Source organism: Eucalyptus grandis, chromosome 1 (genome assembly GCF_016545825.1).
Source record: "Eucalyptus grandis isolate ANBG69807.140 chromosome 1, ASM1654582v1, whole genome shotgun sequence".
Lineage (NCBI taxonomy): Eukaryota > Viridiplantae > Streptophyta > Magnoliopsida > Myrtales > Myrtaceae > Eucalyptus > Eucalyptus grandis.
The window spans coordinates 37093272-37165360 of record NC_052612.1 but is presented as its reverse complement, the minus strand read 5'-3'; the positions used below and the strand labels follow the sequence as shown (position 1 = coordinate 37165360).

Below are 72089 nucleotides of genomic sequence, written 5' to 3'. Positions count from 1 at the left end.
ATCTCAAGTCTCGTAAGGTTGGTCAATACCCTCGATCACTCATTCTCATATTCCTCTATTAGAGTTCGACCAAAGAAAAAAAAAATATGGGAGGAACCGCAGAATCCGAACATTCCTTCGTTCGTTTGAATTTTCTGTATCTCTTGAATTTCAAAATATACACTGACAATGCATGTTGTCATTCGACAATAATTGACACGAGCGTAGATAAAAAAAAGAACAAAGGACTGCACCATCTTCTCACGAAAGCTACAACATCGGTCTATTAAGAAATGCGGCGGGATTTCATTGTATTTAAAGACGATTACTTGTTTAAACAGCCAATTACAGTCCATTATATTACTTAATATATCGATGTCTTTATACATTCCATCCTTTTTTGAATCTTGAAATTGTTTATAAAATGTTGGAGCTCGACTTGGATCCACACGTACAATGAGCATCAAGGTCCACTTTTAGCATCCAAAGCAATGTCCTAATATCAAATGGGATTTTTCTAGATCATCTCATGACAAAATAATGGCCTGTGATCTCAAAGTCTAATGATAGTATATAGTCGGGATTGAGATGATCGGAGATTTAACTCCGATGTAAATATCAGGAGTGCTCAACAAAGCGACCACCTTGTGACAGCTCTTCAAAAAATTCTAAAATGTGAATGCACTATTTTCACGATTATTAGGGCTGTTATGGAAATTATAGGTTTTGCATGTTTTTTCCCTGAAAAATGGAGACAAAGGGAATGTGGGATCCCCATAAATCATAAGTAAAATAAAGATATGTATATCTCATATTAACAAATTTGGAAATTAAGTGGTTGAAAATTTAATGATCCCAAATTAAACATGTTGATAAGTGTCACAGGATCGCTCATCAGCACAATCCAAATATGAAATGTACGTAAAGATCATGATTATGAGTATATGGTGTTTTCACAAGACCACACCCACCGACTCTACGAAAAAGAGACGGGTTCTTGTGATGTGACCAGCTTGATTGAACAGGTCAATCAAGAATCAATTAATTTGTTGACTATCGAAAAAGAAAGGGAAAAAAAAAAGACGGGCAAGAGACTCCGCATGTATTCGCAAATCGCGACAATTTACACACCGGGCCGCATTTAGAAAACGCCGAGTGCAGATTCCCGTTCTCATTGTCTGTTGCTTGCTTGTCTACTAAAGTAATCTTTGATTTGTCTCTGGCTAAGTAAGATAACCATTTGATTCTCTTGAACTCCTGAATATCTTAACACGTCGGGGCTTGGGAAAGAGGAGAAAGAAAAGATAATCTGGGTGGATTAGGTGGGGTCTAGGAAATTAATTTAGGACAAGATGCTGTCTTGGACCCCATCCGTGGGAGGTTGGAAAAGTTTTAAAAAAGTTCTAAACATATTATATTTACATCAATTTAGTTCTAAAATTTTTAATTAAATCAATTTAGTCATAATTTTTTTTGTATTTATATTAATTGAGTCTATTTGGCCAATTTAAATCGAGAATCTCTAAAGTTGTTGTCAGTCATCCTATGTGATAAAGACGATATTGAAATAGATATTTAAAAAAAAATCATGATTTTCGAGAAAAAATAAACAAAAAGTTATATAAATATATCAATGTTTATGTCGATTGTACCACATAGAATGACTGATATTCATATAGTGATTTTTGGCTTAAATTAGCGAGATAAACTCGATTGATACAAATTGACATAAATATAATAAGTTTAAGATTTTTTTGATACTTTTTTCGTTATCAGAGGTGTTCAAACGTCAACTTTGGTTATCTACGATCACGGAGAGCAAGAAAGGGAGAGAAGCGCACCAAGAGGAATCGACAAATTCGCACGACCGTGGGGGCCTGCATGTCATCCTTTTCCTCCATATTCTATTGGGCGAATTTTGCTTGGAAAGATCCAAGCATGAACTAAAGGGCAAATGTGGGATTTTTCAATAGTTTTGAGGAGGAAGAAGAAATCTTCTTTAACGCCAAGGCTTGCATTAGAGGTCCGGCGCCTTCTAATTTCTAGTCCGTCGATGAAATATCATCTCGACCCAAGTCAAAACTGAAAATCACTGCTGCTCCTGACTAGAAAATGGAGGAGAGGCATGCTCAAAACCATCCCTGAAATCATAAAAGAACTATTACCGATGATCGTCAGCGACGGAATGGTGATTGCGGTAGCTGTTCCCTAGAGAAATGCATTAAGGATGGCTTGCCTTTGTCCTTGATAATATGTTTGACGCAAACGGGAAGGAAAATGCTTTTGAGTCTTTGGAAATGACTTCAATTTTGAAGCTTTTTAATTGCCCGAAATCCCACATTTCAGATGGCCTGAAGCACTTCTGCTGAGATTGCTTAATTTAGTTACGTAGTGGACATGCAAGTTGCTAAGAGAGGAAGACAAAATCAATTTGTTCTTGTGAATTTGCAAAGGGACAATGCTCGAACCTAGAGAGCAAGCACAATTCCCATGGAATGGACTTTCATGGGTAAGTATCCATGAAAATGACAAGATAGAGATGTCTCGTCTCCCGAAACTTGATTGGTCATCATTACTGCAGACTTAAAAGAGCATGTTTGTTTGGTTCGGAATACAAGCAAATGTGTCGCATGCATTGATGAGTAATTGAAAGTGATAATTATACAAATGGTATTTGAAACTTTGCTCAATGTAATATAGTCTATAAACTTTTGATTTGTTCGATATTGTCTTTGACTTTAGCCCAATTTATAATATGATTTCATTTGTTCAGTATAGTCCATAAACTTTTAATATATATTCAATATAGTTATTGAATTATATGAAAATATTTAATTTTATTTATGGAGTAAATTGAATATATACCAAAAGTTCAAAGATTGTATGGAACAACTTAAAAAGTTCATGGATTGTATTGCACATTAGATAAATGTTTTAGGATCATTTGTGTTATTTTCCCTAATAAAAGTTTAAAAGATTGAACACAATCATCATTGTTATGAAGTACTTGAATTATTTAATGATATCAGCAAATGTGCATATGCATTGTGTGTGCACAAGTAATCAAAATTTGAAAGATCAAGTGAAATTATTTTGTTATGGAATGTTTGAATCATTCAATAATGAGAAGAAATTATTGACAAAAATACAAAATATGAATATATTGTATTATAAGTGGATTAATAAAAATAATCCAAAATTCGAAATCTTTTAGGAATGTTGTCCTAGCATAAGGTGTATCTACATTTTGATATTGAAATATGTGAGAGATAAAATAAAATTATGAACTTGCGTGTTTGTAGACGGACATTATACTCGTGAGATAAGCAATCAAAGATACGTGTAAAAAAACAAAAACAATTGAGATTCCCTATAAGTAGGAATACGGTATTTATTTATTTTTATAATAGTATAGATCAATGGAGTTTCGTTTTCTTCAATTTCTAGCAATGAACCATGGTGCCTCAAAATAATAATAATCAAAAAATTAACTTAGGAACAAAAGAGGCTTTATTACCAAGTGAGAATGAATGAGAAAGAGTGGATCTGAATTAGGAAAACGGAAGTCTCGTAGCTGGAGAACGATTGCGGCATGATGCTAAATTAAAAAAAGTTAAGAGCACGATGTCCTTTCTCTCCTTCCCCAAGTTTTGAAGTTGCGGTTTCATTAGATCATCCAATTCCGATTTCCGGATGTTGCTCTTGACATTATTATGGTTTATTCACACGCGATTTACTTTTTTCAATTATTCACTGCTTATTCCGATTCCTTCCATTTCGATCCATCCAATTGTTTCATGTGGGTTTATCCAAAATTGGCTTGGCAATCTTGACTATGAGATTTTTTTTTTTTTTATCAGCAAACATCATCGCTTGATTTACTATTTAATGCAAGGGAAAATTACACTCGGAGCGTCGGTGCAAAGAAGATCAAATAAGGCGGGGGGATTAGATATCCGGTTAAGGGTAGGCTGCTTGTGCGGCATGCCTTCGCTATCCAATCCGCAGATCGGTTTGTGCTCCTATTGCAGTGGGCTAGGGATAGGCCTAGTAGATGATCAAGTTGTGCTCGGGCCCGGTTCAGAAGCGGTTTCAGTTCCCAACTCAGTTCAGTTGAAGTCTTTAACGCGTGCAGTAAAGGCAAATAGTCAGAGTGTACTTGAGGAGAGAGAAATCCACGACTTCTTACGAATTTTAGGGTTTCTTCCATCGCGATCGCTTCCGCGTGAAGAGGCGAAGTGGCCTCGACTGTCTTGGCGAATCCATCGACGAGGAACCCCCTGTGATCTCTGCAAACACCAGCGATGGCAGCTCTGTGCCGAGGAAGTTCTCTTGCTTCGCTGAGTGCTTCGTTTCTGTCCAGATCTGGTTCGAAAGATGCGTCGAGGTTGATTAGGATCGATCCCAGAGGAGGTGGACACCAAGCTTTAGATAAGGCTTCAGATTTGTTCTTGCTTTTTGGTTTTTTGTTTAGATCTGTGAAGCTCTCTGCGAACGCCTCTGTTCTGGCTATTGTTTCTTGCGGTCTGGGTATTTGATGGTTAAAGATGCTCCGATTTCTTTCCTTCCAGATACTCCATAGTGCGACCGCTATGTGGTTAAAATTGCCTGAGGTGACTGGGTTTCATTTTATGCTGCAAATCCAATCTTCAAATCGGGTGAGTCCAAATCTGGATATCCGTAGATGCAGAGGGGCGGACTTCCAAACCTTGGCTGTCCATGAGCAGAGGAGGAGTGTGTGTTCTAGTGTTTCGACTTCCAATTTGCACAGGGGGCATATCGGGGAAGGTAGGATCCTTCGGTGGTGTAGATTTTCCATAGTTGCAAGGGTGTTGTTGCATGCGTTCCAGAGGAAAATTTTTCTTTTGTGTGGGGTTGTGGAGTGCCAAATAAATTTCCAGAGATCGGGATTGGCTGTGTAAGATGATGTGGCTTGTGTGTTCTGTGATGAGATGGAGACATTTCGGAATGTGAAATAACCGCTTTTTACTGAATAGTTACCTGATTTTGTGTGCATCCATACCAGTTGATCCTCTTCATCAGGTAAGCTAATGGGTGTGGCTAGAATTTCTCGTACCGTTCGGTCGTCAAACATTGAATGGAGGAGAGGCTCATTCCATGTTCCTGTGTCTGGATTGATTATATCTGATACTTTGTCTGGTTCATGGTTTGATGCTGGTCCTCCTATTGTGCCGCTTTTTAACCACCTCTCTGTTCTGATTGATGTTTTTTTCCATTTCATATCCGGTTCATCAACTGAGGAGCAACTGAATCCCTTGCCTTGATGAGACTCTGCCATCCCCACGAGGGCTGTGAGCCTCTGCCAGCATGCCAAAAATCTCCATGTGAGTAGTAAAGGCCTTTCAATAATTGAGTTACCAGTAGGTCTGGATTAGTGATTATTTGCCACATCTGTTTTGCTAGCATTGTTGTATTGAAAGTCTCAGATCCTTCAAAACCCATGCCCCCTTCACTCTTCCTGGTTTTTAGCAAGTCCCACTTCTTCCAGTGAATGCCAGCCTTTTTTTCATTGCTTTTCCACCAAAACGCTGCAACTTTTTTCTCAATTGCTTTACAAATCGAAGTAGGAATTTTAAGGATTGACATAGCATATTGTGGGATCGCTTGAATTACTGCTTTCAGAAGTATTTCCTTCCCTGCTTTTGATAACAGTTTTTCCTTCCAGCTATCCAGTTTGGAGTTGACCCGAGCTAGGATCCATGCGAATATGTCTTTCTTGGATTGCCCCCAATCTGAAGGTATGCCCAAATACTTACCTGTCTTTGTAATTTCTGGTACTATAAGTGTTGATGCCATGTTTCTAGTGAGAGCTATAGGACATCCTTTACTGAAATAGATGCCTGATTTGTTGAGATTTATTACCTGGCCAGAGGCAAAACAGTATTGATTTAAGAGGCCAGCCAAGTTTTGACATTCGACAATTGTTCCATGCGGGAAGAAGATAGAGTCATCGGCAAAGAGTAGATGAGATAAGGTAGGGCGGTGGTTGTTCAACTTGATCCCAGTAAGAGAGCCCTCCTATACAGCTTTCTTCATTAGAATGGAGAGCACATTGGCGACGATGATAAAGAGGTAAGGTGAGAGGGGGTCTCCTTGGCGCAATCCACGGGTAGGTTTGAATGAAGGTAAAGGCTCTCCATTTAAGTTTATGCTGAAAGATACTGTGCTCACGCATTGCATGATCCTCTAAATCCAGAAATCACAGAAGCCTAATTGTGTTAGACAAGCCTGTAGAAAGTCCCACTCGATGCGATCGTACGCCTTTTGCATGTCTAGTTTTAGGATTGCTTGAAATTTTTTCTTCCTGTTACTGGTTCGCAGCCTATGCAGCACCTCCTGAACCATCAGTATGTTGTCCTAAATCTGCCTACCTCCCACAAAGGCGCTCTGTTCCTCTGCGATTATGTATGGTAAAATTGGTTTGAGCCTGTTTGTGAGTACTTTGGAAATGATTTTATATAGGAAGTTCCATAGACTAATTGGGCTGTATTGCTCCATTTTTTTTTTTAGGTGTGGGACTTTTGGAATCATGTAATGAGTGTTTTGTTTAATGCGGGATCAAGCTGGCCGGAATTGAAGAAAGACGTATTTCTTGGAAAATCCCCTTGGAGATTGCTGGCCAATTCTCTTTATAGAATATTCCGTGAAACCCGTCGGGACCGGAGCCTTGAAAGCTCCCGGCATTAGCATTCTTTGTGGTAATTTCCTCCTTAGTGAGTGGGATTGTCAAGGTATGGTTCATCCGATCATCTACTAAAGTAGGGATGTTCTGTATAATAGGTTGCCAATCACGGAAGCCCACTGAGGTGTATAGATTCTTATAATATTGTGCTATCATCCCCTGTATCTGTTGTTCCCCTCGAATCCATACTTCATACTCATTTTTCAGCATTGTTATCTGGTTTCGACTTCTCCTCTGAACTGTTGTCGTATGAAAAAACCGTGTATTTCTATCGCCCCATTTTAACCAGCTAATTCGTGATCGCATACCCCAAAACATCTCCTCTTGACGCCATAACTTATCAATTTCTTTGATAATCTCTTTATGTTTAACGATTCTCCGGTGGTTTGAGTACTTGTTCATCGGGTTACGGAGTTCTCATTTTAGCCGATTGACCCCCGTTCCTTGCATGGCCGAACTTGTGCTTGCTCCACTGTGTCAGCCTCTGCTGTACTTGCTTCAGTTTATCAGCCGAGGTAAGATCCTTTGTGAGAGGGTCGTTCCATACTTTTGTGACTATGTTTTTGCTTTCTCTATCTTCGTTCCAGTATGCTTCATACTTGAATTGCTTTCTTTTCCTTCTCTTAGGTTGAGCCAGGGAAAACAAGAGAGGAGTATGATCAGAGCCTATCGCCAGGAGAGCAATGCATTCGGCCTTTGGGTAAGTAATTCTCCACTGAAGCGAGCAAAAGGCCCTATCTAGTCTTTTTTTGACCAAATTTTCTCCCTCACGTTTATTTGACCAGGTGTAGGAGCACCCCTTGCTTTCGAGATCCATGAGGGAGCATTGATTAACGAAGCTTCTTAAAGCAGTTAGCCTGTAAGTTTCAGCTCTGTGTTTGCCTACTCTCTCCCAGTGATTTAATATCTCGTTAAAATCTCCCAAGTACAACCAAGGTATTCGGTAATGCATACTGACTGAGGAGATCTGTTCCCATAACTCAATTCTTTCCCTAAATACAGTTGGAGCATGGACGAAAATAACTTTCATTTCCTGGTTGTTGTTTTTCAGGTGACATTGTGTAAATATGGTCGTGGCTAAGGAGGAGTCAATCGATACCTGCAGATGATCATCCCAGAATAGAGCTAAGCCCCCTGCTATTCCCTCCGGATTGACTATATAACTGTTTTGGAAATTTAGCCTCATTTTTATTCTGAGCACTTTCTGTTATGAGTTTTTAGTTTCCATAATGAAAACGATATTGGGCCGTTCCTGAGTCACAGTGACTCGCAATTCCTGGAATGTCAAGGGATTGCCCAGCCCCTGGCAATTCCAACTTAAGATCTTCATGGGTAAGCTGGTGGCTTATTAGGGCTAGCCACCGAGCCCATTGGTCTGACTTCTTTGCCACCCAAATAGGTGCATCCACTAGTTGACTGGTTTTCTCTGAAAGTTGAGCTGATGTTTGTGCTCCATAGGGACAGAATCGCTTAACTTTTTTTGAATTTGTTAACTTCACGCTCTTCCCTTTTAACTTTGCAGGGGGGTCGTATCCATTTCAATCTCAGCTTCCTTCATCTGTTCCTCTTGGAGTGTCAAGATTGATTCTTCATCAATACAACTATTTCCTCGCTTCTGGGGACTTCTTTCTTCAATCAGAATTAGTTCTCGAGCTGAGGATGGCGGTAAATTTCCTTTCCTTTTGGGCGTGGATCGCATACCGAGTTTTTGGGATGATGGTGAGCTGATTTGCTCTGTTTCGGTGTACCGGAGATAAGGGGGTTTCAAGCACTACATCTACATCATCAGGAGGAATTTCCTTCTTTCCATAGAATATTTGGCCATAAGGGCTTAGAGCCTTCACCTCAGCACGCAGCCAATCCCTGCATCTAGCCGGTAAGTTCTGTTCCAGCCCTAACTCCTTGTAGGGTATTTCAGTGCATTCCGTCGCATAATGACCAATTCTGCCACATGAGTAGCAGTAATAGGGCAGTGTTTCATATTTGAATTCGACCCACAGCTTCTTATTGTCTAGGTTCACAATTACTCCGGTTTTCAACGGGTTTTCTAATGCCAGTGTCATTCGGGCTTTACCCACTTTGTAGGTGCTGTTTCCCTTTTCCTCGAGCTTTACTTCAACAAATGTTCCTAGTTTGGAGGCTATTTCTTCTATCACATCATAGGTAACTCTCCCATAAGGTAAACCCAAGAACTTTACCCAGAAATCACAGTGATTGAAATCATAACAAAACTCTGGTGTATCAGGTTCGCACTGCCTAAGGATAAGGAGGTGGCTAGAGAATGACCAAGGTCCCAATTGGAGCACTCTCCGAGCCTCTGCTTCCGAATGAAAGGAGAAAGAGAAGAAACTTGATTCCAGTGTTGCGCAGGTGAAGTTCTCTGTTCTCCAAGCTTTCCTCATTAGGGTTATGAAAGCATTATAGTTCAAGGCTGGGTTTGTGTAGAATCTGCCGAAAAGTGTTTTGTGGCACTCACTGAGTTTTTCGGGTGAGATAGTACCTGGGAGATCGACAACTTCGATTGCGTTCCATAGATTTCCCATGCACAAAGCCGCGAGCCTTCTGTCTTCAGTGTTATGATCTGCCATTTTTGTTTGTAGGGGTGGATTTCTATATAGCTCGTGGTTTTATGGAGTTTTGGGTCGATGGTTCGTGGATTTGTGGGTTGAAGGGAGCTCAAAAGAGTGAATCAGAAGAGTGATGAGTAGTGAGGAGATGGCAGAGATTAGGGTTTCGAAACTGTCACAATGGGGAGCGTGGTTAGACGCCGCAACGCCCAAAGATTAGTGGGAGGGGGGAGCGAAGAATCAAAGCAAACAGAGGTTTCAAGATGGAATTTGAGTGAATCTGCAAGGAACTACCCATTTGGTAGAGGGGAACTACACATTCGGTAGAGAGGAAGCTCCATGGCGAATTAATCTTGACTATGAGATTGAACTTATAAATACTTCGTTTGATATTTAAATGATCAACTTATGAATACTTTGTTTGATCTTTTCGTTGACACATTATACGGTATAAGTAGAGATATCATCACTCATAATTACGGTGGAAGTTAAAAATAATAATTTGATATACGTGGAAATTGAATAAAAAAAAAAATTAGAGGTGGATCTTCAGACCTTATTAAGTCTTCATATATTTAGCCATTGACACATGTGGTAGGATTGGAGAGAATAAGCCAAGCCACTATTGAATCTTACTTGTATCTAGTCATATGGGCAAGGAGTCGTGAAATCAAGTAGTTAGTATTGACTCGATGTGGCAATCTTATTTTCGTACAACTCGCTGGGCTTGGAAGAGAGAGAAAAAAGCTTAGAAATGAAGGAGGTTTCATTACTGAGTGAGAATGAATGAGAAGAATGGATATGGACTAACAAAAATATATATGTAGAGAAAGCCTAAATTGGCTTTCTTAAATATTTATCTTACATAACATATTGATCAATGATATACACAATCAAAGGGAGGTATATGCATAATATAAATAATTATCTCTAACAAAGGAATATATTCTAGAGAATTATCTCTAATTTCTTTGCAAATTGAGATACCAAACTGAGACCACATATAAATTGGGAGGCATCCAAAAAGCGCATGAGAAAGTTACATGTCTATTCTCTCTTACCATCACTTTAATGACTCTCAAGTACCCAGCAAGTACAAAATGGCGGTTGTTTTGGAGTCCTTAACGGATTAAAATTACACGAGAATTGCACGAACATCCATTATTCATGGCTTTGAGTTATGACATAACTTAAAAATCCAAAATAAAATCAGGAACAATAAATTATTAATAAACAAACTTATATTCGCAATAAAAAAAAATAAAAAGAAAAACCTTGAAAAAGGGGAGAGGAGTAGGTTGCAAAAATCCATATCTCCTATATGGATACCATGAAGCTCCGTTTTGTTAATTAATCACTAGAGCAATCTTTAAAGGTACTTTTCCCTTGAATTGTTGCAAAGCCCGTTCACTTTTTCCATTCCCTTGAAACATACTCTTTGTCATAGGTATTCACCGCTAACTTCTCAAGGGCAATGGCACTTGCGATAAGGTAAGTCACGAGTTCGAGATAAGAAGGTTGACCATAATAGTAAAATTCAACTTTCTTGAGGTATCGATGGAGAGGGAGAGGTCTAACAACTCTTTTAAGCTCTCTTCTCTGCCTGCGTGGCGTCCACCAGGGGTCTATCAATTGTGGCAAAAGAAGAATGTCATATATTATTAATCACCACAAGATATTGATGCATTGGAGAATGTTAATGAAAGAAAGAACTTGCAAAAGAAATTATGTCTCTGGATTATCACATCAAGCCTAGACCAATCACATGATGACTCATTAACTCACCCATATGCAGAGACTAGAATAGGATTCTACGGTGACTTGGTTTAAGAAATCCAATCATAATGCATCTCCTTCCTCTTTTGAGTCTTTCCCTTTGGTTTTGAGGATTGGATCCAACGTAGTAAGACTGGCTAGTAACTGCCTTCCAAAATATAGACCGAAGAAGTTTGTTTGGTATGCTGCCCTGTGCTACTTTTTAACTCCACTAGTCGGATTTTCATAGGAAAAGAGTTAAAAAAAAAGTCATAAACATTTTTACATTTGTTAGTCATAAACTTTTTTTGTGCCAATTTAATCCTAAACATTTTTACTTGATGCCAATTTAATCATTTCTGGCTAATTGTAGCCGAATTTTGCTGACTAAGCGCCGGCAAGCTAATGTGGCACAATCACTATTGATGTTGACAATTTTTAATATTATTTTAATATTTGAATTTTCTTCTTCTTATTTATCTTTTTTTTTTTTTCCTTTTTCCTTCTTCTTCTCCTTCCTCCAGCTGGTTGCGGACCTTGGCGACGGTGAGCGAGGCTAACCCACGTCAGATACAATGAGGGTAAGCCTCACCAGCCCGGCACAAGGCCAACTCAAGGCTGCCCATGCCCCGAGGGCAGTCTCATGCCAAGCTAGCAAGGCTCGCCCTCGTTGGCTATTGCCTTTGGCCGATCGCCGAGGTTTAGCCACCGGCTAAAGGAAGGAGGAGAAGAGGAAAAAAAGAAAAAAAAAAAGAAAAAAACAAAATATTAAAATATTATTAAAATTTATCCATGTTAGCTGACTAATAGTCAGTCGGCAAAATCCAGCTCAAATTAGCCAGAAATGACTGATTTTTTTTTTTTTTTGGAAATGATTGAATTAATACTAAGTAAAAATGTTTAAGATTAAATTGATAGTAAAAAAAAAGTTTAGAACTCAATTGACACAAATACAAAAGGTTTAAGACTTTTTTTTTAAGACTTTTTGTGATTTCCATTAGCATGTTCTAATTTTTAAAGTCGCAAACATAAAAAATTATAGAGCTTTCACATTGACATTCAACCCATCTGTTCAAAATCCAGCTTGGACATCAGTGATTTTCCAAACATTGCTTGATTTTTGTTTTATCCGACCTTATCATGTCTAATAGGAATGTCCAGGCAAAAACTAGCCTTCATACACAATAATCAAATTCGCTTTACTTGTTCGGCGATTAAGTTTGATGGGAAGGTAACTTTGGACAACAAGGCTAATTTACTTCATGTAGAATTTTCTAGGAATGATGTGCAGCAACATGCATGCAGGCGACAATACATGTCAACAAATTTCGAGGGAGTTTGTATGTTTTCGTTCAAGTAGATATATCCTCATGAGCTCCCTAGGAGTTTCCCTCGATGTAATTAGCTCCGCCAATAGAAATTATCGGCGAATCGCGGCGCATTTGGAAATCGGAACGTTCATATCTGATGCCATCACATCTTTATTTCTGAAGAGACAATTAAAGTACAAGCACAAGACAACATGAGACCGACAACAGGGAGTTGTTGATCACCTAATGACACTGCCGCTTGACATTTTGCCGAGCAGCAAAATAGGAAGCCCTTAATCAAAGTTTTTTCTTCAAGCCAAAGCCAACGCATCGGAGCTTTCGGATCGAATCAACAGTCAGGTTGATTTCCTCCTCCTCCATCCCCTGCTTCCGGGCACGAGCAGCAAAATCAGAAGCCCTTAATCGAAGTTTTCTATTCAAGCCAAAGCTAATGCAACGGAGGTTTCGGATCGAATCAAGAGCCAGGTTGATTGCCGCCTCCTCCATCCCCTGCTTCCGAGCAAATGCCCGGATAATTAGCTTTCTTATGGATTTACTAATCTTGTTTCACACATTGCAAAGGTCTTCGACGTGGCCACAGAGGCATCTCGAGATCCAACGAGCAGTTGATGATCTCAGCCCTTTCTGGCGCCGGCATGGACCGGCTCATTTATTTTTTGGCATGCCTTCCATAGAAGGCCTTAATCCTCTTCAGGCCATCTTCGAGAGAAGATGGATCGATGGCGAAAGTGATGCGAAGCCAGTTCTTCATTCCAACAGCTATCCTGCAAAAACGAATGTCATCGATTATCATCTGATGGATACGGACATTGCACAAGTAAGAAGCAAGTGGCGAAAGTGGGATGGGTTTGCTCCGGAATTATCTCAGCATTAGCTCGCAAGAATTCCACAGAGTAAATTCAAATGAAATCACTAGGATCCCTTCTATTTCTCCAAAATTTTAGGGTCCTTTGAAAACTGCGAAATAAGTTGGTCGTCAGGACTCTCACTCTGAAGCCCCTTGTAGCATTCTTAACCAATGTGCATTTCAAGAAACAAATGTCAGGGGACGCGTTTGAAAAATTCAAAAAGCTGAAATAAGTTAGAAAAATGAAACAGATGCATAAAAAGTAACATCAATATATTTTCCTTTCACCAGCAATTGGAGAGGCTGAGTTTACCAGGCAGAACAATAACAGATTCTTCTTTAGCCAGTTTTAAGCAGAACTCCTGATCATCCTTTATGCCCTCCAACAATGATAAATTCAACTTGACCTGTCGCAATGGCATCTTTCACTTATTGAGAAAAAATATAAATTGCATAACAGTGTACGCTATACCGATGAAAAAATAAAAATACATGCATACATAATGCACGTATGTGTATAGTATGCCCATACCATTACAAACATGCCTCCTTCTGGCTTTTTTGGGCACATGACGCAAGGTATATCTTGAATCTTCTCATAACATATTTCTGCAGCCTCTCTTAGTATGCAAATGATTTTTGAAAAAAAATCATCATTTGTTTTCTCAAGAATGTGAGGGACCGCCCCCTGTTAGAATCACCATGAAGAGCAGCAAATAATTAGCTGTTATTTGATAAGGACACTAGTTGTCCACAAATAAAAGTTAGCAAGCACTCTTGCAAGGATTAAATGAAGCACAATACTTAATCAAGTGAAAGTGAGTTCAGATAAATCAAGCCCAATGACTCAGACATAATATCGATCACTTCTAAAAGCAATATGCACAGCTTGTGCATTACAGTTTAAAATCACTGAGAAAAGTAACATACACCGGGTGACTGTAGAGAGGAAACAAGTAAATCATTGGGGTTGTGCTTGGGGTGCGACTCTACATTGCTGTGCAGTATCCATTGTTTTAATTACCCATCTTCAAGAGAAAAAGCTCTCATTAACTTGTCATTTCCTGAATGAATAGCCAAGAATATCCACAACTCGCTCTGGTAGTGATACAAAAATAGTGCAGACAAGCCTACCAAATAAATCATTTTGAAAAACACCACGTCTTCAAATCTGAAAGTCACTGGTTAATTATTTGGAGTAGTTACGTACCTGGATAAATGTAGGAGGATCAGAGGATATATCCAGAAATCCTTTAAGGGACTTAAGAACCTGTAAAGAGAAAAGGAACAATCTAAGTATCTTGTGACCAACCCTAGTAGTCACATAATTTGGCCCAAATAGATATACAACAAGCAAGCGATTGCGTTCACGCGTGCACAGAGAGAGAAAGAGAGAGAGAGAGAGGGAGAGAGAGAGAGAGAGAGACCCCAGTGTCTTTCAGAAAACCATTTGGATCATTTGTCACAAGCCAACCAAGTCGCCAACCTGGAACAATCCACCTCTTTGATATTGATCCCAACGTCAAGACAGGTGCGATGGATCCAAAAACACCCATGGGAACAAATGGGGTATCCCCAAAAGCTAGATGACCATAGACTTCATCGGCAATTACCATAATCCCAAGCTTCCTTGCTGTTTCGGCAACCTTTTTTCAAAAATGAAAGAAAGAAAATGATGAACAACAGCTGATGCAACACAAATGTGAATAGCAAAGATTATAAAAGTGACTGGCGACAAATCTAAATCTATCGAGCTTCCACTGCCTTGAGATAAACGAGCATCTCAAGAGGCAAGGTAGCTCTCTAGATTAAGCTCCAGCGGAATCTATTAGCTCCATTCCAGCTTATAGTCATAGATTTTTCCATGTTCACAATTCATCTACTTGCTAAGATACGAAGAAATCTCAAACAAAATGCAAAAGCAACCTTCTTTAGATGCTGGTAGCTATAGACACTTCCACAAGGATTGCCAGGATTGATGAGCACCATGGCGACAGTACTCTCATCTGCAAGATCCTCAACACCCTTGAGATCAACCTCCCAACCCTTATCTGGAAGAAGATCGAAATATCGTGTCTCAAGATGGCTGTGTTTAGCACATGCATCATAGCATGGGAATCCAGGTCTTGGAAGCAATATATTGGCCCCAGGGCAAGCGAGAACTGTTAATATGGCTTCAATTGCTTGTTTGCACCCGAGTGTCAGATTAACATCATCTGGTGATAATTTGTACGGGAGATCACAAGAGAGATAATCAGCAATAGCCCTGTAGAATTTGGTGCCCCTGGTTAGTCTAGCTCACTCAAACATGTCGTCTGGAATTAAATTGCTATTTAACCTACAGAAAGCACCTAGATCAACACATTGATAGCGGCCTTTCCATAAAATTCAATCTTTATCCAAACAATTAACAATGACTACTTCCTATAGTCACTAATAAAGCTTGGTTTCATCATTTACTCTGTTTTCAATACACTGTCTTTGCTAGCAATATGATGATTCGAGTTGATTGACGAGACAGTTGATATTGATCGGCAATAACAGCTACTCTGTTGTTAAGATACAACCACGAACAAACCAAAATGGTTCGTACAATCGAAGCAAAACAACTGCCAGAACTAGGCATTTTGCATTTGACCCCATGCAGTCGTTGCGAAGGAAACAGAACACGCAATAAGGTCCAAAAACTTCAATTGAGTCACCTTCCAAACTAGTCACTTATCAGCCTCTCAATCATTGACTATTTAACTGTACGATTTCTTGAATCTTGTATGACCACATGAACGTAAATCCTGGGAATTAGTAAGTAGAAGACTCCGTCAGTACCTTAAACGCATCAACAATCGACTCATAGGTACTAGGAAGATCGAGGATGCGAAATAACATGCTTAGGGAGTACGCCTGCACGGCTAAACAAACGGTCCAGACCACAAGAAGCACGAGTCGATCCATGCTATCACCAAGCTTATACAGAGCATGTCATCTGCTCGTGTCAAGATTTCACAAGACAGATAACTAATCTAAAGCTTAAGCTCTAAAAATAAATAGTTTGAAAAATATTTTTTTAAATGATTATTTATGTCGATTAAAATATTGAATTAATGAAAAATATTTTATATAATATAATATAATCCTGAAAAATCAAAAGACAATGAAAATATCTTTTGGCCTTTCATTCTTAGAATGCTATTTTTTTAAGTACACAATTCTCAAATCTCATTTTTCCCTATTCCCCTTTCGATTCAAGCCAAAAAGGGTCGCGAACATAAACGAGAAATCTAATCCTGATAATCTCAAGCGACACCGCCTTCTTACCTCCTGGCGGGAAGAATACCGACGGTCGGGCCGTAGCAGTTGAACTTGCCGGAGCGGAGAGCCTCGACTATGGCGTCCTCAGCGGCGGGGGCCGTGCGGAAGCAAGGGAAGGAGGAAGGGTCGCCGTGGCCGAGCGGGACCACGGTGCGGCCGTCGTCGGCGTTGAGATTCGCCATCAGCTCGTAGAGGACGCCGCGGACGGTGATGACCGTCGCGGCTGAGAGCCCCCCGTTGCCCCGGAACTTCCAGGCCGGCGCCCCGTTCTCCATGCTCGCCCGTCGAGTTCGGGAGGTCGATGATGGTGGCGGCGGTGGAGGAGACGAAGAAGGACAAGAGCGTCCTTTCGTTTTTCTCGTGGGTCTGTGGTAGTGCAATGCTCTTGCGCTTGCATTATATAAAATGATCCTGCGAGCTTCGGACGCCGGCTCAAGTCATTCAAACTTTAATCAAAGACCCAACATTTCTTCTTCTTCTTCTTCTTCTTCTTTTATTATTATTGTGGTTGTCGTTGTATGTTCCATCTTTTTCGAATCTTGAAATTGATTGCCATATCTTGACTTAGATCCACATGAAGGATGAGCATCAATGTCCGTCATCGGCATGCTAAGTATTGTCCTAACATCAAACAGGATTTTTCGGATCATCCCATGATTTTTATTGATTATGTTTGCGATTGCTTCCTAATGAAACACGGAGTCAAGGAAACGAGAATAAAATAAGATGGCGTGTTCCAATCTGCTTGCTGAGGAGCGTGAAGAGAGTTGTCTTCCTAGTATGAGTGCATTATAGTGGTCGACTCTAATACACCAGAATACCTTTTTGTGCCTTTTATTTTGCTTTATTTTATTTTCATAGTTGAATTCCGCTTAAGTGGGTAATAATATTATTGCTAATATTATCCAACATTACAGAATGATGAACTGTGGTCTTGAAATCTAATGCTAATATAAAGTCAGGATCAAGACAACGGGAGATTGACTCCGACATAGATATTGGCAGTGTTCGACAAATCAGCCATCTTGCCACAAAGTATCGGAAGATTTTGAAATGAGAATGCACTTCTTTCACAATCGTTGAATTCCTCATGGAGAAGACATATAATACACGTTTCTCTACAAAAAATGGAGACAAAAGGGATTTTGGAATTCCTCAAATCATGAGCCAATGCGAGTATAGTGATGCTAAATATAAATAGATATATATTTTAGAAAATTTGAAAATCAATTGGTTGAAAATTCAACGTTAAACAACATTAAACACGCTTGATAAGCATTTCGAGATCACATAAAATGAAAAAGATTCAATAGATGACCATGTGTCCATATAATCTCAATAAATTTCATTAGAGATGCAAATTGAGACTCAAAACAGACTATTTTTGAAATGGATGTCTTGTCGTGTAATTACATATGCACATTTCAAGACAAGTTCATGTGACCTGAGTTGTGAGTAGATGATTCAACAAATTGGATGAGAATAATTAATTTGCTATCCATTAAAAACAAAAAGAGGAAAGAGACTTTACATATTTTCCCCCAAATCACGACAATTTAGGTCAAGAATAGACAAGTAAGACATTGCTTAACCATTGGAAAACGACAGAGCGTAGATTCCCATCCTCATAGTCTGCTGCTTGCTTGTCTACTACAGTAATCTTTGATTTGTCTCTGGCTCAACACATTGTTTAACCATTCGATTCTCTTGAATTCCCGAATATCTTAACAGGGTCGGGGCTTGGGGAAGAGGAAAGAGAACAGACAATCTGGGCGAGTCGGGTAGGGTCTGGGAAATTAATTTAGGGCAAGAAACGTGACGTGGCATTAGGATGCGCTGCTGTCTCGCGCCCACGAGACGTCAGACTTTGTCGGTCTACGATCTTGGAGGGCAAGAAAGGGAGGGAAGCACGCGGGAGGAATCGACCAATTCGCACGACCGAGGAGGGCCTTAATAATATCATCTTTTTCTTCTCCTTATCCTATTAGATGAATACGTGAGAGGTGGATAGCGTCATAGTCGGCTTTGATATTGGATATTTCAGAAGATACCTAAGTCTTGTCTTTGGAAAAATTACCAACATTTTTTTAAAATTTATTATACTTATACTAATTCTAAACATTTTTATTGTGATAATTTAATCCTACACATTTTTTAATGTTTTGTCACTTGAGTCAATCCAGACAATTTAATTCGGAAATTACTAACGTGGATATCAACGTCCCTATGTGATATGATCGATGGAGACATGGACATTCTCTTTTATATATTTTTTAATAATTATTTTGGTTTTCTTCTTTTCTTTTCTTTTCCAATAGGGTCTGGTAGCGACCTTTGTTGACCCTCAGTCCAAAAAAAAAAAAAGTAAAAGAAATAGAAAAGAAAAAATAAATAGTTACTAAAAAACTCTAAAAGATTTTTAAAGGATGACCGGAGTTCATATTAACGATTTTATGTCTAAATTAGGAAAATGTGAAAATATTTAGGACTAAATTGGCTTTAGGATTGAATTGGCAAAAATGTAATGAGTTAAATTTTAATCTTTATTATTTTCCCCCTTGGCTTGTATTATGCATCTTCTATTTTCTCACTCCAGAGTCAAAATTGGAACTTGAGAATGGACAAGGGGTGTGGCCAAAACCATTTCTAAAAGGTAGAATTGCAAAATCATTCCCAATATCAGTGACGACACGTCCCAAGTCACCCCGTCTTCTCCCGAAGAGAAATGGCGATTGCTTTGCAAAACCGTTGACGGGCCTTTAGGAACAACTACCGTGGTTGTACCTAGAGAAATGCATTAGGGATGGCTGCCTCTTGTCCCCAATAGCTACTTTTAGAATTTCGTCAATTTGACATCTTGATCATACACTCGACGCGAATGAGAGCAAATTGAACAAATTTAAAGCCTATGGACACGTTTACTCCATGATGTGATCGTATTAGGATAAGCTGAATGAATTTTAAGGAAGATACATTTCGAATTCTTTGGAAATGACTTCACCTTCTCAGTCTTTTCTAATTGCCTAATATAAACATTTTAGGTGGCTTGAAGCACTTGTTTGCTAAGATAATTGGGCAGCGATCAGTTACGTGTTGGACCTGTTGGAATTTTGTTTGTTAAAACAAAATGAATGCTTTTTAGTTTGTCCCACATAGAAAAGGTGGGAGCAAGTGGGTCAGTTTAAAAATGTGGAATTTCCTTTTTGTAGTTAAAGGAATGATTAGGTGGGGCTAGACCCCACCATACCCTCGTGCCGGTGCGCAAATAATTGCGGGAGCCTCAAAGTCCGAGTTGTTTTACTCGATCTGATTTCATTGTTCAACCCATTTCGAAATCATATTTTTACAACAGGACCTCCGAGTTACTAAGAGAAGAAGAAGACAAACTCAAATTGTTCTTTTCCATTTGGGAAGGGACAGCGCTCCAACGTAGAGATATCTAGAATATTGTGAAGATATCTAGAATATATCAAACTAAAACAAAGAATTGAGTTGATCAAGCATACTTTTCATTGATATGTTATGCAGTATATATAGAGATATCACCTGTAATTGTGATGGAAATTAAAAGATAATAGATAGCAATTTGTAAATTGAATAAAAACAAATCAAAAGAAAATCTCTAAATGATCAACTTTTGTAAACATTCTGCTCAATCCCTTCATTGATATGGTACACAGTTTATGGATAGAGATATCATCACTTATAATTATGGTGAAAGTTAAAGATAATAATTTGATGAATAAAAAAATAAATCAAAAGAAATCTTCAAATTATCAACTCATAGATACTGGGGAAAATTTCAATTAAGGGCCTAAAGTGGAACCATTTTCTCAAAAAATGACCTAAAATAGACATTGTCTCAAACAAGAACCTGAAGTGACCAACTTAGTTTCAAATAAGGGTCTCAACTTAAAAGCCAACCAAATCTTATTTGCATCTAGGGGTATTTTCGTCTAAAGACTTTTTTTTCCTTCTTCTTTAAATTTATTTTCTCCTTCTCTTTCTTTTCTTCATCATCATCGTGCCTTCGCCTTTTTCACTCTTTAGATCGCGTTTTTTCAAAAGTCCATCTTTATCTTCCTTGCCGAATTAGCCATCAATGCCCTCAACCTCATTTGTCATTGCCCTCAACAACAATTCCGGTACCTTTGTTGAAAGATGGAAGTCAATCCAAGCCCTAGATCGAGCATGAGTGGACCAAGATGTGACGCTCAGCTCGATTCGATCCCCACATCTTTTGGTCATGGTCAAGCACGAAGCATGATGAGGTGTAAGCCATTAGCTTGCTGCCCTCGTTGTCATCGATGCTTGAATTCAAATCGGTGCTCACACAAGCTATGATAAATCTTAGCGAGGATAAGCCAGATTGAAGTGCCTAAGCCAAATTTATTAGAGGTTTTTGAGGAATCTTTGTGATACTCACGTGCATTGATTTGTTCAGTGAAATACATGGTTTTGGAAATTTCTGAGCGATTTTGCACTTTTTTCATCTTGTTATTCTCTCTCAAATCTATGTAGATAATATTTCAGAGTTAGAGAGCTAAATTTGTTTGAACATGTGTAGACCAAAGTCATTCATTTTTTAGATTGAGTGTTCTTTGATTCGAATCACCACCAAAGGCGAGTATCTTCAATCACAGGTCAAAATGATTTAGTAGCCTTTGAAAATAACCAGCATACATGACACAATTGGACCCTCTCAAGAAGCCACATATTCCACCTCAATGCAAGTTGCATCTACGAATATTATGAATAATCCAACCCGAACCCAATAAAACATTCCCAAGAAGCTACGAGCGAAAGTTATCGTGGCAGAGGTAATTTCATTGGCGGGAGAGCATGAAACTGTTACTTTAATTGTCATAATAAGTTTTTACAAGCAAATTGAATAACAACAAAACCCACTTATGGATATTTCTTGATTCTCAAGTTCATTATTGTCATCGGAGAAGGTGAGTGGTGGCAAATAACTTAAAAACCGGCTTATGCTGAAATTGATGAGTTCTTGAGTGAGGATGCAAAATTGCATAATGTAGAGCATCCGCTTTGAAGTTAGTTGATGGGGAGGCTGCAGAACTAAAGCACACAATTTGCAGTTTTGCAAAACTACATTACTTCTCGAATATCTTTTCGTTTTCTTCTTTTCCTAAATTGTTCAAATTGTTCAAATTGTTTTGCACCTATGCAAGCTTGTGCGTGAGGAGTCTGATGCATTTGTCAAGAAGGAAATGAGCAAGATGAAAAAAGAAAGAAAAGAAAAAAAAAAGGAAAAAGAAAAAAAAAGTCTTTAGACGAAAATACCCCTATTTGAAAATAAGATTTGACTGACTTTCAAGTTGAAACCCTTAATCGACACTAAATCAGTCACTTCATGCCCTTATTTGATACAATGTCTACTTTAGGCCATTTTTTGAGAAAACGGTTCAACTTTAGGCCCTTAATTGAAATTTTCCCTAGATACTGTCATCCTGACTATTGACACCTAAATTTTGATTTTTTCCTAGGCATTTATCACATAAAAAATTAGGAACCGATTCAGTCCCTAAACAAAAGTATCCGTGTCTCATAGTATTTACATTCATAGTAAATTCACACGACAAAGTGATGGGGGCTTGAATTCTCATGCATCAATTTGACGGAGATAAATTCAAATGATTACGTGTGCACACACAATAGGCTTAATGCAAGAGTTCTACGGTGCTATGTTCCACAGGATGAACCCTAAGCAGTTTATCAAACCATATATTCCAATGGCAACTTAACTTCCAAACGAAATATTACCTGCCATATATTTCCCATGCCGTGTCAAGGAGCAAATATGAAGTACCAGTTAAGGAACAGAATTAGGTTGAGCAAAAAGAACTAGAAGCATTAGATCTATTCTTAGGTTCAGATTCTTCAAAAAGTACCGATGGACCATTTTGTCTGTGTAAATTCTTAAGTCAAGTAGTACTCGATAAACTGTCAATTATCATCATGGAACTTTAAACGTCAAAGTCACTAATCAAATTACAACTTAATCTCAATTCCTCTAATAAGAATAGAATAGAATTCGAGCATATGAGGTAAAACAAAAACATGTGGTTCAGAAATAGGTACTAGCAAGGCATATTTTAGGCGGAAAGATATTACCTTGCAAACGCTAACTGGACTGTTATATGCCTCATGTAGAGGTGTTAAATGGGTTGCACAACCCATTTATGGACCCATTTATGGCTAAATGGGTCATTAATGGGTCAAGCTTTCTTTCATAAAGCATCCATAATGGGTTTTAATGGGTCAAGACTAAGATATATGGGTTTTAAATGAGTTAGAGAGTTGACCCATTTATCAACCCATTAAAAATAACCCATTTATTTTCACTCAAAATCTCACCATCTTCTCTCCTCTTTTAACTTTACAAATTTTTTTTTTTTTTATAAAAACCAAAATTATAATTATTTTTATTTTATTTTATTTTTTTCTTTCTTCTTCCTCCGGTCGCCGGCGATGGCCGGCGACCGGCCAAGCAAGCCTCGAGCTCGCCGGCGACGAGCGGTGTCGAGCAAGCTTGAGCTCACCAAATTTGGCAAGGCGGAGGCCTCGCCGATGCCCGGCGAGGCTCGAGCCTCACCGATCTGGCGAGACTCAAACTTGTCGGCGAGCCTCGAGCTCACCGATCCGGCGAGGTGGAGGCGTCGTCGACGTTCGGCAAGGCTAGAGCCTCGCTAGATCCGGCGAGGGGCAAGCTCGAGCTCGCCCGACACCGGCGAGCCTCGAGCTCACCGGATCTAGAGCCTCACCGATCTAGCAAGACTCAAGCTTGCCGACGTCGGCGGCGAGCTTGAGGCTTGCTTGTGGCTGGCCGGCCGTTGTGGCCGGCGGGCGACTAAAGAAGAAGAAGAAAAAAAGAAAAAAAGAAAAATAAATATTATATTCTTAAAAATAAAAATAATCAAAAATAATTTTTAAAAAATTATAAAAATTGTCCATTAAATTTGTTGTATAAAACCATTTTAGCAATATCATTTTTAAAATGTATATGCCAATGTGTGGGCAAGGCAAGTATCCTTACCGTACTGCGCAAGGTAAAGAAATTCAACCTCAGTGAGGATGTACAATTTGCACACCGCTAACCATACTTAAGAAATAACTTCAAGATGATATTCAAAACGACACAAGTCTGTACATGTCTTTGTGCTCAAGACCCACGCGGCTTCTTTGTAACCTAGCCCACGAACAAAGTTAAAGCAGAACAACAGCATTCAAAGCGACATTTTCCATCAGAAAGGCTGCTTGCCGTTTCTTTTCCAGCAAACAAATATATAATTCAGCAGGAAAGCCAAGAAGAAGGCAACTATTTGACTTCAGGATCTCGTTATTGATTACCCTTACGAGTTTCGTTAGTACTCCGAACTGCCTCCCCGGTAGTAGTTAGTTATAAAAACGCTAAAGGAAGAAAAGAAATTGCTGTATTGAAAGCTGAATAGCGCTGGAATGTATGCTTCTCCATCTTCGAAAGAGGTGCCACTCTGAATTTGAAGCAGATTCTCATGACAAGGTAATGAATTTTAGTGCAAAAGTTCCATTTTTGAGCTGGGAACTACTCTTGGATGCACGTTTCTTTCTTCCTTTAGCTATAAATTGTCCTAAATTAGCATAAATTGTAACTTCCTTTTTTATTTAATTGGGTGACTGGGCAAAAGTTCATCTTTCTCTTCGGTGTGGGTGCATCGGAATCCGGATCATCTTACCATCGACACTATAATCCTCATTGTTTTGTTCATTCGACCATGAGTTTAGTATTTTTCTATTTTTTTCCTGCCATTCTACAAACATTGAGTTTTCTTCTTCGATGAACTTCACTGCTTCATCTTTTCCCTCAATCATATCTCCAAATTGTTGCTTGCTTTCTATCTCCATTTTCCCACATTTTCCCTTTGTCAGTGAGACTCAATCCTAGGGCTTAAATTAGCTATCAGCCAGATGAAATTCTAGGTCGTATATATTCCAGTTGACATCTTACATAAACACAAGCAACTTCTGTTTCATTCCGAGATGGAGGTATTTGTGGACTGCTCATTTAAGTAGCCATGGTTTCAGCGCCTCAAACTTATTGTATGAGACGGAACCTAACCCTACTCGCAAGAAAGGGACCGTGGAATCGTCAATTGCCTAAATTAACAAATGCCAAGCAATTGGCTTTAAGTTGATGAATGGAAAGATGGAAAGTCTACTTCTGCCGACTCTCGTGACTTGGGCACGTCCCTACTTTCGGAGTTTTGTGTAGAAGTGGATCTTCAGACCTCATTAAGTCTTCATATATTTAGCCATCGACACATGTGGTAGGATAGGAGAGAATAAGCTAAGCCCCTTATCGAATCCAACTTGTATCTGATCATATGGGCGAGGAGTCGTGAAATCAAGTAGTTAGTATTGACTCGATGTGACAATCTTATTTTCGCATAGTTCGCTGGGCTTAGAAGAGAGAAAAAAGCTTAGAAACGAGGGACGGAGGGAGGCTTCATTACCAATTGAGAATGAATGAGAAGAATGGATCTAGACTAACAAAAATATATATGTAGAGAAAGCCTAAATTGGCTTTCTTAAATAATTATCTTATATAACATATTAATCAATGATATTCACAATCAAAGGGAGGTATATGCATAATATAAATAATTATCTCTAATAAAAAGAATATATTCTAGAGAATTATCTCTAACTTCCTTGCAAATTGAGACACCAAACTGAGACCACATATAGATTGGGAGGCATCCAAAAAGCGCATGAGAAAGTGACATGTCTATTTTCTCTTACCATCACTTTAATGACTAATCAAGTACCCAGCAAACACAAAATGGTGGTTGTTTTGGAGTCCTTGATGGATTAAAATGACACGAGAAGTGCACGAACATCCATTATTCTTGGCTTTGAGTCATGGCATAACTTAAAAATCTAAAATAAAATCAAAAATAAATAAATTATTAATAAACAAACTTATATTTGCAATTAAAGGAAAAAGAAAAAAAAAAAAACCTTGAAAAGGGGAAGATGAGTAGGTTGCAAAATGCCATCCATATGACTTGTATGTGTCGCGACCTCTTTTTTTTCGGCGCCCACATCAGGGGCGGGTGCCTAAGGAGGCTAATGGCTTGGCTGAAATTAGTTATGCCCAGACTCTCCCAAGTCCACCAATTCACGACTTTAATAATCTAAGTTTTTAACCTGTAAATCAATTTTTAAAATGGAGTTGTCACTAATCAATTTGGGTTGAGTTGATTAGGAACCCAAGCGAAGTATCGGGAGAAATACTCACTTTTGCGCAACCTGGAGAAATTAGGATCGGAGACTTGATTATACTAGTTAATCACTAATGCCCTTTCGGTACCTAATCTTGTTTAAACCTTGAGGTTTTTTGGATGCTTGAGGAATTTTCCATGCAATTTGGGGGAGGAAAAACATTTTTTGGGTCTTTTTCTATTTTTTTTTACACAAAAGGGAATTTTTTGGGATTTTTTGGTATTTATTTTTTTTGAAAATACAAGTCTTTTTGGCTTTTTCGTGAATTTTGGCCTTTTTTGGAAAATATGGAATACTTTTGGTTTTTTTTATTTTTGGAAAATAAAATATTTTTTAATATTTTTCAATATTTTTGGAAAATAAATTATTTTTTATTTTCTCGATTTTTTTTTGGAAAATAAAACATTTTAAAAATATTTTTTGAAAATAAAACATTTTATTTATTTATTTATTAGAATATTATTTTAATATAAAATAATAAAACAAAATAAAACTGACCCGGGTCGGATCCGCGGGTTGGGACCGACCCGGCCAGTCCGAAACGTAGACGGGCCCGCTACACGGGCCTAACTTTTATTTATTTATTTATTAGAATATTAAACAAAACGACGCCGTGGCCAAGCGTTCGGGGACACCCGGCCCGGCTCCGCGACCTGGCTTTCCGGCGAAACCCTACCCGACCCGGCTCCGGCACCCGACTCGTCCTCCAGCCGCCCCTCAGATTGCAAACCCTACCCGATTTTCCGGGTCCGGATCCGCTTCGCGACCCGGAAAATCGCAAACCCTAGGGTTTGCAAATCCGCGGCGCCAGGGAGGAGACCGAAGCGATACGGCGGTGACGACGGCCACGGCGGTGATGGCAACGACAATAGGGACCACGACGACGGCGACGGCGACAGAATGGGGTCACGATGGGCGGCAGGGACAACGGCGACGGTTTTTTTTTTACCTTCTTGAACGGAGGCAATGACAGCGACGGCAGGGGTTGATTTACGACGGTGGCGGCCACGGCGAGCAACGACAAAGCTGGGGTCTTGATCTGCGATGGTGGAGGCCACGGCGAGCAACGACGGTGACGGCGAGGCCTGGTTTTGGTCAGATCTGGCTGGGGCTCTCTCTCTCTCCCTCGGGTTCGCCCTTCGAGCTCCCCGAAGTCTCTCGGGGACCCCTCCGAGTTCACCACGCCACGGCTGACCCTACGCTCGAGCTCCCCGAAGTCTCTCAGGGGACCTCGAGCTTCGGCTGACCTCTCTCTCTCTCTCTCTCTCTCTCTCGAATCTCTCGAATCTCTCGTCTCTACCTCCCCCTCTGTGGCCTCCTCCTCAGTCGACGGTGGCCCCCCTCTTTATAGGCGAGGGGTGGCCGGTCGGCGAGGCTCGACCCGCCGGTTGGATCGCCGTCCCATTCGCCATCATCTCCTCCTCCGGTCACGTCCCGTTGACGCCAACTGCTCCTCTGCTCCACGTGCGTCGCAGTCTGTTCATCCTCCTCCGGCGTCGCGCCTGCCCGCGCGTGTGTTGCAGTGGCGCAAGGAGGAAGAAGACTCGGCCGGGCTGGGCTAAGGCGGAGATGGGCCGAAGGCCCATGCAGAGGCTGCTTTTTCTTTTTGCTTTTCTTTTGCTTTGCTTTGCTGTTTTTTATTGTTATTTTTTTATTTTTTTTATTTCTATATTATTTAAAAAACTTAATTAATTAATATAATAAACCTAAATAAAATTAAGGCGTCAACAGTATGGATACCATGAGGCTCTGTTCCATTAATTAATCATCAGAGCAATCTTTAAAGGTACCTTTCCCTTGAGTTGTTGCAAAGCCCGTTCTCTAGGTTCCTCCAACTTTTTCCATTCCCCCGAAACATACTCTTTGTCACAGGTATTCACCACTAACTTCTCAAGGGCAATGGCACTCGCAATAAGATAAGTCACTAGTTCGAGATGAGAATGTCTATCGTAATAATTGTAGAATTCAACTTTTTTAAGGTATCGATGGAGAGGGAGAGGTCTAACAACTCTTTTCAGCTCTCTTCTCTGCCTGCGTGGCATCCACCATGGGTCTATTAACTATGGCAAAAGGAATGTCATATATTATTAATTACCATAAGATATTGATGCATTGGAGAATGTCAATGGAAGAAAGAATTTGCAAAAGAAAGTATGTCTCGGATTGTCACATCAAGCAGATACCAATCACATGATGACTCAATAACTCACCTGTTTGCAGAAACTAGAATAGGATTCTACAGTGACTTGGTTTAACATATTCAGTCATAATGCATTTGTCTAATGCCTAAAGTGATGAAGACTTGAATGAGGCCCGGAAACCCACCTCCAACACAAAACTCTGCAAGTACGGACATGCCTTGATCATGACAGCCAACGGAAGTAGACTTGCATCTGCAGATCCGTCAACAGTCAGTTTCAATTGCTTGACACTTGTCAATTTAGGTAGTTGACGAATAGGCAGGTTTTCCTACGAATTAGACAAATAGAGAATCAAAGACTAACAAATATTGGAATAAGAAAATAACTTATGAAACCTTATGAAAATCAATCAATGCTCTTACATTAGGTGAATAAAAAAAAATTCAGATTGAGAATATGCAGACAAGGAAGTCTTGAAAGCCGAGACCGCATAACATCCACAAGCTCCCATAAACATCCTATAATAGACACCTCAGACAGCTGGGGAAGCTTGTACAAACGCAATCGAGTTTTCACTCCCTCAAAAGTGAAGGACACAAAATCTGTATTATAAATCTTAACACGTTTAAGATCGTCACAACATCCAATGCGTAAGTATTTCAGCTTCAGTGATTGGCCATATACTCTAAGCCTATTCAAAGTACGAGCAAATACTAAGATCAATCGCTCTAGAATCGGACAATTGGCAAGCAATTGCTCAATGAGTTCTCCCTCCACAGTGACTCGATACAAGGTGAGCTCTTCGAGATACCTTAAGCCAACATGCCAAGAACTAGAAGGGTTCAAACCAAAATTACTAAGACCTGAAGCCCGTTGCAAACACCCTGCATCAGCATCCATAAGTGTCTCATGCCCTAACGCATCAGCATCCATAAATCCTTAAAAGAGGCCGTGTCTCATGCCAAAAACCTAATCCATCGATCGATGTGGCAGGCGTAACATGAATCTACGTCCACCACATTCCACATATCTTGCCTTCTCCTTTTCCGCAAACTTGCAATTATCTTTCATCTCGGTGAATAAGTCAGACCGGTCGAAATCAAGGTTGGTGACCCGACAAGTAGACAAATGCCTCCATCTTCTGGAAAGAAGACAAGTCGCTTGTGCTTCTCTAGATGTTAGAAGAGATAATATAAAGCCTATAATATCTTCGGGCAAACAGCTGATCCGATCCTTTGGGTTGAGTTTCACCAGAGAAAAAAAATTAAGGTCAGAAAAATCCGTAAATAAGATCGATGGAAAATAGGAAGGAGGAAAATTGGACAAACAAGCATAAGAAAAACTCAGCTTACTGTCAGAAACAACGAGATAAGGAATATTGATGACCCATTAACCCTACCAAGAAGAAAAGCTCTGCTTTTGCTCTATCAGCCAGTGTATTCAACTGAAAATTCGTTACCTTGTCTGCAGATTCGGCTTCAGGATCAGAGCGGAGCCTCTTTGGAGATGGAGAATCCATGGACGCCGGCATCAGTTCACCTTCCAGTTCGTGTATTTTTTTTCTCTTCTAGATTTTAGGCAAGATTCCGAAACCCCTTCCGATGCGATATCTTATACAAAAATTCCTGATCAGCCATATCTTTTTTTTAGGTAAAAAAAAAAAATCAAAATGATCAACCATATCTTTTTAATCATGCATGACGATTTTGTTTCTTTTTGGGTCAAAAAAGAAGATGTAGGTTAACATATTGTGCTCTCATAAATCCTCAAACTTAATATGACATTTTAATTTTTAACAAAAAAGCACAATTTTTACTTTTGTTTAATCCCAAACGAACATAGATGATAACAGTACCACACGGCGAAACCTAAATTATAATTTTTGGTTTTTTTTTTTTTAATCTTCGACACTTTGCAATTTTTCGCGTGTATATTCACTTCCACGGGTAAACCAAATATATCTGGACCCACTCATGAGCGGTTGGTTAATTATGAATTTATCTTTATTTGCTTAAAAGGGAAAAAAAGAATATGGCATGATCACTACATACGCAAATTAGGGCGCGACACCTTCCTCTCCTGTTTTTTATCTTTCTTCTTTGGCTAGTTTTTAAGTGAAGTTTTGTTAGATCACTCATCATTACGGCATATTCAAAGTTATGAAGACATCTCATGCCAACTTCAAGATGTTGCGCATGACATCCAAACACTCTCAAATCTATCGTACACATGTTTTTTAGTCCTAAACTTTTTAATTTTGTCTATTTAATCACAAATATTTGCACAAAAATTTCAATATAATCCTTCCAACGCTAACAACGGTAACTCGACTGCCACATTAGAATTTTGCGTGAAGGTTTGTATCTAAATTAGCAAAATTGAAAAGTTTATAATTGATTGAATAATTTTCTCAGGATAATTTATATATAATTTACTTGTTCATTTATTCATAATTTTTTTTTGTTATTTTGTTCCGGTTGTTTCATTTTGGTTATTAAAAAATGGCTTGACCATCTTGACATTTAAGTCAAACTTTTGTAAGAGAAAGTCACCCATTCATTATCAAAGGCCCAGACTGCTGATCGGATGCAACGGCTTGGGGGCTATTGAGTTATTTAGGGTACACATGATAATCATTTCTATTCCAAACTTATTTTCGAAACAAAATTTCTCTTGGTAAAATTATTTCATTTTTCTATTTTTGAAATAGATTTCTAATCCAGAAATAGGTTTGGAACAAAAATTATAAGTGAAATTTTTTTACTTTTTTATTTTTGAAATAGAAATGAGAAATAAAAACTCTTTTCACCATTCATCCTCACTACTAGCTGGTTGCCCATCCATCGTTGCCAGCCGCCATTCACTATACCTTGCCACCACTCGATCGATCGCCGCCGGGGTTGCCAGCCGCCATCCCCGCAGCCACCGCCAACAAATGCCACCGCTTTCTAGTCGCTACCATCGACGCCTATCACCGATCATCGGTCGTTGACCGTTGTGTCATTATCAAACACATATTTTTACTTAGAAATTCATTCAATAATAGAAATTATTCCAAAATTAATTTCTGGTTAGAATAATTATCGTTCACATCTCTAACTTCTTGACCAAATGAACTAGTTTTGCCACTTGTCATTCAGTAGGTGCCCAGCTTATCCTAGGCGGACTTGCGATGGTTGCACCGATCTCTTGAAACTCGAGATCTAAAGTCCATTTTTTTTTTTTTTTTTTTTGCACATAGTTTAAGTTGCATTCTACAAGAATAAGAGTAAGAAGTTTCTCTGTATCAAGAGTTTTTTAAGTGATTTTTAATACACCGGCTCTTATTTGAGTTAGCCATAATATAATATCTTTCTTTAATTCACCAACTCTTTATTGAGTTACCCATTTTTGTTCGCCTTGATTATTATAACGGGAACATTAGTTCTTGTGGACTCATTACCCACAAGTGCAGCACCTCGAGAGACAAACTAGGAGTTGTGGTCTCAACCTACTATTTAATGAGCGCCTAAAATTATATCCAAGTAGTAACCACAAAGAAATTGCAATCAATCGAAATTCAGTTCTTGTCTAAGCACGCTCGCACCTATCTCGATGGAGGTTTGGATCATACTCTTTTGACACTAATTATAGACCCAAGTGTTGTTTCTTGACGTGCCTCTGGCGGAATGCTTTTATTCTCTCAAGGCCATCTTCGAGCTGCCCCTAATCTTCCCCGAGGCTTCATTGTTAGACTAACTTATCTCATGAAGGGATAAGAATAAGAACGCGAAGAAGCGCACAGCAGTGTATATCTCTTATATGAAATATTTAGCAAGGAGTTAGCAACCGACCATGACAACTTTTTCCAATTTTAGCATATGCTTCGTAAGTGGTTAACCACTTGTTCGCTTTTTAGTAAAATGAATAGCACAAAAGTTATCTTTGCACTTAAAAGAAACAGATTGCATTGGATTAGAGGTGTTAAATGGGTCATTGACCCATTTATGGACCCATTTATATTTTAATGGGTCGTTAATGGGTCAAGCCTTATTTTCTAAAGTACCCATAATGGGTTTTAAAATTAAAGAGAGTGAGATATATGGGTCTTAAATGGGTCAGCATTGCACCCATTTAAAACCCATTTATCAACCCATTTATTTTCACTCAAAGCCAAAACTTCACAATCTCTCTATTCTCTTTTTAACTTTACAATTTTTTTTTAAAACTGAAATTATAACTATTTTTTATTTTTTTTTCTTTCTTTTTTTTTCTTCTTCTTCCTCCGGTCGCCAACATGGCGATGGTCGGCGACCGACTAGGCAAGCCTCAAGCTCGTCGGCGGAGCAAGCTCAAGCTCACTAGATCTAGCGATGCTGCCGACGCCCGACAAGCTCGAGGCTCGCCAGGGCTCGCCAGATCTAGTGAGGCGGAGGCCTCACCCGACGCCGGCGAGCCTTGAGCTCACTAGATCTGGTGAGGCGGAGGCCTCACCCGACGCCAACGAGCCTTGAGCTCACCAGATCTTGTGAGGCTGAGGCCTCACCAGCGCTGGCGAGCGAGCCGAGCAACCTCAAGGCTTGCCTGTGGCCGACCGTTAGCTGTCGTCGTGGCCGATGGTCGGCCAAAGAAGAAGAAGAAGAACTCTGTCAAATTGATGCATGAGAATTTAAGCACCCCATCACTTTGCCGTGTGAATTTACTATGAATGTAAACACTATGAGATACGGATAATTTTGTTTAGGGACTGAATCGGTTCCTAATTTTTATGTGATAAATGCCTAGAAAAAAAAATCAAAATTTAGGTGTCAATAGTTAGGATAACAGTATCTATGAGTTGATAATTTGAAGATTTTTATTTTTATTTTTTTTTTGTATTCATCAAATTTATTATCTTTAACTTTCACATAATTATAAGTGATGATATCTCTATCCATATACTGTGTACCATATCAATGAAGGGATCAAGCAGAATATTTACAAGTTGATCATTTAGAGATTTTCTCCCGATTTGTTTTTATTCAATTTACAAATTGCTATCTATTATCTTTTAATTTCCATCATAATTACAGGTGATATCTCTATATATACTGCATAACATATCAATGAAAAGTATGCTTGATCAACTCAATTCTTTGTTCTAGTTTGATATATTCTAGATATCTTCACAATATTCTAGATATCCCTAATATTATAGATTTCTATGTAATTACTTGTAATTGATTTTGTAATATTTTGTTGCTGTGGATAGTTACCTTCTAAAGCCTACTCCTTATTAGTTATTATAAATAAAATTCTCCAATTCACTTTTTGCCTTATTCTTAACAAGAAGCTTCGTCCAAATCCCGAGTAGGCACGAGCTCTTCTTCTTCTTCTTCTTTTTTCCCCTTCCAGGATCTCTCTGTTTCTGCTCGTTTTTCGATTCCTGTATACACGATCAGTGTGTAGAGATTGCTTTTAAGTAGATTTTATGTGATTATATATTTTGTTATTGTTAGTTTCGAATTTGTGATCTCTTGCTTGCGTGAATACATTGAAATATCACATGCTGCTGCTTCTTCTTCATTGTCAAGGGTGCTTAAGCCATGCATCGAGGACGGAAAGTGTTTCGAAGAAGAAACGACGCACGAACTCAATCTCAATCACTCCCCTTGGCTTTTTCCAGTTTTATGTGAGTCCACCAACTTCCAACACGCCTTTGGGACACGACGCTGCTGCTTGCTCATTTGGTGAATGTGTACAGCACGCATCTTTCTCTCTTCCTCCCCCTTCTCTTCTCAAACCTTCTCTTCCAATGGATCCAGCTACTCTCCTCCGCCGGAAGTTCGATGCTTATCGCATGGCGCAGGATGCGTGGACTCAAAACCAGTTTAACATAGAGTTAACGTGAGTATTACATTCTTTTCTGAAAATCTTTTGTTTTTTTAGCACTTATATATTTTATTTTTTTTAATTGTCTTCAGAAAACAAGAACGTCAAGAGTATCATGATTCGTACATGACCGCGATAACGAATCTGAATCTTAGCATGCAATTGATAAGGCAGGAAGAGCTTTTGGTCCTCGGTTCAATAACCGAAGCCAGGGCATTTGTAGGCTTGTGGCCGCAATTCTTGGCCAATCGCGGTAATCTGAACCGCGTTCATATTGGGAATATGAGTACCGGGAGCAGGGCAGTGGTACGTCGCTGGCTGGAAGATCGCGGATTCATTCCTGAGCAGACAAACCTTGTTTTCCTTGTCCCAGCGAAGTAGTCTTATCTTCTTCTTTTTTGGGTCATTCGGCCACTTATCCAATGTAATCGGTTTCTTTTTAGTGCAAAGACATATTTTGTGCTATTCATATATTCGAAAAGGACCAAGTCTCAAGTCTAACGAGTCAAATTGTTTAATATTAACCTTTTAAGTTATGATCATGAAGTGAGCTACTTACCAAGCTTAAGCTAAATAATTCATAAAGAGATAGACAATGCCGTCCGCTTCTTCATGTTCTTATTATGGTCCCCTCGTGGTTAAGTTAGTCTAACGATGAAGCCTCGGGGAAGATAAGGGGCAGCTCCAAGATGGCCTTGAGAGGTCTATATGTTCTTTGGAGCTCGCCAGAGTATGATCCAAAGCTCCATCGAGATATATGCGAGCGCCATCGAGATAGATGCGAGTCTCTCCAGGTTAGTCTAAGAACTAGTGTCTATATATATACACACACATATATGGTCGGTTAAGAAATATGTATATTCAAACAGAAAGCAATTAAGTTGTTCCTATGATGCTAATCAAGCGAACAAAAATGGGTAGTTAAATAAAGAGTTGGTAAATAAGTTATAAAAAAATAAAGAGTTAGTAACTAAAGGAAAAAAAAAAACAATATTAAACGGGGATTGTCAACTCAAATAAGAGTCAGTAGCTCAAAATTTACTAAAAAACTCTTCATATGGAGAAAATTCTAACTCTTATTGTTGCAGTATGTAACTTAAAAGAATAGATTGTAACTTAAGAGAATAGGTAAACAAGATTCTAAATCTCGTGTTTCAAGAGATTAGTGCAATAGGCAAGGCCAGCCTGCCCATGGCTGTTAACCCGTCATCACCTATGGCCTGTCACCGGCAAAAGGAAGAACATGGGAAAAAAAAGTAAAAGAAAAAAAATCAAAAAATAAAAAATAAAAAATAAAAGATATTAAAAAGATATTAAAAACTATTAATGTCAAAGCTGGTAGTGTAAAGTAGGCCCACTTGCAGAACTAAATTGATTTAAGACTCAATTGTTATAAGAGTAATAGATTTATGAGTTTTTTTATATTTTTTTCCTAAAGTTTTGCCGCTCTTGTTGTAACTCTCAGTCAAATCCTTCTTGCCTTACCGATTGACTACCATTGTTGCCTTTACTTTGCTTGTCCAATCTCATTGAGATTCCTTTTCATAATTTTATGGCCAGGCTCATTCGTTTCTTTTTTGTAAATTTCAGTAGACGAAACCTCTTCAGCGATTCTATCTTGATCGGAGAGAATTAGCAAAAAGTCCTAAACTTTTTTTTTTTAGCCATTTTAGTCCTAAACCTTTTACAATTGTGTCAATTCAGTTCATTTAGCCAAAATTAGTTGGACGTGGATGCCAACCAAGAATAGCTGGCCGGTGAACACATTGATGTGGCAATTTTTTAATATATATATATTATATTTTTCGAATTTTAAATTATTATTTTTTTGAATTTTGAATTTTTTTCTTTTTCTCCACATCTTCTTCTTCCTCTGGCTGGCCGTCGGCCAGAGGCGAGAGTCGGTGAGGTCAGCCTCATCGGCCACTAGCAACACTCGCCCCACCGGTCACTAGCGAAGGCGAGCCTCGCCCAAGGACGGCAAGGCTCGACCTTGCCATGGCTAGGCGAGGCCGAGCCTCGCCGATCCGGCAATGGCGGCCTCACCGATGACCTCGCCTAGCCCAAGCGAGGGTCAACCTCACCAATGGCCACCGGCGAGGCCGCCGCCATGGCTAGGCAAGGTCGGCCAGAGGAAAGAGAAGGTGGGGAAAAAAAGAAAAAAAAATTAGAAACTTTGAAAGAAAAATAAAAATAAAAATTGCCACATTAGCATTCGTTGGCTAGCTATCCGTGGTCGGCGTTCATGTCGATCTTGGCTGGCCAATTTTGGCCAAATTGACTAACTTGGCACAATTATAAAAAATTTAGATTAAATTGGCCAAAAAAAAAGAACTGAATTGGCAATTGCAATAGGTTTAGGATTTTTTTGGTAATTCTCCCTCTTGATTGCAACCCTTTCCTTTCCACCGACTACGATTGCTAATACTTCGAACTTGCTCTTTAGAGTATCTCCCCCCTTTCTCGTCCACATCTGTAATTTGGCTTTGATTAGGACAGAAGAAAATTTCTCCTGATACGAGTGGCTTTTCTTCACCAAGTTGTGCGCTAATGGGGAGGAAAGGGATTTCAAATCCGTCAAATTGACGCATGAGATTTTGAGACCCCCATCGCTTTGCCACGTCGGTTTACTGTGAATACAAATCCTATGAGATATGGATATTTTTGTTTAGGGACTGAATCGATTCTTTTTTTTTTTTTTATGTGATAAATGACCAGGAAAAATTAAAATTTAGATGTCAAACAATCAGGAAAGACCTAAGCCTAGCCCCGAAGCTTCATATCTCACTTGATAAATGAGAGATATCATCCATCTAAGGCAGCAAATGCGTATATAGGAGATAGCCATTATTCACCGAAATTCAACACATTTTTTATGTGGCTCTAGGATTTTTCCACGACCGTTTAGCCCTATCATTTTGCACAATCCAAACTGTATATTTATTTATTCCACCACATCCCCTCACCGCACGCGATCTCTCTCATTTTATGTCTCTTCTCTTTCAAAGTCTTTTCAACGGCCACTGTCGCGACAATGAGACGAAGTATTGAAATAAAAAATCAAATGGCAAAAATATCATAATGGTTACAGTGCAAAATTTTCTACAAGTGCAAAGATAACAACACATTAACGGAAGATCCATGAGTTGATCATTTAAAGATTTCTTCTAATTTGTTTTTTCATTCAATTTCCACATTTATCAAATTATTATCTTTAATTTCCACCATAATTATGAGTGATGATATCTCTACTTATACCGTATAATGTGCAAAAAAAAGATCAAACAAAGTATTCGTAAGTTGATCATTTAAATATCAAACGGAGTATATATAAGTTCAATCTCACAGTCACGGTTGCCAAGCCAATTTTGGATAAACCCACATGAAACAATTGGATGGACCGAAATGGAAGGAATCGGAATAAGCAGTGAATAATTGAAAAAAGCGAATCGCATGTGAATAAACCATAATAATGTCAAAAGCAACATCCGGAAATTGGAATTGGATGATCTAATGAAACCGCAACTTCCAAACTTGGGGAAGGAGGAGGAGAAAAAGACAGAAGGAGAGAAAGGACATCGTGCTCTTAACTTTTTTAATTTAGCCATCATGCCGCAATCGTTCTCCAGCTACGAGACTTCCGTTTTCCTAATTCAGATCCATTCTTTCTCATTCTTTCTCACTTGGTAATAAAGCTTCCTTTGTTCCTAAGGTAATTTGTTAATTATTATTATTTCGAGGCACCATGGTTCATTGCTAGAAATTGAAGAAAACGAAACTCCATCGATCTATACTATTATAAAAAAAATAAATACCGTATTCCTACTTATAGGGAATCTCAATTGTTTTTTGTTTTTTCACACGTATCTTTGATTGCTTATCTCACGAGTATAACGTCCGTCTACAAACACGCAAGTTCATAATTTTATTTAATCTCTCACATATTTCAATATCAAAATGTAGATACGTCTTATGCCAGGACAACATTCCTAAAAGATTTCGAATTTTGGATTATTGTTATTGATCCACTTATAATACAATATAATAATTTTGTATTTTTGTCAATAATTTCTTCTCATTATTGAATGATTCAAACATTCCATAACAAAATAATTCCGCTTGATCTTTCAAATTTTGATTACTTCTGCACACACAGTGCGTATGCTCATTTGCTGATATCATTAAATAATTCAAGTACTCCATAACAATGATGATTTTGTTCAATCTTTTAAACTTTTATTAGGGAAAATAACATAAATGATCCTAAAACATTTATCTAATGTGCAATACAATCCATGGACTTTTAATTCGTTCCATACAATCTTTGAACTTTTGGTATATATTCAATTTAGTCTATAAATAAAATTAAATATTTTCATATAATTCAATAACTATATTAAATATATATTAAAAGTATATGGACTATACTGAACAAATGAAATCATATTATAAATTGGGCTAAAGTCAAAGACAATATCGAAAATCGGAAGTTCATAGGCTATATTACATTGAGCAAAGTTCAAATACCATTTGTATAATTATCACATTCAATTACTCATCAATGCATGCGCACATTTGCTTGTATTCCGAACCAAACAAACATGCTCTTTGGGCTACAAGCCCACCTCAAGCTATGCTAGATTTGCTTTGTAATGAAGCCCTTCTAATGGGCTCTTTCTTTTTCCCAACATAAATGGAAATATATTCTCTTTTTCGACCCAAAAAAAAAAAAGTCCACAGTAATGATGACCAATCAAGTTTCGGGGGACGAGACATCTCTATCTTGTCATTTTCGTGGATACTTACCAATGAAAAGTCCATTCCATGGGAATTGTGCTTGCTCTCTAGGTTCGAGCATTGTCCCTTTGCAAATTCACAAGAACAAATTGAGTTTGTCTTCCTCTCTTAGCAACTTGCATGTCCACTACGTAACTAAATTAAGCAATCTCAGCAGAAGTGCTTCAGGCCATCTGAAATGTGGGATTTCGGGCAATTAGCTTCAAAATTGAAGTCATTTCCAAAGACTTAGAAGCATTTTCCTTCTCGTTTGCGTAAAACATATTATCCAGGACAAAGGCAAGCCATCCTTAATGCATTTCTCTAGGGAACAGCTACCGCAATCACCATTCCGTCGCTGACGATCATCGGTAATAGTTCTTTTATGATTTCAGGGATGGTTTTGCACATGCCTCTCCTCCATTTTCTAGTCAGGAGCAGCAGTGATTTTCAGTTTTGACTTGGGTCGAGATGATATTTCATCGACGGACTAGAAATTAGAAGACGCCGGACTTCTAATGCAAGCCTTGGCGTTAAAGGATTTCTTCTTCCTCCTCAAAACTATTGACAAATCCCACATTTGCCCTTTAGTTCATGCTTGGATCTTTCCAAGCAAAATTCGTCCACTAGAATATGGAGGAAAAGGATGACATGTAGGCCCCCACGGTCGTGCGAATTTGTCGATTCCTCTTGGGCGCTTCCGACCTAGAACCGGGAACCGCCCGCTAAGTACCGGTTCCGAAAAATTGGAACCGGGATCCACCCGTTTGTCGCATGGATCACCCGGAACCGGACCGCCCGTTCGGGTCCGGTTCCCTGGTGGATCCATGGAACCGATCTTGATGCGAGCGACGCCGGTTCTTCGGGATCTGCGAAGGGTCGCTTGGGCGAGAGGCAGCAGCGACGGAGCCGGGTTGGGGTCGCCGAACTGGATCGTGGGTCGCAGGGAGGCTGAACGGCGACGGCGGTTGCGGTCTGCACGTCTGGGGGAAGGCGGATCTCGCGGGAGGCTGAACGGCGACGGTGTCGGGGCCGAGATGAGCTCGATCTCGTAGTCGTCGAGCGAGATTAGCGCGGCTCAAGTGGGGACGCCGAGCGTTGGTCGCGGATGGGTCTCGTGGGTTGCTGAGTCGCGGCCACCGGCATGAAGAAACGAGCGGTGGTTGCGTGTCGCACGTCGGGGAAGGCGATCTCGCGGGGAGGCCGAACCGCGACGGCGTCGGCCGAGATGAGCTCGAATCTGAGTCGTCGAGCGAGATCGGCGCGCGGGCTGAAGGTGGGACGCCGAGCGTTGGTCGCGGATGGGTCTCGTGGGTTCTGGAGTTGCGGCCACCGTGAAGAAACGGCGACCTGCGCGTCGATGCCGCACGTCGTGGGGAAGGCGGATCTCGGCAAGACGACTGTCGTGACACCTAAATTTTGACGATTTAGTTTATTCATTTATTACATAGGAAATTATGGGTTAATTTTTATTAATTGCATAGCACATAGATTTATATTTGCATTTATTTTGCATTTTTTGCATTTTATTGGACGGAAGGCGGATGGTTTCAAATTAGTTGGATTAAGCCCATGAAACGAGCAAGTCGGCCCAGGCCCATATTTTTAATGATCGAACATTATCTCGTGGGAAAATTAATTTTGAAATTTCAATCGGGATATGAATTTTTTTTTTAGATAGGGCGAGATGGTTAAAAAATATTGCGATTTGGCCTTGAAAGATTTGGATTTAGAAAAATTTCATCTTGATCTCGAATCCTTATCAATATGGGATGAATTTTGTGAAAAGATTTACGAAGATTGATTCGAAGTATAATTTGAAAATCCAATTCCTTTTCCTATAAAAGCCGTGCGTGTGAGAGGTTTAAAGGGGGAGCTTCGTTGAAAAAATTAAGAAAAAAGTCAAGAGAGAAGAGCAGAAAAAGGAAAAAGCTTCTGCAGAAAGGGGGAGAAAAGAGAATTACAGAGAGAAAGTGACGTGAGAGGAGACAAGAGGAGAGAGAAAGAAATAAAAAGAAGAAGGAAGAAGCACTGTTCTTCTTCCCGGTGGGTTCGACTGCCGCCCGCGCTGCTGCCCTCTGGACGCCGCCGCTTCGCCCTACCGAAGCCGCCGATCTCACCCCTCGAAAGCCCGACGCCGCTGCGCCACCGCGAGCACCGTTGCCGCACCTTACCACCGCCGCGCCTCTGCACCGCGAACCGCCTGTTGCCCGCTGGTCACGGTGTCGCTATCTTGACGCTGACCCGTGCTGCGCCGACGCCACCGAACTGCACTGATCTGAGATCCCGTCGCGCCTACCGCCGCCTGCAGAGCCCTCGCCAACGCTCGCTGAAGCCGCGCCAGATCCGGACGCCCACCCAGCGTCGCACCACCTTGCAGCAGCCTCCGCCCGACGACCCGCGCCACCACAACGTCGAGCCTCGCCGTGCCTCCTTCGCGAGCAACCCGCGACGCCAGCCCAGCTGTCTGTGACTCCCCTTGCCGACGCCGCTCGGATCCAAACCCCCGCACAGCACCCGCTGTTCGCAATTGGCCGTGACCCGCGAGTCCCCTTTCCGAACTCCGCCACCTGCTGCCGCCGGAGTTTCTTCCCTGCCAGACCTCTGATCTGCTGCCCCTCACCGGAGCCGGTGACCAGCCGCACGGACACGAAGCTTGAAAGGGATAAAGGAAAAAAAATCATTTAGGTAGTTCCTTTTTATTTACTTTATTTATATATTTATTTTTAATGTTATTCTCACTTATTTACTTTTTTCCTTTAGTAGGATTATTCCTAAATATGTTCCAACATGAAAGTGCCCCCTCAAGCAAGGATTGATAGTCCGATTTTCGCGTCCAAAATCCGACTCGCAATCCCTTATAAAAATCGACAATCCAATTCAATAGAGATTTGATTCGCGATTTAAAATTAAAATTAATCAACCCGATCTCATGCGAGATATGGTTCGCCAATTTTTAGATATCAATATTATCTTGTTTGATTTGATACCGTGTGTTTGGATCAATTTTATTTTCATTAAATAAAAAAAATCAAAAAGAAAAATCCGTAAGGACTAGGTTTGTTTTTGTTATCTTGCATACTAAGATTGCATATTATTGGTTTAGATAATTTCTCCTAAATAGATTGCATGCTTATTAGGAAAATAAAAATCATGTGCACGTCATATAGAATTAGTTTCATACAATGCACGTCATTTAGTGATTTTTGTTAGGTGCATTTAATTAGAAATTGCCCATCATTAGAATTAGGTCATTAGATTAATTTAGATTGCATATTTAAATGTTGCATTTCTTAAATTTCGAATCTCATAAAAAAAAATTATTTAGAATAAATCATCTCATGCTTAGGATAGATTACATGCTTAGTTATGTCATATTGCTTAGGTCATATAGCTAAGTCATGTTGCCTTGTCATATCATTTCATGTTAACTTAGTGGCATGCATTGCATATTGCATGATTTTCATTAATTAAGTGAAAACAAGACAAAAAATTGCGTGTTAATTAGAAATCATATTTAGGACTGCTGATGTGAATTCTAAATTAACATTGCAGATGCTTTCGTTGCTTTGAGGTAAGTTCTCGCATCATTTATTCATTTGCTTTCTTGAGTGTTAAATTGGTGGTATGCGCACATGTATGATCACCTCACATGTTAGGAAGTTTATTTAAAATCAATTCAATTGCCAAACATTTTTGAAAATAAAAAGAATGGTACCGAAAGGGCATTAGAGAAATCTAATGTAATCGAGTCCCCGTGCCCTTAGTCTCGGTTCGTAGGGTAAAGTAATTCTCATTATTTTACTTAGGTGTCTAATCGACCTACCATAAACCGATTAGTGGCGACTCCTAAATAAAATCAATTTGCATGTTAAGAATTCGAACCTAAGTCGCGACTGGTATGGGCTTGGGAGAGCCCGGAAAGTTAAGTTTAGGCTTAACAATCCATTAGCCAAACCCTAGGTGGTTCACGTCCAAAACCGAAAAATTGGTCGCGACAACGACGATGGCGGAGGTGCAGAGTTGTCGCAGGTCGGTGGGCGCGCGGGTATGAGATCGAAGCGGCGCCGGCAGGAGGGTGGTGAACGACTGGGCTACAACGGCTTCGCGGCTCGTGCGGAGAGGCGGACGCACAGGTCACGGAGGAGGAATCGAAATAGCGAGAGAAACTGAGGAAGAGAGAGATAGATAGGCCCGCAGAAGAGAAGTGGAAGAGACAGAGAGAGACCTAGGTTTGTTTTAGTAATTTTTTTTAATATTAAAAGGGAACCAGTCCGGTTCGGGTGGGCGGGCGGGTGGATCCGCCCATGGAACCGAGAACCGGACCAGTTCCCACCGGTTCCCAAAACTGGAACTGGGAACAGACCGGTTCCCTCAAGAACCGCCGGTTCGGGCGGTTCCGGTCCGGTTCGGGCGGTCGGGCGGATCCCGGTGATTTTGCACACCCCTAATGTAGGCCCCCACGGTCGTGCGAATTTGTCGATTCCTCTTGGTGCGCTTCTCTCCCTTTCTTGCTCTCCGTGATTGTAGATAACCAAAGTTGACGTTTGAACACCTCTGATAACGAAAAAGTATCAAAAAAATCCTAAACTTATTGTATTTATGTCAATTTATATCAATCGAGTTTATCTCGCTAATTTAAGCCGAAAATCACTATATGAATATCAGTCATTCTACGTGGTACAATTGACGTGAACATTGACATATTTATATAACTTTTTGTTTATTTTTTCTCGAAAATCATGATTTTTTTTTTTAAATATCCATATCAATATCGTCTCTATCACATAGGATGACTGACGATAACATTAGAGATTCTCGATTTAAATTGGTAGAGATAGACTCAATTGATATAAATAAAAAAAATATGACTAAATTGATTTAATTGAAAAATTTAGAACTAAATTGACGTAAATATAATATGTTTAGAACTTTCTTAAAACGTTTTCAACCTCTCACGGGTGGGCTCCAAGACAGCATCTTGTCCTAAATTAATTTCCCAGACCCTACCTAATCCACCTAGATTATCTTTTCTTTCTCCTCTTTCCCAAGCCCCGACGTGTTAAGATATTCAGGAGTTCAAGAGAATCAAATGGTTATCTTACTTAGCCAGAGACAAATCAAAGATTACTTTAGTAGACAAGCAAGCGACAGAATGAGAATGGGAATCTGCACTCGGCGTTTTCTAAATGCGCCCCGGTGTATAAATTGTCGTGATTTGCGAATACATGTGGAGTCTCTTGCCCGTCTTCTTTTTTTATTATTATTTTCCTTTTTTTTTCGATAGTCAACAAATTAATTGATTCTTGATTGACCAGTTCAATCAAGCCGGTCACATCACAAGAACCCGTCTCTTTCGTGGAGTCGGTGGGTGCGGTCTTGTGAAAACACCATATACTCATAATTATGATCTTTATGTACATTTCATATTTGGATTGTGCTAATGAGCGATCCTGTGACACTTATCAAACATGTTTAATTTGGGATCATTAAATTTTCAACCACTTAATTTCCCCATTTGTTAATATGAGATATACATATCTTTATTTTACTTATGATTTATGGGGATCCCACATTCCCTTTGTCTCCATTTTTCAGGGAAAAAACATGCAAAACCTATTATTTCCATAACAGCCCTAATAATCGTGAAAATAGTGCATTCACATTTTAGAATTTTTTGAAGAGCTGTCACAAGGTGGTCGCTTTGTTGAGCACTCCTGATATTTACGTCGGAGTTAAATCTCCTTGAATAGAGAAAACATTGGTGAGAGCTTAGGCACCTAGCATCGTCCTTAACGATTTGGAGATTTGCTCGCATTTGCATTCATCTTCCTTAATCTCATCATTGGGGATTGGACAGTAATTTGGTAAACATTTTCTTATTATTTATGCACTTGTAATTCGTGTCATTGAACCTTATGCACAATTACAATTGACATGACTCAAAATTATTGAAAATACCTATTAATATTGGATAACAAATCTGGTAAGCAGACTTTGTTTCAATGGATTGACTTGCTAAATGTGAGATAAGTATCTTATGTACAATTTATAGGGTGTGCGACATCCCTCTCCTTGTATAAGTATCTTGTGTAAATTTATATCTAGCAGAGCATGAAGTGATCGATCTGACAGAGTAACTCGAAAATTAAAGCGGTACATCATTAGTTTCTAGTAATTTATGGGACTCTAGATTAAGTTCAAAATTGGTTTAGTGGGAGCCTTGTGCATTGCCTATCGCGCAGATAATGATTTTAAAAGGAGAATGACATTCTATCTACTAGGTCCATGCAAAAATATATTAAAAGTAATTCGAATAGTGAAAAAATTAAAATTTTCGAAAGAGAGTAATGGGAGAGAATCTTGAGAAAAGTATTATGAAATTCTTAAATTTATTGCATTAGTGTCAATTTAATCATAAAATTTTCAATTAGACCAATTTAGTTAGAAATTTCCTACCAAAATTAGTTGGATGAACTGAATTGGCAAATTATCAAAAATTTTATGATTAAAGTAACTGAATCAAAAGGTCTAGAACTAATATGGCATATCCTCTAACGTTTGCATAACTTGCTCAGATTGTCCATCTATTTATAGGTAAAAAGCAGGAATAAAGTGTAGCTTAGTTCCCACGACTTGTTGAAATCTACTCCAAAATCGCAAAGTAAACCTAGCATATCAGTCAGATAGTATTCTTATAGGTACGCCATGCAACCTAACAATCTCATCCATGTACAATTTAGCAAGTTGCTCAGGAATCCAAATAGTTTGAATTGATTGGAAGTGTGTTGACTTTGGCTATTGATGAGACAACTATCTATTCTCGATTCATTGGAAGGAAGTAGATATGTATCTAATTACTTCCTTGGCTTCATACTTTCCGAGGTATAGCGCTCCTGGATACCATCAAGAAAGAGCATTAAAACAAGGTGGGAATAAGCGTTCTACCTAGATTATGCTCTTACGTAGGCCCCACCTCACATGGAAGAAGGGGAACCTCTCCATTAAATAGAAGAATCCGTGTGAGTGGGAGGAGTGGGAGGAGCAACAATCATTCATCGATCGGATACGTCTTCTTCTGTGATCCGTTTCATGTCGACTCCTTGCTTCCTTTAGCATGGGAAAATGCCCGCATCTAACAATCTATCCTTTGAAAAATAGACAAGAGGGCATTCTTAGCATTAACCCCTCCCACTTTGACCATTTGGTGGGATACGTTTTCTAGTAAGAAAAGATATTGGCATCTGTTAGTTCCTTGTCTTCATCCCATAAAGAAAGACTAATGCAAAACATTTGGCGGCTCCTTTTACCGAGAGTGCACGGTATCGATAAAAGTCTGTGTTCAGATAGCTACGGAAATGCTCCCGCAAGCCCTCTTCTCCACTTACTCATAACTAGGGCTATTAAAATGGGTTAGAGAACCATAATTTAATCCATATTTATGAAAGTGGTTGATATGTGACTCATCTTTAAATTAAGATATGGACAGAGATGGGTTTAAAAACGAAAAATCCAAACAGAAGAAATCTTCAAATGATCAAGTCATGGATACTCTATTTAATATGTTATTTCAATGGCACCTAAATTTTGATTTTTCCTAGTCATTTATCACCTTAAAAAAATGGGGATTGGTTCAGTCCCTAAATAAAAATATCCACATCTTATAGTATGTGCATTTATAGTAAACCGACACGGCAAAGCGATGGCGGGACTCAAAATCCCACGCGTCAATTTGACATAATAAAATCCCTTTCCTTTTTCCCATTAGCGCATGAAATTGGTGAAGAAAAGCTGATTGTATTCAGGAGAAATTATCTTTCCTAATCAAGATACATCATAAATGTGGACGAGAATGGAGGGAGATATTCTCGGCAGAGAGGAAATGAGCAAGTTCAAAATAATCATCGCAATCGGTGGAAAGAAAAAGATTGCAATCGAGAGATAGAATCGGTCAAGACGGACAAAAGAAAGAAAAAGAATTGAAAGCGTTTGTGAGGCTTTGTCCGCTGAAATTTAAAAAAAGAAAATAAACAAATGAGCCCATGACCAGGAATCTCAGTGAGATTGGAGAGGGGCTAATGGCATTTCGTTTAGTGGTTCTCTATCACTCTTTTTGGAAAACCATTAGAGAGGGGCGAACGGTGTTGATGATCCCTGTGATTTTACCATAAGTGGCCCACATTTTCTTTATTATATGATTTATATCGCACCATCTACGACCAGTGACGAGCCCGTAAATACATTCTCACTAAGAATTTAGCAAAGGTATGTTCTAGTTAGGCAATGTAGCGATTGCGCAAGTCATTCGGAAATTCACTCATGGCGTGAATCAAACCCATCCCCTCTCTCCCCCTCCTCCTTGAACCCTTAAATGCAACTTCCCCATGTGGGGATGGATTCTTGACCAATAACTCCTCATCTCCTATTAAGTGGTTCCGAAAAAGAGCAGGCAACTGAAGCAAGTAAAAAAGCCTGATGGGGCGCAGGCCAGGCGTTGAAAACTTGAATGCGCATTCAATTGGAATCCATCCGTTCTTTTATTTGCTAGGTAAGTGGTACGAGACATTAATCGTCGCGCAAAAATGTTGGGACCAGCAATGTACACAATCCAAACACAACATGCTTTGAGACAAACTTTGGAACTCGACAATGGAGAGGTCGATTCAAATATTTAATCAGCTCAACGCTACCTGAGAGAGAGGGAGATATACTGAAAATGATTACATAGCATTGCGATGCGATGCGATGCTTTGTTCCATGAATCATGGAGAGAAAAGCTAACTAATAGGGACATTACACATTCAATTGACCCTCCAGGGAGAACCTGATGTGAAGATAAATTAAAGTGAGAAGTTGCAAATGTTCAACCTCTTCTTAGTGTGAAATCATTGGTATTCTCCAATAGCAGGAAAGAAAAATATTCACTTCAACAAGGAGGGGTGAGGGCTTAAAGCACCAGCAAGTAAAAAAAATAAGGAATGCAGTCCTACCGGGTGCCCTACTAAAATATTATTAGGGACAGCCCTCATTGGTGGTAACACCCCTTGGCCACCACCTGGCCTAAGAACTGGGCAGTAATCGAGGCCCCTTGGTTGCTAGGCGTGCAGAGAAAAACTAACTAATGGGGACATTCCTAACTACGCTGAATCCTAACACTTGTCTATTAACCATAAAAATCCGATTAACCAAATGGTCTCAACGGGTTGAACCCTAGGCGGTTTTATCATATCTATTCCAATGGCAACTTTACCTCGAGCAAAATATCACCCGCCATACATTTCCCATGCTGTGGCATAGAGCAAGTATGAAGAACCAGTAAAGAAAGAGAAATAGTTTGAGCAAAGAAACTGGAAGCATTAAATCCATTCTTAGGTTCAATTTCTTCCAAAATTCCCATGCTGGGGCATAGAGCAAATATGGAACTTTAAACGTGGAAGCCACTAATCGAATTAGAACTTAAATCTCAATTCCTACAATAAGAATAGGAGAAAGTATGAAGCAGAATTAAGCAAAGTTGGAGCATACGAGGTAAAACAAAAACATGTATTCAGAAATGGGTACTAGCAAGGAATAATTTTGAAGTCGCAAGATATTACCTGGCAAACATACCACGGAACATTTTGGTACATTGTACCGGAAAGCGACATGATTAAAACTCTCCCTCTCCGTCTCTCCGTCTCTTTCCCCCATACACAACAACCACTAAAGGAGAAGTGACTGACCAAAACCTCGGTAAAAACAGTGTCACCTACTCAAACACTCCATCGGACATGGTACTTAAGTTCAGCTCCAGAAATCATCGCCCACTTTCCTTAAAAGAAAGGATTGTTTATGTTAGAATTAATGGTTGTGATGAACTGATGATTATCATCTTAAAGGATCTCTAAAATCAGGGTTAGGTTTGCTCTCCCGATAATGAAGACAGTTCGGTAAGGATTCCGGGATTGATGACCATCGTTGTGATGGTGTTTACGTCCGCAAGATCCTCACGCACTCTAGACCAACCTCCCAACCCTTGTCGAGGAGGAGGCCGAAGTACCTCACCTTTGAGGCCACAGAGCGCGCCGCGTGTGCGACATAGCATGGGTGTCCGCCTCGAAAGCAGAATGTTGGCACCGGGCGAGCGCGAGCCGTCACCGATTTCGATGGCTTGCGTGCCTCCCATCGTCAGGTAGACATCGTCCGGCTTTAAGGGAGGTCATGTGAGATGATCGGCAATGGCCCTATTGGAAATTTTCAAACCTCGAGTTTGCCTTAGCTTACTAATTAAATTAATGCTGGCCATTTCCAAAACTAGTTTGGGTTAGAACCGATTTTTGCATGTGTGTTGGTGGATGATGAATGTTGCTCACAACGGATAATAAAATCATCATCCTTCTAGGGCATGCCTTAGTATCACCTCCTAAAGGGAAGAATGCCGATGTGAGGGCGTAACAGTTGAACTCAACCGACTATGTCGACGACAGCATTCTTCGCAATGCGCGCTGTCCAGAAGTTGGGGAATACCGAGGGGTTGCCCTGGCGAGGGGGATGACGGCTATGCAGTCGTCCCTGTCGAGTTTCTCCATCACGCGGGTCGAGGACACCGTGGACCGTGGTCGTCACCACCGCCTCGAGCCTGCTGTTACCTCGAATGTCTACTCAGTCTTGATCCTGATCTTGTTCTGCATTAGTACTGTCATTTTCAGGATCGATGATCGATCGAGGGCGTGGTTTGATCAGCAAATGTCTAGAAAAGTTCTTTTGCTAGTGTTTCATGTGGTGTTTTTGGAGGAAACTTCGACGGTGTGCATATAAATAATGGGCAGGTCGAGATGTGGACAAGGGCAAACCACGTTTGACGACGAAACACGTGACTCCACGTGGTTGGTTCGTTTCACATGTACATAAAATAGAGAATTAAACCATAGTGACCCAAAATTGACCTAAGAAAAATATAGAGCGAGTAAGCTCCGAACGTCTTCCGATGTTGGACTGGTTGGGAATGTCAACTTAATCAAATAAAAAGCATAATCTATTATTAAAGCAACGAACCCCTTTCGAAATATTTTGTACCAATGGATGCAGGGAAATAATATCTTAATCTTTCATGTTACCACATTTTGAGAATTTTCTCCCATCACATACTTGTCTAAACAAAAACAAAAGAAAGAAGAAGAAGAAAAAGAGAGAAACAAGAAACCGTATTTTCACCAAATTAGGGAAAAAGTAGAAATTGTATACACCTTATTGCCCATAATCTCAAGATGATGGAACATACAAATTAAACAAGAAACCGTATTTTCACCGACGCGGTCCGCTCAAACCACCGCCGACCTCCCTCCGATTAGTATATCAATTTGGAATTTTACTCTCTATTTGTCACGGTTACTTTATTTTTTGTGATTTTTTTTTTTATTAATCCACTTAACATGAGGTATTTGTTACAAAATGTATCAATTTGATCTTTGGTGATTAAATAAATTAGTTTGGGTAAATTGTCATAAATATACCAACTTTATGGTTTTTTATGATCGATCACGTAAATTTGTCACAGCAGCATCGGGCTTTTTTCATGATCAAAAAATAGTTTGGGGTAGGGGTGTAGATGGTTCCGGGCGACATTCCCAACCTAGAACCAGAACCGCCTGACTAAGGACCGATTCGAAAAATCGGAACCTAATCCACCAAGCTTGTTGCATGTGGATTCACCTAGAACCGGACCCACGGCGGTCCGGTTCCCCGGGAATCCATGGAACCGATCTTGACGCGAAACAATTTTGGTTTTCAACATAAAAACGACTACGTGGCATCAAAGCAAGCCAAAGAAAAAAAAAAACCAAATTTAAGTACGTGGAGATGCGAATCGCGGAGAAGTAAACGCATCAATTTAATAAATACCTGGTCTCGGCGCCCTGGTATTTTTGCACACCTCTAGAAGGGAGTGAGATGAGATTAGAGTTTCTTTTTAGTACTTTTTTCTTTTAATATTAAAAAGGTTTCCTTGCCTAATCCGTGGTGGGTAGGCGGATCCGCCCATGGAACCGAACCGACCAGCTTCCTCAAGAATTGCCGATTCCAAAGGGGTTCCTGCCGGTGAAGGCCTGGGCGGTTCCCTCGGGTATTTTGCACACCCCTAGTTTTGGATAAATTCATCACAAGATACCGCGCATTGGTTTTTCTCATAGTAAAAAATACATAAAAATGTCCGCTTTAGGGATTTTCATAGTTAAAAATAGTTTTTGGTACTTGTCACACATATACCAATTCTGGGGTTTTTCAAAAATATTAACCCAAAATATTAAGGCCTCAAGAATTGGACAAGCCTTTTAGGCATTATGATGAGGATTTTTGTTTTGCTTCTTTGTTTTTTTTCTTTTTTTCAAGGACAATTTAGGATGCTTGCATACTTTCTATTATGATTATAATTGATTGCACTTTTCAATATTGGATGTTACTTTCTTGTTTTAGAATGGTTATGACAAAAGCTTAGATTTTTCTTTGATAGACTACTATGGTATTAGTTAGTACATAATTAGGCTAGGTATCAAAAATGCATGAGCCAAGGCTAACGTAATGAAGTCCCAGTTCTACCTTTTGGTTGAATATCCTCTTGTATCTTATTGCCTTCTTGCCGCGAATCTAAAATTTCAGGGCAAGAATCCTGTTTTTGAAGAATGGATTACTAAGTCTCGAACACTTGCACCTGACCCTCCCAAGTCCTACCACCGCGACTTGATAGAAATTAATCTATTTAAACATGCACTTATTCAATTTGAGCCACCACTAATCAATTAGGATTGATTAAAACCCAAATAAAGTATGAGAATACTTTTTTTTTTGGTAAAGTAGAATACTTTATTTTTACGAACCGTAGATTCACAACCTGAGACATGATTACGTAGATTAGTCTAACGCTTCCTTTTCGGTACCATTTATTTTACTTTCAAAATATTTATGCACAATGTTAATTAATTTAACCTAAACTACTAACATGCAAATGGTGGCTTCACATGCTAAGTACACAATCAATGGGGTAATAACACTAATGAAAATGCTAATAAAAAATGCATGCCATAAACATGACTAAATGACAAGACACCTAATTTTTTCTTTTTTTCCTTTTTTAAAAAATGTTAATTATATGCAATCTAATCTAAATTAATATGTATGGATTTATTTTAATGACATGCGTAGATGCAATCTCATATGGTATAACTTAAACTTATCATTATATGTATGCAATCTAATTTTTTTATAATCATAAATTACATGTGCTATATGATATGGGATGAATGGGACATGGTATTTCTACATGCATGCTCTTTTTTATGATTTATTTAATGATGATTCATTTTTAATGTGCATATATGCAACCTATGCTAAATAATGATGATATGAGATTAATTATGAATTAACCTATTAACTAACCAAGGAAAATGATCTTTTTTAATTTTTTAATGACATAATGTTTTTTATTGAAAAGAAAGCAACTTAATGGTGCAATGATCATCTTTTAGCATTTTCTTTTTTTATTAAAAAACTATAACTCATGTGGCACACATAACATTTTTTGTTCCTCCTTTTGTTTTATTAAATGAAAATTGACTTAATCTAAAAATATCTAGGTGTGTGCTTTAATATGAAATGTGCATGGACCTAAGTACCTAAGTTCCAGATATAACAATATTTTACTAATAAAACAAATTCTAATTAAAAAACCTATTATGCAAATTAACTAGTATGTACCTAATATTTTTTGGATTTGTTTTTTTATTGAAATTCGAAATTAATAATAAAGAATAATTAAACTATCTAAAGTGAATAATATTCTAATTTATTTTAGGAATAAATTTAACTTAAACTATATCTTATCTTAAAAGCTATATAAGAAATCAAGACATGCCAACATTATTTAAAATTAGCCCTAACAAAAATCACCCATCTAAAAGTATAATCTAAAAATTATAATTCTATAAATGCAATTCTAATTTACTAACCCTAAAATACAGTCCTAATTACTAAACCTAAATGCTTCCAATGCAATATTTAGATTTTTATGCACTTTTGATTTTTTTTTTATCTTTTTAATCTTTCCAAACAAGTAATTATTTTAAAAGAATAATATGCTAATTAAAATAACCGAAAAATAATCCGTCGGTCTCAATGTGAAATTAACAATTATTTTAACTCTATACCCATTTAACAATCAAATGCTATCAAAATTCCTAAAAATTAGTTAATTAAAAATGACCCAACGTCTACTGGTTAAATTAATAATTACAATAATTTAGGATAAAATACCTGTAGTTAATGCCTACGAGATTTATAAAAAAAAGCACATCTCAATATTCTAAATTGAACAGTAATAACAAAAATAAATAAAATAAAAGAAAAACAAACTAACTAATTTGCTTTTTCTTTTTTTCTTTTCTTTTTTTTTTTTTTCTTTTGTTTTCCCTTGCTTCCAAAAAGTGAAGCCGGCAGCTCGTGCGGCTAGTCACCGAGGAGCCAACGGTCGGTTGCAGACGCGGGCAGCGAACGTGGAGCCGGCGATCGGGGGTTGCGGAGGTGCGGAGCTTCCGGCGAGATCCGGCAATGGAGGTCGAGCGCCGGGCGAAAGATGGCAACGGGGGCGTCGCGGGTGTCGGCGTGGACCATCGGCGAAGGGCGTCGCGGGCCGGGAAAAACCCAGGTGCAGGTCCTGATCGGAAGCGGGGCCGTCGTGGGATCTGCAGAGGCGGGTCTTCGTGACGGTGTGGAGTCCGGCAGCTTGATCGGCGTCTGAGGGGGTGCTGCTGGTGCTCGAGCAGATCTGGGTGGAGGGTCTGAGCGGGATCGGCCCGGCGGAGGCGCTGCAGGTGTCGGGGCAGAGCAGCAAGGCGGACCAGCTTTCTGGCGTTGGTGGCGGAGTGCGGTGGCCGGCAAAGAGACTTGGAGGTTGCCGGGTCGAGTTGCGCGGACGGGAGCAGCAGGGCCCGGTGTCGTCGGATTCGGCTGAAAACGAAGTTGCAGGGTCGTTGGGTCACTGCTGTTGCAGATCGAGCAGTGACCGGCGAGTGAAGGCGTCGGTGGAGCAGCAGGGCGTCAGATTGCACGGATCGGGAGCAGCAGAGCTCCGGGTGTCGGGGACTCAGGGCGGCGCGGCGGTCGCTGCTGGCTTCGGGGCGGCAAGCAGCGTGGGTTGGGAAGATGCAGGGACCTTGGCTGCTCGGGGTTGCAGCGGAGGTGCTGGATCAACGGCGTTGGGGCAAGCCGCGGGTGCAGAGGCGGGCGGGGCACGGGTGTGGTGGCCAAGCAGCAGGCGGTGCCTTCGCGACGGTCGGCGTAATGGAGAAGATGAACAGTTCTCTGCTCTGCTTTTCTTTTTTGCTTTTTGTTTCTTCTTTTCCACTGCTGCACGTCCTCTTTTCTCTCACGTCATTTTCATGTCTCCTCCTTTTCTGTCTCTCTCGCATTTTCTGCAGCTTCTTTTCTTTTGACTTTTCTTCTTCTGCTCTCACGTCACCCTCTTCCTCTCACCTGTCCTCGTCTCTCTTTCTGCAGAAGCTTAAGTTCCGCTGACTTTTTCCTTTTTTCCTTCAAGAACCGAACCCTCTTTCTCTTTCTTCCACTCTCGTGCATTATTCTTTTTTTTCTCTCTCTCACCTGTCTCTCTCCACGTCACTTCCCTCTGTTTTCTCTGCACACTTCTTCTGACTTTTCTTTCAGCAAATTTTCTTCTCAAAGGTGCCAAACGAAAGCCATGGAAAAACCTTTCATTCTTTCACTTTTTCGAACCCCGAGAAGCTCCCCCCCACACTTTCTCTTTCTTCAATTTTCTATTTTTCCACCTTGAAAGATGAAGTTATAGCCCTATTTATAACGTGAAAAATTTTCGCTCGACCTCTCGACAACAAAGCGGCTCACATCCTATGGTTGAGTTTTTTGAATTTAAAATTTTTTCAAAATTCTCTTAATCAAAAATTATCTTTAATTCTATTTTTCTAAATTAAATGAGGTGTCAACAGGTTTCTAACTAAATCAAAGAGATTAGTGGCAATTTCTTAGTCAAAATTTACATAGGCTTAATTAATTTAAAATTTGAACCCTCGATGTTGCGTGGAATATAAGCTTGTGAGAGCCTAAGGCAATGAAAGACCGTCGGCCTGAAATTGACAATACCTAAATTTAACAAAATTTGCCTCCCAGAAGAGGGGTTAGGTCGCCACACACGATAAGGGGTTGGTCGCGACACTCCCCAATAATGTCACCTGAATTAAGATTTACACGTGGAAACTCCTCTCGACTCTTCCTATAAGTACTGCCACGCAACAATGCTCGCTTTCATCCAATCTTCCACCTTTTCCCGATAGGCAAAGTTCACGTAGAGAGACCATGGAAGGAGCGAAGGAAGGAGATGCAGCTGCAATGCTGCAGAGGCCAAGCCGAGATATGGCGTTATGCTCGGCTTCGCGGACTCAATGGCCGTCAACTGCGCATCGAGCTCACATAGCCGACATCATCCATTCCCACGGCGGCCGCCCGGTCACCTTGGCCCAGATAGCCCGGTCGATCGAGAGGGCCTTCCCCCGACCTCCCCCTACCTCTCCCCGCGTCATGCGCCTCCTCGTCTGCCGCAACATCTTCCTCGTCCACCACCCGTCCGACAGCGGGGACCCACTCCTACGGCCTCACCGACTCGTCACTGGCTGGTCCGGGACTCGGAGCTGAACCTCGATGGTCATTATGGAGAACCACCCGCTCAGCTCGCGCCGTGGCACTGCCTGGGCCAGTGCGTGAGGGAAGGCGGGATTGCGTTCAAGAAGGCGCACGGTGGAGATGTCAAGTTCGCCGGGACAACCCCGAGTTCAACAAGATGTTCAACGACGTGCCATGGCGTGCACGGCCAAGATCATAATGAAGGCCGTCCTGGAGGCGTACGGGGACGGGTTCAGCCTCGTGGGGTCGGTGGTGGATGTGGAGGCGGGACCGGGGGCGTGATCGCCGAGATCGTCAGGCATATCCTCATATTCGGGGGATCAGCTTCGACTTGCCGCACGTCGTGGCCACGGCGCCGGCTCACGGCGGTGTGAGCACGGAGGCAGCATGTTCGGGCCATTCCCAAGGCTGATGCGGTGTTTCTCAAGGTGTGGCTGCATGCATTTCGCGTATAGTTACATAAATAAATTACTCAAAAACTTCCTTAACAACGTCAAAAAATTAAAATTAAAATTAAAAAATTGGAATTGTGTGCGGCTAACCATAGCAACACCGGTGTCTAATGGTTAAGTTGATAGCGGTAGTCCCCCGCCTTGCCACGGGTGTGGGTCACTCTTATTGAATGCTTGCCTCATGCCACAATTGTTAATATAATTCATGATGGTTCCCCCTTTGGGTAAGTCCCTCCCTTATACACATTTGGCTCAGCCCACCAATAGTGAAATGGGCATGAATTCTATTTTGTGTGAGCCAATTGGAAAGTCAGGATCTGAATCCATCGACCTATGCTCTGATACTGCATTTGAGATCTCTAATCCATAAGCACATGCCTACTAGGGAGATTGCACGTAAATGTGGCATAATATAATAACGCATTTAAGTCATGCGAAGTTCTTCTAACAATGATGCGTCTCAAAAAGTCAACACCATGCACTGAAACACAGTGGGTTCTACACGACTGAGGAGACGAAGACTGCGTGAAGATACTGAAGAATTGCAGGAAAGCCATAGCATCGTCGGATCAGAAACCTGGGAAGCTCATAATGGTCGACCTGGTCCTTCTCGACCGGGAGGGCAGCGGTGGCCTGTTCGAGGACGTCGGAGTGACGTTCGACCTGCTCATGATGGCTCACCAGTCGGGAGGGAAGGAGAGGACGGAGTCCGAGTGGAAGCTGCTGCTGGAACAGGGCGGCTTCCCTCGCCACAACATCATCAAGATCCAAGCCCTGCCTTCCATTATCGAGGCATTTCCCCAGTAAAAATATCGTTTTCCTTCTCTCGGTTTGGTAATTAGATTTCGCTATTGCACGCACGTACCTTCCCTTCGAAACTGTCGTTCTTCGAGTTCTTGCGTTATTTAATAGTGTGACGGTTAGTTCCATTGTAAACTTAGTGTATTTTCACCATTTGCATGCAATTGGGTGTGGATCAAGTGGTGTAGGGGTATGCAAAAGAATCGAGAATTGCCCGAAACTGGACGGGATTGAATCAATCCAGGGCCGACAATTCCCGATGAATACAATATATATATATTAAAATTTTTATAAGATGCTCTGTTAAATTATTTATTCTCCATATTCTTATTGTATTTTATCTTTTCGTACCTAGTGAAAGAACTTGTGAATTGCGTGGGATTTTTACAATATGAATTGCTTGGGAGATAGATTTGGGAGTTATCATGTCAAGATGTCACGCCCTGAACCTGGGTATGCGCACATAATGCGACATCCCAGAACGTGTCGCCGACCTATTCTTTTTATTTTTCGATTAAATGCATGCGGAAACAAATTAAATAAACCCCTGGACAACAAACAAACATAAGGATAGTAAAACATGGGAAAAGTGCCAAAAAAAGTCATAAATCTTTTATCTTTGTACCGATTTAATCCTAAACCTTTTTAGATTGTGTCAATCAGTCCTTTCGACTAATTTTAATATTTTGGCCAGATTTTGCTGACTGGACGCCAGATCGGTTGATGTGGCATGATCGATACTGACGCGTGGACAATTTTTAATAATATTTTAAAAGATTTTATTTTTTATTTTTTTTATTTTTTATTCTTTATTCTTTATTCTTTATTTTTTTCTTCTCATCTTCTTTCTCCGAAATGTCATTGGATCTCGGCCCGGGCGGCGAGGGTCGCCTTCGCGGATCTCGGCGAGGGTTGAGCTTTGCCCATGGCCGGTGAGGGCAAGCCTCGCCAGCTCGCCGGATCTAGCAAGTGAGGGGTTCAAGCAGGGAACAAGAGAGAGGGAGAGAGAGTCCTCTTTTGGCCAAGCCGAGGAAACCTGGCCACGCGAGACTACCGCTGCAATGCTATCACCCAATGCCGTCCACCGCTGCTCGCCCACCCACTGCCATATCCGGTGAGCTAGCAGGGCTCGCCCTCGTCACCAAGGCCTCAAGGGCGATTAAGTTTGATGGAAAGGTACCTTTGGACAACAAGGCTAATTTACTTCGTGTAGAATTTTCTAGGCATGACGTGCAGAAACATGCACGCAGGCGAGAATACATGTCAACAAATTTCGAGGGAGTTTTTATGTTTTCGTTCGAGTAGAGATATCCTCATGAGCTCCCTAGGAGTTTCCCTCGATGTAATTAGCTTCGCCAGTAGAAATTATCGGCGAATCGAGGCGATGAAATCGGAACGTTCATATCTAATGCCATAACATCTTTATTTCTAAAGAGAATTAAAGTACAAGCACAAGACAACATGAGACCGACAACAGGTAGTTGTTGATCACCTAATGACACTGCTGCTTGACATTTTGCCGAGCAGCAAAATAGGAAGCCCTTAATCGAAGTTTTTTATTCAAGCCAAAGCCAACGCATCGGAGCTTTCGGATCGAATCAACAGTCAGGTTGATTTCCTCCTCCTCCATCCCCTGCTTCCGGGCACGAGCAGCAAAATAAGAAGCCCTTAATCGAAGTTTTTATTCAAGCCAAAGCTAATGCTACGGAGGTTTCGGATTGAATCAACAGTCAGGTCGGTTGCCTCCTCCTCCATCCCCTGCTTCCGGGCAAATGCCCAGATAATTAGCTTTCTTATGGATTTACTTATCTTGTTTCACACATTGCAAAGATCTTCGACGTGGCCACACAGGCATCTCGATATCCAACGAGCAGTTGATGATCTCAGCCCTTTGTGGAGCCAGCATGGACCGGCTCATTTATTTTTTGGCATGCCTTCCATAGAAGGCCTTAATCCTCTCCAGGCCATCTTCGAGAGAAGATATATCGATGGCGAAAGTGATGCGAAGCCAGTTCTTCATTCCAACAGCTATCCCTGCAAAAACGAATGTCATTGATTATTATCTGGTGGATACGGACATTGCACAAGTAAGAAGCAAGTGGCGAAAATGGGATGGGTTTGCTCAGGAATTATCTCAGCATTAGCTCGCAAGAATTCCAGAGAGTAAATTCAAATGAAATCACTAGGATCCCTTCTATTTCTCCAAAATTTTAGGGTCCTTTGAAAACGGCGAAATAAGTTGGTCATCAGGACTCTCACTCTGAAGCCCCTTGTAGCATTCTTAACCAATGTGCATTTCAAGAAACAAATGTCAGGGGACGCGTTTGAAAAATTCAAAAAGCTGAAATAAGTTAGAAAAATGAAACAGATGCATAAAAAGTAACATCAATATATTTCCCTTTCACCAACAATTGGAGAGGCTGAGTTTACCAGGCAGAACAATAACAGATTCTTCTTTAGCCAGTTTTAAGCAGAACTCCTGATCATCCTTTATGCCCTCCAACAATGATAAATTCAACTTGACCTGTCACAATGGCATCTTTCACTTATTGAGAAAAAATATAATTTGCATAACAGTGTACGCTATACCGATGAAAAATTAAAAATACATGCATACATAATGTACGTATGTGTATAGTATGCCCATACCATTACAAACATGCCTCCTTCTGGCTTTTTTGGGCACGTGACGCAAGGTATATCTTGAATCTTCTCATAACATATTTCTGCAGCCTCTCTTAGTATGCAAATGATTTTTGAAAAAAAATCATCATTTGTTTTCTCAAGAATGTGAGGGACCGCCCCCTGTTAGAATCACCACGGAGAGCAGAAAATAATTAGCTGTTATTTGATAAGGACACTAGTTGTCCACAAATAAAAGTTAGCAAGCACTTTTGCAAAGGATTAAATGAAGAACAATACTTAATCAAGTGAAAGTGAGTTCAGATAAATCAAGCCCAATGACGAGACATAATATCGATCACTTCTAAAAGCAATATGCACAGCTTGTGCATTACAGTCTAAAATCACTGAGAAAAATAACATACACCAGGTGACTGTAGAGCGGAAACATGTAAATCATTGGGGTTGTGCTTGGGGTGCGACTCTACATTGCTATGCAGTATCCATTGTTTTAATTATCCATCTTCAAGAGAAAAAGCTCTCATTAACTTGTCATTTCCTGAATGAATAGCCAAGAATATCCACAACTCGCTCTGGTAGTGATACAAAAATAGTGCAGACAAGCCTACCAAATAAATCATTTTGAAAAACACCACGTCTTCAAATCTGAAAGTCACTGGTTAATTATCTGGAGTAGTTACGTACCTGGATAAATGTAGGAGGATCAGAGGATATATCCAGAAATCCTTTAAGGGACTTAAGGACCTGTAAAGAGAAAAGGAACAATCTAAGTATCTTGCGACCAACCCTAGTAGTCACATAATTTGGCCCAAATAGATATACAATCAAGCAAGCGATTGCGTTCACACATGCACAGAGAGAGAGAGAGAGAGAGAGAGAGAGAGAGAGAGAGAGAGACCCCAGTGTCTTTCAGAAAACCATTGGGATCATTTGTCACAAGCCAACCAAGTCGCCAACCTGGAACAATCCACCTCTTTGATATTGATCCCAATGTCAAGACAGGTGCAATGGATCCAAAAACACCCATGGGAACAAATGGAGTATCCCCAAAAGCTAGATGACCATAGACTTCATCCGCAATTACCATAATCCCAAGCTTCCTTGCTGTTTCAGCAACCTTTTTTAAAAATGAAAGAAAGAAAATGATGAACAACAGCTGAAGCAACACAAATGTGGATACCAAAGATTATAAAAGTGACTGGCAACAAATCTAAATCTATCGAGCTTCCACTGCCTTGAGATAAACGAGCATCTCAAGAGGCATGGTAGCTCTCTAGATTAAGCTCCGGCAGAATCTATTAGCTCCATTCCAGCTTATAATCATAGATTTTCCATGTTCACAATTCATCTACTTGCTAAGATATGAAGAAATCTCAAACAAAATACAAAAGCAACCTTCTTTAGATGCTGGTAGCTATAGACACTTCCACAAGGATTGCCAGGATTGATGATAACCATGGCGACAGTACTCTCGTCTGCAAGATCCTCAACACCCTTGAGATCAACCTCCCAACCCTTATCTGGAAGAAGATCGAAATACCGTGTCTCAAGATGGTTGTGTTTAGCAAATGCATCATAGGCTGGGAATCCAGGTCTTGGAAGCAATATATTGGCCCCAGGGCAAGCGAGAACTGTTAATATGGCTTCAATTGCTTGTTTGCACCCGAGTGTCAGATTAACATCATCTGGTGATAATTTGTACGGAGATCACAAGAGAGATAATCAGCAATAGCCCTGTAGAATTTGGTACCACCGATTAGTCTAGCTCACTCGAACATGTCGTCTGGAAATAAATTGCTATTCAACCTACAGAAAGCACCTAGATCAACACATTCATAGTGGCCTTTCCATAAAATTCAATCATTATCCAAACAATAAACAATGACTACTTCCTATAGTCACTAATATAGCTTGGTTTCATCATTTACTGTCTGTTTTCAACACACTGTTTTTGCTAGCAATATGATGATTCCAGTTGATTGATGAGACAGTTGATATTGACCGGCAATAAAAGCTACTATGCTGTTAAGATACAACCATGAACAAACCAAAATGATTCGTACTATCGAAGCAAAACAACTGCCAGAACTAGGCATTTTGCATTCGACCCCTTGCAGTTGTTGAAGGAAACAGAACATGCAATAAGGTCCAAAAACCTCAATTGAGTCACCTTCCAAACTAGCCCCTCATCAGCCCCAAAATCATTGACTATTTAACTATATGATTTCTTAAATCTTGTATGACCACATGAACGTAAATCCTGGCAATTTGTAAGTATGTGAATCCGTCAGTACATTAAACGCATCAACAATCGACTCACAGATACTAGGAAGATCGAGGATGCGAAATAACATGCTTAGGGAATATGGCTGCGGAGCTAAACAAACGGTCCAGACCATAAGAAGCACGAGTCGATCCATGCTATCACCAAGCGTATACAGAGCATATCATCTGCTCGTCTCAAGAGTTCACAAGATAACTGATCTCAGGCTTAAGCTCCAAAAATAAATGACTTGAAAAATATTTTTTTAAAATAAGTACTTATATCATTTAAAATAGTGAGTTAATATAAAATATTTTGATTCATAGCAGCTATATAATATATTCCTGAAAAATAAAAATATCTTTCAGTCATTTAGAATGCTATCTTTTTAAAGAATACGACTTCCAAATAATTCATTTTTCACGAGAGAAAAGAAGCTGTCAGGCCCTCCTCATTTTTCCCTATTCCCCTTTTGATTCAAGCCAAAAAGGGTCGCGAGCATAACCGAGAAATCTAATCCTGATAATCCCAAGCGACACCGCTTTCTTACCTCCTGGCGGGAAGAATACCGCCGGTCGGGCCGTAGCAGTTGAACTTGCCGGAGCGGAGAGCGTCGACGACGGCGTCCTCGGCGACGGGGGTCGTGCGGAAGCAAGGGAAGGCGGAAGGGTCGCCGTTGCCGAGCGGACCACGGTGCGGCCGTCGTCGGCGTTGAGATTTGCCTTCAGCTCGGAGAGGACGCCGCGGACGGTGATGACCGTCGCGGCTGAGAGCCCCCGTTGCCCCGGAACTTCCAGGCGGGCGCCCCGTTCTCCATGCTCGCCTCTTTCCCTTCACCCCCGGCGGCCCCGTCGAGTTCGGGAGGTCGATGATGGCGGCGGCTGTGGGGGAGACGAAGAAGGACAAGAGCGTCCTTTCGTTTTTCTCGTGGGTCTTGCGCTTGCATTATATTAAATGATCCTGCGAGCTTCGGACACCGGCGGAGTTGTCGTCGTTTTGTGAGGGCTGCTCGGCGGCCAACTAAGGGGGGAGAGACCACGCGACTCTGATCCGGCAATATCAACACTTGTCAAAATGGTCGTAAATATATATTTTAAACTTATATTTAATAAATTGAGTAATTATATAAATTAATTATATTCGATAAATAAGTCATAAATGATATTAAAATGATAAAATTCAAAATAACAAAAAAATTAAATAGGTTCAAAATTTATTTAGATTCCAACACTCTTGTCTTCACTCGATCTCATTTTTGTTCACTTCATGTTTTCACTTCAATTCAAATATGAATTATCCTAAATTGAGTTAAAAATAAGTGAGCCGACTCAAGTATGAGTGATCGATTCATAATCAAATTGAGTTAGACTATTTTCGATTTGATACACCTATTTAATGAATCTATCAATCACTATTACATAATGCGTTATGAATATAGCCTTACTTGAGGTCATGTATCTATGAAGGCCAATTTTGATTGAAATGATGTGAGTGCATCTATTACTTTAAACGCAAATCGACTTTAAGCAACTATTTAATCGAATCAATTGCAGTCATGTATAGTGTAATCTCATGTCTCGCAAAGTTGATCGACGCCCTTAATCGCTCATTCTCATATTTCATCTATTACCGTTCTACCTAAAAAAAAAAGAAACGAGGGGAACAGAAGAATCCAAGCATTCCTTCGTTCGCTTGAATTCTTTTGTTTTCTTTTTTTAATTTCTAAAAATGTACCAATAATGCATGTGGTCATTCTACAATAATTGACACAGGCGGAGACAAAAGGAAAAGGGGAGGACAGCACGATCTGCTCATCAAAGCTACGACATTGGTGTTGGAAGAAATGTGGCGGATTTTCATTGCATTTAAATACGATTACTTGTTTAAATGGGCAATTATGATCCGTTATAATATATCAATTTCATGTATCATTACTTAACAGAGAAAGGTTACAAAAAAAACTTTAAATTATGTTCACCTAATACATTCACTCTGAACTTTTTTTTATAATGCAAAGAATCCTAAACTATGCTCATTATTACACATTTACCTTAAACTTATACCTAAGTGACAAATTTGCACTCTGTCAAAATTATGTCCAATGATTTTTTTTAATCAAAATAATGTTGTTTTTTTTTCCATGTTAACATTATTTGCTTTATCAGTTTTTTAACGGTGCTCATAATTGAATAAATGTGTCATACAAGTATAAGTTTGAAATTTTTTGGTATCATAAAAGAAAGTTTAGGATAAATATGTTACAATTGGTATAATTTAGAGTTTTTATCATTCTCCTATAATTTACAATTCACTTTTCACCATGCACTGATCATTAGCAACGGGTGCATAAAACACCAACAATTTACCTAGCCTCTCTCTATCCCCTAGGACCCCATGATTCCTCCTAGGAGATGCAACCCAACCAGATCTAACTCAAAAATTGGACCGAATTGCCCTGAAAGTCAATCTAACTTCGAGCTCTCATTAGAATCAATCCAATTCCCTATTTTGATTGAAGAGCCACTTGGGAACCAAGAGCAGATTTAGAAGTGACTTCACAAAGTCTAAAGACCTTAGTTTTTCTCTTGGCACCTTCCTCTCTATTTTATTTTTCTTTATCTACTCAAATCTCATTGAAAACACTTAATGATTCCCTCTCTCGCTCATGACTCACCCTCCTCCTTGCTCGCTCATGGCTTGCCGTTCCTAACTCGTCATCATTCACTAGCTCTTGTTTATCTTTTACTTTGAACCGTTTTGTTACTTATATTATTTGTGTTAAAAATGAAATTTAAAAAAAAAAAAAAGAGCAAAAGAAAAACAGGTTCTCAAGTAAACCCTAAAATTGGATCAGAAAAACGAGGTAAGTTGTAGGGTTGATTCCGAAACAAAGATGATAAGTTGTTGATTCCAAAAACTGTGAACTGGTTCTAACAAAATAGTTCTAGGTTTCAAATTTGGCTAGAAAATTATTTAATCGATCACCCCTAATTTCTCTATGTTTATAAATTGACTCAAGTCATTCAAAGTTTAATCAAAGACCCAACATTTCTTCTTATTCTTCTCTTTTTATTTTATTATTATTGTACATTCCACCTTTTTCGAATCTTGAAATTGATTGCTGTCGCGACCAATTTTTTTCGGGTGTGAACCACCTAGGGTTTGGCTAATGGATTGTTAAGCCTAAACTTAACTCGGGCTCTCCCAAGCCCATACCAATTCGCGACTTTCGGTTCAAGTTCTTAACATGCAAATTTTTTAATTCGGAGTCGCCACTAATCTATTTTTGGTGGGTCGATTAGAAACCCAAGTAAAGTAATAGGAGTTTTACTTTACTCCTACGAATCAGAGATTTGTGAGTCCGGAGACTTGGTTACACTAGATTTCTCTAATGCCCTTTCGGTACCATTCTTTTAATTTCAAAAATGTTTTTTGCAAGCAGCTTAAATTGATTTTAAATTCTAACATGTGAGGTGACCATGCAGGTGCGCAAACCACCAATTTAACACTCAAGAAAGCAAATTAATAAATTGCAGGACTTACCTCATAGCAACGAAAGCATCTCAAGGCTGCGTTGTTAGTTTAGAATTCACATCAGCAGTCCTAAATATGATTTCTAATTAACACGCAATTTTTGTTTTGTTTTCACTTAATTAATGAAAATCATGCAATATGCAATGCATGCCACTAATTTAACATGAAATGATATGACATGGCAACATGACTTAGCTATATGACCTAAGCAATATGACATAACTAAGCATGTAGTCTATCCTAAGCATGAGATGATTTATTCTAAATAATTTTTTTATTTCCCATGAGATTTGAAATTAAAAAAATGCAACACTTAAATATGCAATCTAAATTAATCTAATGACCTAATTCTAATGACGTGTAATTTTTAATTAAATGGGCCTAGCCAAAATACTAAATGACATGCATCTCAATTAATCGAACCCTAATGACGTGCATATGACAATTTTTCTTTTTCCTAAAAGAATGCATTTTTATCCTAAATAATAAAACCAAATCAACCTATGGCATTTTTTGTATTTTTTCATGAAATTCGAAATTAAATAAAATGTGAAAATTACCTAATTAGATTAAGATCCTATTTAATTTATATTAGGAATTAGGTTGAACCACATCCTAATTTAAACTAAAATATTATCTTAACCTAGATAATCCTAAAATGCAATCTATCTAATATCTAAACTTAAAATGAAACATGAAATTTTATTCTAATATGCAATGACGTGCAAAGAATGCATTAATTCTACATGACATATGCATGATGATTTTTGTATTTCTTTATAAAATCCAAAATTAAGATTGACGCATAATTAAACATGCAATTTAAATTAAAGAAAATCTATCCTAAATTTATGCATTTTTGGATTTTTTTATTTAACAAAACAAATTTGATTCAACCAACATGACAGCAAATCGATAAGATATGATTGATATCTACAAATTGGCGAACCATATCCCGCGCATGAGATCGGGTTGGCCAATTTTTAAATAAATCGCGAATCAAATCTCGAGCGGGAGATCGGATTGGCGATTTTTTCCGTGCGATTGCGAGTCGCATTTCGAGCATGAAATTGGACTGTCAATCATGTGCACGTTGTGAAATTAGGAAGATTTCCTAATTTAGGAGGCTACTCGAAAGGCGAATATCATCATGGCATATCGGGAATTTCCATCATGTGCACCAATGAATATATCAAATAAGGAAACAAAATTTTCGGAAATTAGAATAGACAATTTTTACCTATCCCAACTATTGCTTCCAAATTTGGTCTTCGAACGGCGGCCGGTTCGTGATGACCAACTATGCTTCAGAGCAAGCCGGCAAGGCATCTCAGCTTGGGATGCTTGAGCTGGTAATTCACGGTGTGGTGCTCGGTTGACTGCAAAATCAAAACAAGTGTGCAGCGAGGACCAACGCAATATAAAAGATTAAAGAATTAAACCCCAAACCCTCGGCGTTTCCCCTGCTGCCATGCACCCCTATAATTCTATTTTTTTATCTAACCCCCTTCTCCCACCGAAAACCAAATTTCCACCGCCGCAGGCTACACAGAGGCTAATTCTTTCCCACGTGTTTGCCCTTTGGCTATAACTTTTCGGGAACTTCATGAGTGACCGTGAATTCAAATATTCCATTGAGAATTCTCGTATTTTTCTTCTTTGATTCCAACCGGTAGCGTCGTGACTTGATGGACGCCGAAGTGTGAACACGAGTGAATTTCTTCACGGACGATATACTCGAGAATCATAGGGACATGGCCACCTGGTCACCGCGCACAAGTCAGCCTGCAAAACAAAGAAATTCAACGGCACAATCCGAGTAGCGAGTTGTCGAGGCCGGGGTCATCGATGAGGGTAGCCACCGGTGGTCCGACTCTTACGGGACGGCAGTCTTCGGCGGTGCTAAGCCCGAGAGATCACGGGGCAAAGTCGGTGACGGATTGCAACGAGGCTTTTTTGCGGTGATGCTTCTCAGCGTGATGAAACAACTCCTGGTGGTGAGCTCAGGGTTGGGATTAAAATCTGTCGGAGCAATTCACTGGAGATTCCACAAACCAAGAGCTTTAAACGTGATGAGGGCAGCACATCGGGGAACTCGACACAACTCGGGCACGTCAAACCATGGTGTCGGCAACAGCTCAATAGGGTAGCACTCATTAAGAAGGCGTTGCGGATGAAGAACTGAGGCTGCACAACGCCAAAAAGACGGCTGGAACGGTATTTTGACTTCGCTCTATCGCCACCTTCGTGAAAAAGGAGTCTTCCCCTCGGTATTGCCTCTGTCTCCGTGAGTTCTCTCTTTTTTTGCGGCCGTGTGTTCTCAATTCTGTGGCCTCCTCGAAACCCTACGCGAAAACATTTTTATAGGCTGAAGATTAGGTTTTATTTTCCTTTTCAAATCAGCATCCGCGAAGATTTCTTTTTCGCACGCAATATCACTTTTCTTTATTTTCCACATCTCCCGATTTTATCACCTAAAGATAAGATTGCAACCCGATTTTCTTAAATTCCAAAAATCCACCGTAATATTATTTCAAATCTCAATTTAGGTAATTCTTGTCATTAAAAGAAAACGGGCTCGGGCCAATTTACTTGCTTCGTGGGCTTAGTCCGACCCGCCAAATTAAAGCTTAGAACTACTAAATCAAACCCATTTGTCACCGACCCAATGTAAATGCAAATTAAGAAACAAATGCACCTAAAACTATGTGCTATGCAATTAATTAATTAACTAATATTTTTTTAGGGGTTAAAATTAATCCCTAATTTTTTAATGCAACTAATAATTAAAAGGGTCACCAAAATTTAGGTGTCAACAATTGCCATATCTTGACTTAGATCCACATGAAGGATGAACATCAATGTCCGTTATCGGCATGCTAAGTATTGTCCTAACATCAAACGGGATTTTTCGGATCATCCCATGATTTTTATTGATTATGTTTGCGATTGCTTCCTAATGAAACACGGAGTCAATGAAACACGTGAAGAGAGCTGTCTTCCTAGTATGAGTGCATTATAGGGGTCGACTTCAATACACCGGAATACTTTTCCGTGCCTTTTATTTTGCTTTATTTTATTTTCATATTTGAATTCCGCTTAAGTGGGTAATAATATTATTGCTAATATTATCCAACATTACAAAATGACGGACTGTGGTCTTGAAATCTAATGCTAATATAAAGTCAGGATCAAGACAACGGGAAATTGGATCCGACATAGATATTGGGAGTGTTCAACAAATCAGCCATCTTGTCGCGGCGTATCGGAAGATTTTGAAATGCAAATGCACTACTTTCACAATTGTTTAATCCTCCTGGAGAAGACATATAATACACGTTTCTCTACAAAAAATGGAGACAAAGAGATTTTGGCATCCCTCAAATCATGAGCCAATGCAAGTATAGCGACGCTAAATATAGATAGATATATATTTTTAAAAAATTGGAAATTGATTGGTTGAAAATTCAACGTTAAACAACATTAAACACGCTTGATAAGCATTTCGAGATCCCATAAAATGAAAAAGATTCGATAGGTGATCATTTGTCCATATAATCTCAATAAATTTCATTAGAGATGTAAATTGAGACTCAAACAACTATTTTTGACATGGATGTTTTGTTGTGTAATCACATATGCACATTTCAAGATGAGTTCATGTGACGTGAGTTGTGAGAAGATGATTCAACAAATTGAATGAGAATAATTTATTTGCTTACCCATTAAAAACAAAAAGCAAAAAGAGGAGAGAGACTTTACATATTTTCCCCCAAATCACGACAATTTAGGGCAAGGATAGACAAGTAAGACGCGCGTAGAATCCCATCCTCATAGGGCACGCATGACAAATTTATAGAACAGAAATCAATTCCTACTCCATGGACGAGTTTTTTGAGTAAAGAAATGCATACAATTCAAAATTTCTATTTATAAAATAAAAATTTGTTTAATAACAAAATAAAATTTCTATTTCTAGGAGCAACAATGACCGGTGTCCAAAGACCATAGTCTGATGTTTAGCTAGCGTTTGGTGTCCATTGACCAACGGTAGGCGGCCAAAGTCCAAAGTTTGACATTTGGCGTACGCGCCAAGTCCAAAGGACCCGATGGTGGGTGGCCAAAGTCCAGTTCGACACCGAAGTCCAAGAACCAACAACCGGCATCCAACGTTCAACATCCGAAGTTTGGTGACAAGGCCGGCGAGTGGCCGGTGGTGGAGTCCGTAGTAGGTGGCGGGCGGTCGACATATGATGGTCGGTGGCAAGCAGCATATGGTCACTGGCAAACATCCAGTAGTTGGTGATGAGCTTCCAACATCCAATGATTAGCAATGAGCAGCCAACGACTAATGGGCATCCAACATTCGGCAACCAGCGATTAGCGACGGGCGGTGAAGTGCGGTGGCCGAGAGGCAGGGCGATGGTGAGTGACTAGCATCCAAAGATCCCATGAGCAACAAGTGGGCGACGGGTGGTAACGAGAGTAAATGATGAAAAAATTTTGATTTCCCATTTATGTTTCAGAAATAGAAAAGTTAAAGATTTTAACTTCTAATTTCTGCTCCATATCTATTTTGAAATAAAATTGTTCCAAAAATAGAAAAATGAAATTCGTTACCAAACAGATTTTTATTTCAAACATGTTTCGAAAAAAAAAAGAAATAGACAAACATTAATTTTGTCACGTGCGTCCATAGTCTACTGCTTGCTTGTCTACTACGGTAATCTTTGATTTGTCTCTGGCTCAACACATTGTTTAACCATTTGCTTCTCTTGAATTCCCGAATATCTTAACGGGGTCGAGGCTTGGGGAAGAGGAAAGAGAACAGACAATCTGGGCGAGTCAGTCAGGGTCTGGGAAATTAATTAGGGCAAGAAACGTGACATGGCATATGGCATTAGAATGACGCTGCTGTCTCGCGCCCACGAGACGTCAGACTTCGTCGGTCTACGATTATGTACGACACAACGTACATATCAGCAATTTAGACATAAATAAACTAAATAGACTCAATTAATATTAATATAAAAAAATTCAGGACTAACTTAATCTGATTGAATGATTTAAGATCAGATCGATGCTAACATGATTTGGTTTTGAAGCTTTTGGGCATGTGATTGATTAAATTAACAATTTTAATTAATTTTGTGTGTCCGTATGTGGAAAATATAAATTACTACTCCATTCTATTATACATGCACGTCAAAACTACAACAAAAGTAGCCTTCGGCCAAACTAAATAATGTTTTCATTTGGGTACATTTGATTTTGGACAATAAGGGTATGTTTGACAAAATATGTTTCTGTTCCTCAGAACACAAATTTTTTTCTTTTGTTAACAAAAAAGAATAGAAACACGCTTTTATTCTCGGAAACAAAAATCTAATTTTTTTCTGTTTTCGATAACAGATTTAGAACAGAACCATCGCTTGCGGTGACTCGGTTGAATAAGCGCTCCCATGACGTCTACCCAAGACAGAGGAGTTCGAATCCTGCTAGTCGCACAATATCTTAAGCATGACGTCGGGGTGGTGGGTCATTCGCTAGCGTCGCTCCGGGGTTTACTCACCGGCATGCCAGTGTATGGGGTTCTCTAAGTATCAAAAAAAAAAAAAAAAAAAACAGATTTGGAATAGAAACGAGAAGTAGAAAAAAGTTATTTCCTATTCCTAGGAACAATTCCATAAACACTTCTTTTTCTTCTCATTTTTCTTTTTCTTTTTTCTTCTTATTTCTTTCTTTTAGCCGACCGACCTTAGCCATGGTCGGTGACCTCGCCGGAGTGTCGCCGGCCCCCAACAAGGCTTGGCCTTGCCTTGGCTGGGCAATCATCGCCGGTGACTGGGCAAGCTCGGCCTCGCCGGATCTCGATAAGGCGAGCCTTGCCCGGTGGCCTCGGTGGCCGAGGTGAGGTCACCGGCGAGGCTCAACCCCTAGGCGCGCGAGGTCGAGGATCGGTCTCGTTGGGCCACCGTTGGAGGATGTCAACTGGTAGTGGTCCGACGAGGCCGAGCCTCGCCGGTGACAAGGCGAGCTTGCCTCGTCGGGGTTGGCGACCGGCCAAAAGGAAGAATGAAGAAAAAAAAAAAAATATAATTCAAATATTAAAAATTAAAAGAAACAAAATTATTATACAAATTTACCAAACGTGCTTTTATTCCTGAGTATAAATTTTTTATAGTTACCAAATGCGTTTTTATACTAAAAAATTGTTCTCTGTAACAGAAACAAAAAAATTATTTATGTTAAAAAATTGTTTCGGTAGGATTGAGAGCGTCTGATGTAAAAATCCGAGTTTTGAAGAAATTGATGTGCAATCATGTTGAAGTGGATTTTTTTAACACCAACTATATTAAAAATGAAATTCACAAACAATCCTTAATACGGTGACACGTAAATAGATTCTAATTATTTTAGTTTAGCTAGCGAGTGATTTTCATTCGATTAATGTAAATTCCGAATACATGGTAATTTAATTTGATGAACGCTTATAATGACTTGATTTTCACATTTGGACCAAGAAATGAATGACCTCTTTGGTCACGAGCCTGATAGAAGTGTTACATATTTTTCAAGAAATTACAAGTTTAATTCTCATCGTGAGTAAATTTAAATTTTTGATTGACTTGCATTGTACATACTTCCCCACAAGAAGACTTCTTGACTGCTAAAATTTTGGTGAGAATACAGTGACGGGCTCCCCGTCCTCAAATTTTATGTCACAGATGGTGCAAAAAAAAACTGTAACTCAAACTGAACATTTGATGATAAATGTGGGCCTCTTACGGTAATGCCAAGGATCATCCCCTCTCCTCCATTTTGCCAATGAAAAAAGAAACACTAAATGAAGAACTTAGTTGATCAAATGAAAAAACTTATTAGATTCCATGATAGGCCTGAAGAGGTAACACGTCAAAGATAATAATTTGCAATTCCATTTAGTCATATTTACCTCACTCGTTATAATTACTCATTTTCCATTATTGAAATTCTATCATATACTTCACCCATTCATTAGGATTTTCTTTCCCATTGAGAACATTGCTCCGAAACTTAATGAGCCCATAGTTGTTTTAACCGACGTACGAAGCATTATCGGACAAAAAACAAAGAAAAGCAAAACCACCTAAGCAAACAACTTAAAATAAGAGATCCTCAAGGCATTCACTC

The 72089-nt window shown here is 39.7% G+C and overlaps 3 protein-coding genes across 3 annotated transcripts; 1 reads left to right on the top strand and 2 right to left on the bottom strand.

The window, feature by feature from the left end:
• Window positions 1-12461: 12461 nt before the first annotated feature.
• LOC104440906 (probable aminotransferase TAT2) lies at window positions 12462-16868 on the bottom strand. Its single transcript, XM_010053900.3, has 7 exons — window positions 16498-16868; window positions 15109-15448; window positions 14610-14828; window positions 14393-14452; window positions 13715-13870; window positions 13496-13589; window positions 12462-13100 (listed from the first exon to the last, which is right to left on the bottom strand). The coding sequence occupies exons 1-7, from the start codon at window positions 16764-16766 to the stop codon at window positions 12985-12987; spliced, it is 1254 nt and encodes a 417-aa protein (XP_010052202.2). The 5' UTR covers window positions 16767-16868; the 3' UTR covers window positions 12462-12984.
• Window positions 16869-53145: 36277 nt separating this feature from the next.
• On the top strand, window positions 53146-56760 carry LOC104440915 ((R,S)-reticuline 7-O-methyltransferase). The gene is given in 12 exon segments (XM_039298898.1): window positions 53146-53223; window positions 53336-53806; window positions 54893-55002; window positions 55004-55187; window positions 55189-55208; window positions 55210-55346; window positions 55349-55392; window positions 55395-55479; window positions 55482-55517; window positions 55520-55608; window positions 55610-55651; window positions 56168-56760. Coding segments are annotated over 12 exon segments (1611 nt in total). The 3' UTR covers window positions 56483-56760.
• A 1118-nt stretch (window positions 56761-57878) lies between these two features.
• On the bottom strand, window positions 57879-62208 carry LOC104440927 (probable aminotransferase TAT2). The gene is given in 10 exon segments (XM_010053921.3): window positions 57879-58510; window positions 58907-59000; window positions 59126-59281; window positions 59804-59863; window positions 60018-60236; window positions 60515-60825; window positions 60828-60853; window positions 61933-62071; window positions 62074-62160; window positions 62163-62208. Coding segments are annotated over 10 exon segments (1245 nt in total). The 5' UTR covers window positions 62200-62208; the 3' UTR covers window positions 57879-58394.
• Between the last annotated feature and the right edge of the window lie 9881 nt (window positions 62209-72089).

Coding starts and splice junctions, on each gene's coding strand:
- LOC104440906 (XM_010053900.3), bottom strand. CDS start 16,766: ATGGAGAACGGGGCGCCGGCCTGGAAGTTCCGGGGCAACGGGGGGCTC. Junction 14,453..14,609: donor GTTTTCTGAAAGACACTGGG/GTCTCTCTCTCT, acceptor TTCTCTTTACAG/GTTCTTAAGTCCCTTAAAGG. Junction 13,590..13,714: donor AAGGAGGCATGTTTGTAATG/GTATGGGCATAC, acceptor CCATTGCGACAG/GTCAAGTTGAATTTATCATT.